This window comes from Protopterus annectens, chromosome 5.part0, assembly GCF_019279795.1.
Source record: "Protopterus annectens isolate FY-2018-M chromosome 5.part0, PAN1.0, whole genome shotgun sequence".
Lineage (NCBI taxonomy): Eukaryota > Metazoa > Chordata > Ceratodontiformes > Protopteridae > Protopterus > Protopterus annectens.
In genome coordinates, this window is record NC_056735.1 from 269,585,254 (window position 1) to 269,657,342 (window position 72,089).

Sequence of the window (72,089 nt, forward strand, 5' to 3'; positions counted from 1 at the left end):
TGGCACCTGTGATTCTGACCATGTCGGTTCTATCACTGAGCCAGTTTGCAACCCATCTTGTGATATAGGGGTTAATATTTAAGCTGGCAAGCTTATTTATGATGCCCGAGTGGGGTATTGTGTCGAAGGTTTTTGCGAGGTCCAGGTAGGTTGTGTGGACTACCTTGCCTTCATCTATGGCTTTGGTAGCTGTTTCAAAGAAATCAACTAGGTTTAAGAGGCAAGATCTGCCCTTAACAAAGTCAAATTGGGTAGGGTCCAGTGTCTGGAGGCTCCCAATGTCTTTGTTTATGAGTTCCATGATAATACACTCCATAGCTTTACAGACCAGACTAGTCAGGCTTATGGGCGATAGTTTCCTGGGTCCGTTGTTGCACCACCTTCGTGGAGTGGGACCACTGTAGCTGTACGCCATTCTTTGGGTACATATCCTGTAGTAAGGCTAAGTTTGAACAGTGACTTAATGTGACGGTTCAGTTCTTCTTGGAGCTTGTGTAAGACACAGCCTGGTACACCGTCCGGTCCCTTAGATGCTGTGTTTTTTGCTTTGGAGAGGGCAGCTTTCACCTGTGCATCTGTGATGTCAGGGAGGTTACATTCAGTTGGGATAGGCATTTGCTCCTTTGGGGGGGAAGGGGGGGAGGTTTGCGCTGAATCTGTCTGCCAGGATGTTGGCTATGTCTGTAGGTTCGGTATATTTTGTATCGTTATGCAACAATTCAGAGCATATCTGGGAGTTTCCGCCCATGTTCCTGACATAACTAAAGAAGGCCTTGTGATTATCTTTAGTGTCTAGGGCAATTTTTCTTTCGAAACTGGCCTTTGAAGATTTTATGAGGGATCGAAGTTTCTTGCTAATACTGATCAGAGATGCCTATCCTTTTTGGGATTTTGCTCTGTCATGTAGTAGCTTCCTCCTTCTGTTGTATAGCTTATTTATGGCCAGGGTCCATCAGACCAGTCTCCTGTTTTTGGAGGAGTGAGCCTTGGTTTTATTTGGGATAGCACAATCCATGCATTCCTGCAGGTGCTCATAGAATGTATTTGTAAAGGATTGTGCGGATTGGGCTGTATTGTCCTCTGGCCCAGGGGCTTTGAAGGATTCCACCTCAGTCTTGAGAAGTGCAAAATTGGCTTTTGAGAAATTCTTTACAGTGATTTCCTTGGCTGGGGGTGGGGACGGGATATGGATGTCCAGGGAAATTTGTTTATGGTCTGATCTTACCAATGAGGGGTTTACCTCTGGTGTGGAACATAGAGTCCCCATGTTGGTGATGATCAAGTCCAATATGTTGTTCCTTCTTGTGGGAGTGGTGACCAGTTGTTCCATTGCGTTAGAGTTTATAAATTCAAAGAACCATTGGGCGAGGGTGTTTGGGCTTGAGTAGTTTTCCCAGTCAATGTCTGGGTAGTTGAAGTCACCCAATAACATAGTGTTTGGAGAGACCTTCATATTCTCCAGTGTTCTCAGGAATGCCAAGTGGGGTTCCTGTAATAGGGAGGGTGTTTTGTAGCAGGCTACAAACTGAAAGGCAGTTTTGCCCGCTGTTAGTTGCACATGGATGGTTTCCGATGCTTCATGCAGTGCCACTAACCTGGAGGTGTAGGTATCTTTGATGAATATAGATACTCCCCCTCCTTTTGTGCTTTGGTCCAAGTTTTGGGGCCAAAACACATGGTATGAGTTATAACCTGGTAGTGCTGGGGTGCTCTCAGGAGCCATGAACCAGGTTTCTGTTACTGCACAGACATCAATTTTCTCCATACTGAGGAGAGCCTCGAGTGCGTGCATCTTAAGGTTTAGACTTCTGGCATTGAGTAGAATTACCTTTAGTTTTTTTATCCTTGGGTTGTCTATGGAGGTGGGTTTGTCCTTTGAGCCTTGCCTAAAAAAGGCACTATGGGGGTGGCAAGAGCCTTGGCCAGTATACGAAAGCCTAAGGGTGACAGGTACAAGCCATCCCTAGCAAAGCAATGTGGCTTGTCGAGCATGTCATCCCAGGCTGACAGACACTGGATCCCCTTTGAATGACACCAATACTTTAGCCAATTGTTGAAACTGATCATTTTGTCTTTATACTGTGGCATCATTCTTGATGAGAGCAAGATGCTACTCAAGGTCAGGGTCATACCAGCCTGGGCTACATGGTCAGAGACCTCCTCTATGTCTCTTTTCTTGTAGTCCAGGGAGGTACGTCTCAGGTCATTCACACCAGCATGGACAGTGACGGAGTCATACTTGTACTTGCTTTGGAGTGACCTGAGTGTTTGCGTTATGTGGTGGATCCTAGCACCCGACAGGCAGCTCACCGTGACCTTCTCCTTGTTCAGCCTGGTGAGCGGGACGTCAGTGTGCCTGACGATAGAGTCACCTATTACAAGTGTATCAGGTGTGTTGTTTAGCCTTAAGGGCTGTGACTGTTCGGCACACTGGCTTTGTGAGCTATGTGTTGCACGTGTTTTGTTTTGGGGTAGCGGTTGCTTGGGTGTCTGCTTTGGAGGTCTCTGCTGCTTAGGCAGATTTTTATTTAGATCCTCCGAGTATGTTTTTGTGTGTTTATGTGTTTGGTTTGCTGTCGTGGTAGGTCTATGTAAGACTGGAATTGTAGTGAGTGTGGTTTTCTTCTCCTCCTGACTGGTTACGCCAGTACTGAGTTGAGAGAGCTTAGCCTCCACTTTGGCTATATGGTTGCATCTCTCACATGTGTTTGAATTTGTTGGGAGGAGGAGAGGGTTGTCTGTGTATATGAGGCAGTTGTAACATTGCCTCAAGATTCCCAGATTCACCAGCTGGACCGGAGAGGAGATTGACAACTGACCTTTGGACATGCTAGAATAGTATTGGGAATTCCTTTATAATTGAAAAAAGGGCCAGTGGGGAACAAGGTACTCAAGGGGAGTTTGTGAGTCCCCTATAACAAATGTATTTGGTGTGTTGTTTGGCCTTAAGGGCTGTGACTGTGAGGCACACTGATTTTATGAGATATGTGATTCGTGGGTATTGTTGAGGGGTGGCTGTTGCTTGGATATCTGCTTAGGAGGTCTTTGCTGTTTAGGCAGATTTTTATTTAGAGCCTCCGAGTATGTTTTTGTGTGTTTATGTGTTGGGTATGCAGATTCAATAGGTCTGTGTGAGACTGGATTTGTGGTGTGGGTGGTTACCTTTTCCTCCTGACTGACTGTGCCAGTCTTGGGTTGAGAGAGCTCTGCCTCCAGTTTGGCTGTGTAACTGCATCTCTCACATGTATTAGAGTTTGTTGGAAGGAGGAGAGGGTTGTCTGTGTACATAAGGCAATTGTAACATTGCCTCAAAATTCCCAGATTCACCAGCTGGACTGGAGAGTAACCTTGAAACTGACCCTTGGACATACCAGATTAGTATAGGGAACTGTTTTTAAACTGATCAGATTAGGGGAAAGGAACTGATTTTTTTCTTGATCAGGAAGGACCAATCGGGAGTCTAATACTTATGAGAAGTCAAGGAGGGTGTAGTGCTTTAGTTAGTTAGTGTTTCCTTATAAGAGCTGAGCAAGTGCAGGGCTTTAGAAAGAGAATAGAATGATTACTTTGAGAGTTTGAACAGTTCTAAGGGAAAAAGTGAAGAGCAGACTTTGTGGAGCCTGGAATAGTTTAAACCTGTTTAGGCGGTGCTGTCCGACGCTGCTCAGTTCGCAAAAATGCGCAAAAAGAGAGTTGTAGGGTTTTAAGAGAGAGAGATCAAGGAGTTTAGAATTGACCCAAAATGGCCAATAAAACTAGAGCTTCTAGGTAGTAACCACTCCTCCAGGGACAGGCAGGCTGTTCAGTGTTAACCACTCCCACTGGTGAACACAGAGACTTCCCTTTAGCCCAAGCAAGCACTGGCCTTCTAGAAACTTCCAAACAGTTCAGAACAGCAAATCTGTAACTGAACTTTCTTAACTTTCAGAAAGTGGGGAAAAAAGCAAGATTTTTTGTTTTTTTTTCTTTTTGTTGTAGTTTAAAGGTAGCAGAGATACACAAGCAGCAAAATAGTCACAATAGTGCAATAAATGACCCCACACTTGAGTGCTAGGCCAAAATCAGGTAAAATGCAGTTTTTAGAGAAAAAAACGATTTTAAATTAAGTGCAACACAGGAAATGCAGTAAACAGGCTCTAGATGTGTTCCAAGTACTGTTACTGTTACAGATATAAACTTTAGCAAGCTGGAAAATGCCAAAAAGTAGGCAGCAAAGCAGTAAAACTTAACACAAAATCAGAAGAAAATACTTAAAATCACAAAAGTGGCTGCTTTTCTTCTCTCAGCGTTTTCTCCCCGTGGTAGGTGCTTCAGCAACAACTAGCAAGCCTGAAAAGACGCCAAAACCACGAGGCAGCCTGGTTTTAAGAGAGACAGATCAAGGAATTTAGAATTGACTCAAAATGGCCAATAAAACTACAGCTTCTAGGTAGTAACCACTCCTCCAGGGACAGGCAGGCTGTTCAGTGTTAACCACTCCCACTGGTGAACACAGAGACTTCCCTTTAGCCCAAGCAAGCACTGGCCTTCTAGAAACTTCCAAACAGTTCAGAACAGCAAATCTGTAACTGAACTTTCTTAACTTTCAGAAAGTGGGAAAAAAGCAAGATTTTTTTTTTCTTTTTGTTGTAGTTTAAAGGTAGCAGAGATACACAAGCAGCAAAATAATCACAACAGTGCAATAAATGACCCCACACTTGAGTGCTAGGCCAAAATAAGATAAAATGCAATTTTCTGGAATTCATAAATTCCAACGTCTTGGATCAACTTATCCACACCTCCACCATGGACAGCAATATCTTAGACCTGGTCATTACCAACATGGGCAACCAGGTTAATTCCTCATTTGTCAGATCCGACCACAAGCTAATCACCCTAGACATCCACATCCCACCCCCAACCCCCATTAGGGAAACCACCATAAAAAAATTCTCCAAAGCCAACTTCACGCTTCTTAAGACAGAAGTGGCAAACTTCACGACACCCATGCTGACGGACAATAGAGGTACGACTGCTGAATCCTATACAAATGCACTTTATAAGCACTTACACAAGTACATGGATTGTGCAATCCCTAACAGAACCAAGATGATATCCTCCAAAAAAAGGAAGCCGATCTGGTGGTCCCCTGCCATAAACAAACTCTACAACAGAAGAAAGAAACTGTTGGAAAAAAGAGTAAAATCTCATGATTGGAGGAACTCTGTGGTCAGCCTCAGTAAGAAGCTGAGATCCCTCATAAACTCCTCCAAAGCTAGTTACGAAAACAAAATTGCCACTGATTCTAAAGACAACCACAAAGCATTCTATAGCTATGTCAAGAATCTCAATGGCAACACTCAGATCTGCTCTAAGTTACAGCACAATGGCACTAAATATACAGAACCAACTGATATTGCCAACATCCTGGCAGATAGGTTCAGGTCTAACTTTACCCCTCTCTCACCCCCTAAAGGGCCCATCTCTACACTGGAAGAATGTAAAGTTCCTGTAATCACAGCTGCACAGGTAAAAGACGCACTCTCGAAAGCCAAGAACACAGCATCCATGGGACCTGACAACATCCCAGGCTGCGTTCTACATGAACTACAGAATGAACTGGCACCCCACCTAAGTACCATGTTCAATCATAGCCTCACCTCAGGCTTTGTGCCCACTGAATGGTGCACAGCAATGGTTATCCCACTCAACAACGGGGGAACCACCACAGACCCTGGGAACTACTGCCCCATTAGCCTGACGAGCCTAGTTTGCAAGGCTATGGAATATATCATCATGGAACTTATAAACAATGACATTGGTAATCTCCAAACTCTGGACTCTACCCAGTTTGGGTTTGTAAAAGGCAGATCATGTCTCCTAAACCTGATAGACTTCTTTGAAGCAGTCACCAAAGCCATAGATGAGGGTAAGGTGGTTCACACAGCCTATCAAGATCTCGCCAAGGCTTTCGACACCATCCCCCACTCTGGAATTATAGATAAACTCACTATACTAGGTATAAATCCCTATGTCACAAGATGGTTTGCCAACTGGCTCACTGACAGAACCCACACTGTGAAAGTAGCAGACTCTAAATCCAACTTCAGACCAGTGACAAGTGGAGTACCACAGGGTTCAGGCCTAGGTCCTCTCCTGTTTGGTATCTACTTCTCTGAAGTACAGGCTAACACAGAAGGTCTTTGGCTATCAAAGTTCATGGATGACTGCAAACTAGGAGCCATAATCAAAACTCCTAACGATGTGGACATCCTACAAAAGGGCCTCACTGAGACAGATGCCTGGTGTCAAGGCCATGGCCTCAAGCTCAATGCCAAAAAGTGCATTGTCATCCCTTTTGGTAAAAACTCTGTACCCATGAACTACCACATAGGCGGTAGTCTGCTTCACACTGAAAGTGTGATAAGAGACCTTGGGACACAGGTGGACAGTAGTCTCTCCTTTGATAATCACATCGCCACAGTAGTCAGGAAATCCTTCTAAGTGGCACATCTCATAACTAAAGGTTTCTCATCCAGGAAAAAAGAGGTCATTGTTCCCCACTACTCATCACTCATTAGACCCATTATAGAGTACAATTCCCCTTTTGGTATGTACCTCACAAGACATCTACAACAACTGGAAAAGCCACAGAAATACCTCACAAAGAGGATTACTGGCCTCAAACAGATGCCCTACGCAGACCGTCTCAAAAATCTCCAGCTTTACTCCGTCGCATATCGCCTACTCAGAGGTGATCTCTGCCTAACATACAAAGCTATGTCAAACCCAGAGCTGTTGGACATGCTCCACTTAAAGAAATCACAATCCCTCTGAGCTACATGCTCCAGGGACCTAAACCTTGTCACCACAACAAACAGAACATGCTGGAGGGATAGATTCCTGTCCCAGAGACTTCCCATACTCTGGAACAAACTACCTATCTATATCAAACAATGCTCCTCATTAGCACTCTTCAATAAAAATCTTGATGATTGGATGGGAGATAGGAAATTCACCCCGGGGATCACTTCTGTGGCTGCTTGACAGGGGCACAGGAAAATAATTTTCTTGGGTGGCAAAAGCCAGGGTACCATTTGGCTAGGCTTATATAGGCCCTAGGGCCAATAGCCTAGTACCTACCTATGAACCTAAAAAGAAAATGAAAGAGAGAGATCCATAATACAAGCTAAGAAATACATAAAGTACTAGCAGATCATACGTATAATACATAAATTCCTCATGCATGTTAAATATACGTATATAAGATGTCACATTAAGAAGTTTAGAGAAGTTTATTAGATGCACTCTATTATTCACAATATGGAATGGTGAGTTACCTAACCATTGTCATTGTAGCAGTTACAGGTAGATTCAATAACGAGATGCTCTTTAAAGCCTTTAATGGGTTCTAGATTTTTGATGTCTGTAGGCAAGTGGTTCTAGGTAGCAGGTCCCAGTCTACAGAATGTTCTTTCACAGCAGTTTTAAATGGAAGGCATACTAGAACGAAACTGTTGTCCTGTGTATTTCTGACTACATAAAGGTTGTCTTGTAAAGGTAGTTTCACTCTTAAAGGGGGGCAGTGACCAATGTTTTAGAACCTTGTAAATTAGATTACTTACCAGAAAAGTGGCCTTATGAGGCACTGAAAGCCAACTGGAATTTTTTAACAAATTGCAGTGGTGAATCTGAGGTCTAATAATAGAATGAATCTGTAGATTTTATTATCATCAGTCTATATTCTGAGAGTATTGCGGGCTGAATACATAACAAGAAAAAGAAGGCCAGATTCCAGTTTGAGTATTAGAATAATTTTAGCAATGGTCCTGCAAGCAGTGAGTGGTAGGAGGTGACTGATTTTGGAACATAATTTTCGTTGAGCAAGGACTTTACTAATTACAAAATCTGTATGTGAGGAAAACGAAAGGGTAAGGCCATGTTTTAGGCCTAGATATCTCTGTTCAGTGACATTAGGTCTTATATTCCCATTACGATCTGTGAAGAGAATAAGAGGGATAGTGGGTAATTTCTTGGCTGAGGCAAATACCATGACATTGGTTTTCTTAAGCTTAATTAGTAATTGTTAGAAGTGCACCAGGTAAATAACTAAATGAAATTGTTCTGCAATCTAGTTTGTAGAGGTCAGAATGACTAATAACAAGACTGTAAGAACAGCATATCACGTGTATTGGTAATTCTAGTGGGAGATCATTGGCAAAGATAAGGAAGAGAACAGGAGAGAAGAGAACCTAGCACAGACCTTTGTGGTACACCTGTATTACGTTTACCAGCAGTAGAGGGTGAGACACTGATATGGACTTGGAAAGTTCTGACTTTTAGATAGCTATGAAACCAATAAAGTTGAGTCTTTTCACTTTGTTGACAAGAAGAAAATGGTTGACTGTTCAAAAGCCCTTGTTATGTTAATTAACAGACCTTCAGTAATAAGTCTCTCATACAGGTTGCAATAAATGGAATCACTGGCCATTACCAGGACATTAAAGGTACTGAAGGCATCACATAACTGCACATAACTTTTAGTGTGCATCAATAGTTGCTTGTATAAAAGTTTTTCAAATGTTTTGATAATAAGGTACAGGGTAGAAATTGGTCTATAATCCTTAGTAGAAGTGACTTCAGGTAGAGGGATTATAACCGCATGCTTGAATGCTAGTGGAACAGTACTAGGGTTGATAGATATGAGTGAGTTAGGGAGGGTATCCTGTCAGTGATAAGGTAGCTAAGTGCTTGATTAATAAGACTTGGCTGAAATGAGATGACTGCACTAGGTGTTTGTCCCTGTCTTTGATGTCAGATAAAAATGTTTTGGAAAGTTGCTTGCTTTGTTTTTGACTGACTTACTTTTTGAGGAACTAGATTTGGATGGACTCAAATGGATGCAGTACAGCACAGTAGCTAATTTACTTCAAGGAGACGTGCTGCCTCTTGGGCTAAGTCAATGTGGCTTCTGACCTAGAAATACGGTATGGACTGCATCTGATTGCTGCATGCATCTTTTATACTTTCAGTGAAGACAGTGTTCACCATACTTAATATGGATTTCTTAAATACATTTAACCTTATTGTTTACCCTCTTTTTCTCAGAAGTGTATCATTATTCGCAATGAACTTTCAGGTATGTCCTGGTCCTATAGCTACTTCCACTGATAGAATCAAATGATTACATGGACTTATGTCAGCTCTTAAACTTTCCAAATGTTTCCTAAATTTCCATGGGGGCTCAGTGCCTTCCATGGGTGTAGCAGCACTTGGCTGATTATTATTATTATTATCATTATTATTATTATTATTATTAGTATTATTATTATTATTATTATTATTATTATTATTATTATTATTAGTATTATTAGTATTATTATTACTATTATCAGGCTTGCTCATCTGCCTATGAACAACATATCCTAAGTGTTCCATTCAAGTTAAAGGTAGATTTCAGCTGCCTCAAGGCCTAGTTGTTAGATTCTGTACTTCTGCTAAATGCTACCAAAAAACTAAATGCATGCTGTTCTCACTTTAAAAATGTGCAGGCATGCTTGTACCTACATTTTTAATATAAGCAGAGGCACTGATGATAATTTTAACTCAACCAAATGTACTAGGTGATTTATAAGGATGAACCACATTTTAAAACCATGCCCTTACTGTTATTAAAATGCTATTACCTCTACTGCTAATACACTAATAGTAATAATAAAAATAACAAGACACTAAGTTGTGACCACAGTCAGATAATTTTTCAGACTGACATCTCATACTGAAGTGCATTAGCGAACTGCTTTTACCTAAGGTATCATATACACCACCCTACATACTAATCTGAGTTAACTACAGCACCCAAACCAGGTGCCAGTACCATCTGTACCTGGATGGAGCACATTTATCTTGTTCTATGACAATTAGGCTGGACTGAACTTATCAGAAGGCTCAGTGTAATTTACATATGTTTTGTCCCTGAATTTTCTTAACAGGTATCTGTCTTTACCAATGACTCTAATATAGTAGTATAACCTACAAGATGTACTAAGGGTACTCCTACATATAATTAGGAGTAAAAAATAGTTTCTGTGACAATACGTTTGCTTGATACATATAATCCGGAGTAAAAAAATAGTTACTGTGACAATGTGTTTGCTTGATACCTTGAATGGCTATGGATTATTTGAAAACACCAGCAGACATGTCCTCCATCCTCAGGCAGTGCAATGGTGCAGTGGTTTGCATTGTCGCCTTATAGTGGTCCGATTCTTGGCTAGGGTGCCTTCTGTGTGGAGTCTGCATGTCCTGCCTGCATTCATGTGGGTTTCCTCCCATTTTACAACGACATGTTTCTGGAGCATTTCTCCCCAGGCCTCTGCTGAAAATTGACTTGTTCCAAGTCAGACTTTCCCGGTAAACAAATGTTAAATAAATACAAATAAATAATGAGTTGTTTATAGCATCACTGGGAGTGTTCCTATGAGACAACCTGAAAACTATAATGTCACATAGTGATGCTAATTTGATTATTATTATTGCTTATTTAATGTTTCAATGTATAGGCAGTATGATGTCTCAAATGCAAGATTTCTGCCTCATGGATGCAGACACCCGGGATTAATATTTAACTATACTTTCTGTCTGTGTGAAGTTTTTACATGTCCTGTCAGCATTTGTCTGCTTTTATCTCTGGATAGGTTCATAGGTTGATACTAGACTATCAGCCCTAGGGCCTATACAAGCCTAGCCATAACAATTCCCTGTACTCCTGTATAATTATCTATGCTAAATTCTGTCTCTCTTTTTCTGTTATACTTACCTTTGTTGCTGAAGAGTCTGAGAGGCCTCATTAAGAAATAAAGTAAAAAAAGTGTTTAAAATTGACTTTCCTTTCTTTTCTTTCCCCTAATGTAGCACATTTTATAAACCCTGTTTGCCCCATGCCACGTCTCCATTATAGTTGAGAGACTTACACTGACTGTTGGTATTTGCTTTGTTTTTCTGAATATTATCTTTAAACAGCCTAGACTTATTTTCATTTGATATAACTATGTATATCTTGTTATGCACATCTATATCTGTCAATCTATATGGTGACAGAGAGGGAGGGAGGGAGGTATTAATATGTGTGTTATGACTGGGGTCTCATATTATTTGGTCAAACAACATGAAATTATTTATGTACATGATTTGCATCATCTCTCTCTCTCTCTTTTCCTCCTTTTTAGCTTTTGCCTAGATCCCTGCCCAGCTCCATCTTCTTTTTCTACCATAATAGGCTTTAATTCCTGCTGTGAAGGCACCTTCTATTTCCATATACTTTTATTAGGAGCTGCCTTCATTACTGTTTTATTGCATTACAACTGCATGGTCTGTAAGTAGCCATAAACTATGTGGTGATTGATGCAGCAGTATTCTTTTTGTACTGATATTTGTAAAATCGAACTGTTGACATTAAATGTAGACTGGCCTCAATATTCAATTAATGCTCTTTGCTCATTGTTATGTAGTTGCAGTTATCAGCTTTTGTGTTTAATGTTGAAAGATTTCTCTCCAAGTCTCCAATGAAAATGGCCATGGCACAGTTTTGCCATCTGGTATAAAGTGTAAGTAAATAAAGTCCAAGTAGTTAAATAACTACCAAAATAACAGTGAAGAACTTGTCTAAATCTCTTACTCTCCCCCTGTTTTCATCACTATACAGGATTTTACATGGTACATGGATATGTCTTACTGATATGACTGACCTGGTCCTCCTTGAAAAGAGAGGCAAGGCTGAAGAGTAGGTACTGGCGAAAATGGCCTCATGGCTCAGTTGCCTTGTTATTCCTATGATCCTATGACAGTATTCATCTACTGAAGATCATGAATTTGTGCTGTGTGTTTCCCACTACATATAGCAAATGCATAATTATAATTTAGTTTTTACTTTAATATGGGATACTTGTGTAATACTGACTTTAATGGCAATATGTTATTCAAAAATATAAAAGGTAGCTCCTTAACAGGATACTAAACAAAGTCTTAATAGAATCAGAATTGAATAAAATAAAAATTATGCCATTTAGACAGAACTGTTTAAAGCAAATATAAAATCTATTTCATAAACTATTTTAATTACATAAACACCATAATGCTAGGGCTGATTTAAAACATCCTTAGTCATACATAGAGTCATCTGAATTTGTACGTCAGTCCTCTTTGTGTAGGATTCATCTCCTCAATACACATGTATTTGCAACCCAGTAATTTGTCTTTTTAACAATATCTTATTAACCATATGGCTTATCCCTAGATTATTAGTCTGATATTCAATGAATTATTATGATGCTGAATACAGTTCAAATTTAATTTAGTCATACCAAGTGTAGTATGTGTAATTATGTTTTTAAATTGCACCTCTCATTTGTATATCTGTTGCCAGCCCAGTAGTTTATCTTTTTAAATTGACCATTAACTGTATGACATTTTAATAGCTCAGATGTGTACTTACGTTTTCTCACTTCAGCATTTCGTCGTATACACTGCATTGTAAATTGTGTATGTTTCTGTGGCTAGTTTATCTAACATTATTCATTCATTATGTTCTTTATACGCATGCTAGTCTTTTCAGTGCCGACCACTCTGCAAAATATACTTTAAAAGGCACCAAAGACTATTTATCAATTTTATACATTAATATCAAACAGAACAGCCTTTGTGAAACAATGCAGACAATCATGCGGAAATGTTAAGCTGCTCTGTAAAAACAAATGTTTTAAACATTAGGATGGAAGGAAAACAGAATCCTAATTTCATGCATTGCCGAGGCACATTCTATTGAAGTTCTTTCTTTTTTATTTTATTTTTGGAAACCCAAAAGCATTATAGTGACTAGGGAAATTTAATAAGGACACCAGGGAAATTCCATCTTTTGGAGTGTAATGTAGTCCTCCTTTGTACGAAGGAAGATGTAAATGAAAACTGGTGAACTAACAATTCAATTACCAGAATAAAATGCAAGGAAGCCATTGTTGTGTCCAAAGTATTTCCTAAAGGTACTGATGCTATGTCTAGTTCTAAAAGCTGGTTAGAAGTTTTGCTGGACAAGTATACTTTGGCAAGTTTTGAAAGTAGTACATTTTTGTAACTATTTTGCCCTGAAATCAGAGTTAGGGATAAGAGTTATGTGATGCAGAAAAACAATGCTAACATGAAGAGCAGGATGAAAGATCTGTAAGAACAATTTATTTTATTGATTTATTTAACATTTGTTGACTAGGAAAAGTCTGACTTGGAATGAGCCAATTTTCAGTGGAGGCCTGGGGAGAAATGCTCCAGACGCATATCTTTGAAATGTGGGAAACAAATTCAACACCGTGCAGTAACCTGGTCACTGGTGAAAGTGATCCCTGAAGGTAGATTGCTAAAATATTTAGTCAATAAATGGTAGACATTTTTTTTCATGAAGGAGTATGTCATAAGCAGACAATGAAATTACGGTGTAATGATCTTTTTGGTAGTAATAAAAAGCAGTATGAAAGGGGAATAATTCTTCACAGATATGATGTTCATTTTGTATGCTGGCAAGTAAGAGGATATTTGTAGTAGAAATGAGGTGAGCAAGATGTTACTGAAAGACAGTTTAGGTTTTGAACATTGCACATCCTTTTTGTTTTGCATGTTGAAGGAAAGACGATTTTCAAACTCAATTTTTGAAAGGATTATATCTGTTAAGAATGTCTTACTTAAAAGTGAGCAAAGAAAGAAAATCAACTCATTCATTTTCCCCTGCTTACAGTTTCTTATTTCAGGGTCATGGGGAGATAAAGTCTATCTTGGTATAAAGCAGAGATCTAATCCAAGATGTTATGTTAGTTCATTGCTAGACTCACCTGCACATATACCCATGCTTACACAGCATGCATGGGGGCAACGTAGAGGTATGCCAGTTCACTCACACCATGTCTTTGGGATGTGGGAAGAAACTAGACTACCTAGCAAAACTAGGTAGAGAAGAATATACAATTTCTTCCTGTTTAGGAGCATGTTTCCAGTGCTTAAAGCAAATAGTACAAGGTACAGAAGTCAGGATAATGACCTGCATATCTAAATGTTTTGGGGAATGCCAAATTCCTAATAATCAAAAGTCAGGGTGTCTATGGTCCAGGATCTGCTTGCAAGTTGCCCAACAGGCTGCATTCATAACACTTTTGTAGAACTTTTATGATTCAAAACAGTTTCATAAAATGTGCAGATAACCCATCCAAGGTGCTTTGCACCTTCAGCAGGTGTCATTATTAATTATTATGTGACTAGTGGTATGGTAGTCAGTGCCATCTGTTAGGAAGCTTAAATCTGGTAAAGAATATCAGTGGGATGGATCTAAAGTGGAGAGAGATGCTGATAAATGAAGAACAGCTGTTATTCTCCACTTCTGTCCTGAGTAAATTATTCCATTCCTTCGTTCTCTGTTCTGTACCCCCAATTATTTTCCTCTGCAGAAAGGCACAGCACGAGGGGATAATCAGCAGAGAAAGTGAAGAGGTGACCTACTGTAAGCAGAGAGGTTGTAAACTACACACATTCCTCAGAGGTGACCTACTGTAAGCAGAGAGGCTGTAAACTACACACATTCATCAGAGGTGACCTACTGTAAGCAGAGAGGCTGTAAACTACACACATTCCTCAGAGGTGACCTACTGCAAGCAGAGAGGTTGTAAACTACACACATTCCTCAGAGGTGACCTACTGTAAGCAGAGAGGCTGTAAACTACACACATTCCTCAGAGGTGACCTACTGTAAGCAGAGAGGCTGTAAACTACACACATTCCTCAGAGGTGACCTACTGTAAGCAGAGAGGCTGTAAACTACACACATTCCTCAGAGGTGACCTACTGTAAGCAGAGAGGCTGTAAACTACACACATTCCTCAGAGGTGACCTACTGTAAGCAGAGAGGCTGTAAACTACACACATTCCTCAGAGGTGACCTACTGTAAGCAGAGAGGTTGTAAACTACACACATTCCTCAGAGGTGACCTACTGTAAGCAGAGAGGCTGTAAACTACACACATTCCTCATTATAGTAGCTTTAACAGTCTGAAAAATATCTTTAATATGGAGTTGTTGTTGTATGTTAGGTTTTCTACCCTCCCATGATCCATGGAGTTCCTGCAAACTGAGAGGGTAGACTGTCCGGTAGTCGAAAAGATCTGCCCAAGTGAGGGTGCGCTTTTAAAGAGAGTGGCTTTTAATTAACTATAATGGGTTTGCAAGATTATGTCCTGTTCCATGGGTTTCTAGTTGCTGTGGAAACATTTTTCAGCCTAGGTACTGGATCATGATTATCTCTTATAGCAATGGTTGAGTCAGCACTGTTCTCTTGTCCAAATTTCCTGAAAGAGCTAGAGGGGAGGGGTCACTAATCTTGCTTATAGATATTGGGCATATGCTGCAGCAGCACAGGCATAGTGGTAAAAGTTTGGCACTGCCAACCACCCTACCCTTAACAGAGGTCATAACTTAGACTTAACTATCCAGGGAGGTTTGCCATCCCACATTGCATTTGCTATCAGTCTTTGCGGAAATTAATACTGTAATATTAAGAGGGAGAGAAGGAGCCTGCATTATGTTGTAAAAGTCACTCATGGCTCCAATAAATTGTAATTCCCATGCAGGAAATTTTCTACAATATTCAGACCCCATGTATTACCGACTTGTAATTAGCTTATTACTTAGGTGTTTATGGGCATCAGGTAAGACTTGTGCTCATTTAATTTTATTCCAGAGAGGGAACTAAACCTATTTAAAAGCTACATTGCCTGAGGCAAATCTTATATCAGGTTATTGGACCAAATCTTACCATCATCTGATAACCAGAATTAAGTAAGAATTCCCTGAGAGACAATAGGGATGCCAATATGGGAGGACTGTTGTCAAAGACATCCTGTCAGGGTTTCTATAGCTAAGATGCAAAGTAGGGACAAGAGCAGGCACTATTGTCTTGTGCCCCTGTGTAGTACGAAGTGTTGTGAGTTAAGGCCATTCACTATGACATAAGCCTAAGGTTCATAATATAAGATCTTGCGCATCCTAATAAAATATTCAGGAAAATTGTAGTAGGATAGGGCATCCTATATGCAGTGTCATGCCATCGTGTCAAACACCTTCTGGAGATCCAGACACAAAGTGGCCCAGAGTGTTTGAATGACTTTATCTAACTGCAACACATTTTTCACATTCTCAGCAAGTCTTGTCTCCCCTTTACAAACCCTTGCTGGGCGGAAGAATAATTGCCTGGAACTTATTGGTATTGAGGGATCCTTGCACACCTTATGCAGTAATAGGAAGTTTGCTAGCTTGCTAGATTGTGGGTGGTAACCTGTGGAAAGCATATGTCTCTGTTATGTTTCTTGTATAGATTTATAGGCAACCCATCAGAGCCTGTGTCTTTCCCTGGTATAAGACTATCGATGGTTACAGTCACTTTATTAATTTGGATTGGCTGACTTAGAGCCTTAGAATCACTATTTCCTATCCTAGTCAGGTGTAATCCTTCTAGAAAGCTATTGAGTTCACTTCTGTTTGTACCAGATGTTAACTGATATATTCATCTAAAATACTCGCACAAAAAATTGCGTTCTACATAAGATGCTCTTCTCGATCCAGTAATGCCTTTATCCTGGTCTCTTTTCTCCTTTTCCTTAGCTTATAAGCTAGGAACTTATTGGATGTAATTCCATTAGCTCACACAAATTGATTAGTTCTGTCAAACCTCTCTTGGATACTACTGAATTGTAAGGCCTTACATTCTTAAGTATCTTCATGTGCACCAATAAACTACCACCTTTTAATAATGATGTTTTGTATAATATATGAAATTTGGCTAGTTGATTTTCATAATCCTTCATCCTAATTTTGTTAACACAGTGACTCCCTCTTCCAATGCTTCCCTGTGGTTTATTTATTTATATTTGTTTTCTGGGGAAGAGCACTGATCTCCATGGACCTTTTTCAGACTCAACCCAGCTTATAAGCAATGTTTAAAGGACTCCCAAGTGCCAAGTCAAACTGACCACCCATGACTTCTCCAAAAAATCTGTATACCCTGCCTTACTGTGTTTAGATAGCCCTCCCTCATTAGTAGCAGGGGATCTAGCAACCAAGAGGAAAAAGTTATGATCTTAGAGCAAGGATGACATAATAGAAGCATGACTTAAATAGGATATTCAAGAGCTAATGAGAAAAATGTAGTCTAAGCTGCTGGCCACCTTCATCCACAGGGCAATGTGAGTAAATTCTACGTCTTTTTGGATTTAAAATTCAACAGGCATCATACAAATTAGGTCTGTTAATATCTCCTGCAGTGCTTTGGTATTCCTCATAAGGCAGTTTCTTCTGGGTGGGCTGTCTAATAATGGGCCAATGGCTACATTAAAATCCCCCGTTATAGTGAGAAGTAGCCTAGCTGTACCCATTCCCATAAGAGCATCATGAAATTTATGCAGATATGAGTTATCATCATTTGTGGGACCATAAAACTTACCCAATAACATCTGTCTACCTGCTTCTATCACTTTTGCAATCATGCACCCTCCATCCGTACTTTTATAACCTCAAACCACTCCCCCTACTGTCCACTAACTTCCTGTACCTCACTACCGCCCTCTAAGATCAAACGGAATATGACACCACCCAGGAAGCTTATCATACTAACTCTTTTTCCCCTCCTACTTGTCCCTTACCTAGCTACCCTATATGAAACCTGGTCTTACATAGGCTTCCGCCACCCAGGCTACCAAACCAACCCCTCACCCATAATTAACAACAGAGGCCATGACTCAACTCCCTACTCACCCACCTTGTTAGAACTCGAACGCTATGTAATTATCAAACCTACCAATATTAGGACAAATGATAAACATTACTACAAACTTCTACTCAAAGCCCTCAAATTCATTACCACTCTGAATCACAGACTAGCCACAGATGGTGATATCCACCCCAACCCTGGCCCTTCCCTCCACTCAATTGTAATTCCACCCTATCCTCCCTCCACTTCTCAATCTAAACTCTAGACCCTTTAACTCTCTTCTGACCTGTCATCTAAACATCAGAAGTGTAAACAATAAGATTCACAACCTACATGCCCTTTTAGCTACTTGTTCCCCGGACCTACTATGTCTCACAGAAACCTGGCTTAAACCAAGTACGAAAGACACACAGATAATCCCACCAGGGTATGATATACTAAGAGCAGACCGAATAACTCGTAAAGGTGGCGGTGTAGCCATACTCTACAAAAATACATTACAAATCTCCCTTGCCTCTCCACAACCCCTCCTAACAAACAATGCCGAAATTCTACTTGTAAAACTTCAACCAAACAAACATAAAAGCATAAATATAGCATGTATTTACATCCCCAGGCAACAATAATAACAAAACCTTAGAGGACTTTCTCCACTGGTTAACTCAAACTCACCCCCAGGAATCCATAGTGTTAGGTGACTTCAACATCGATTGGAATTCCTTCTCATCTAGCTCCCCATCTAGCAGCATAAATCTACATGGCTTTTCTCAGCTCATATCCACTCCTACCAGACTAGGTAAACCCCAAAACAAAGACAGCATCCTGGATTGGATCCTTACTAATAAAGATCCTGACCAGTACTCAGCAGGTACTCACCCAGAGGACATGAGTGATCACTTACTCACCTATGTTATCAAATTCAAGAAAATCACCCCACTTCAACCATAAAAAAAATCAGGAATAATAATAAATTCAACGCCTCCATTTTTCAAACTGAACTTAAAGCCCACAACTGGACAATACTCAAGTCTCTTCCTCTTGAAGAGGCAGTTATCTACTTCAACACCACCTTCCTCAAGATTCTAGATTCCCATGCTCCAATACGGTCCATTAGAACTAAAACCAAAACCGCACCATGGCTCTCTAAGGAAACAAAATCCAAAATCCTATCTAGAAACAAGATGTGGGTCACATGGCGTACCTCTAAAGACCCACACTCCCACCAAACCTTCCGGCAACTTAGAAATGAAACTAAAAGAATGATCTTAAATGATAAAAAACTTCTTCCTCCACCTCCAACACAAACACCTTAATAATCCACAAAAATTCTGGGCAGGCTTAAACAAGCTCCTGCACCCAGGCCAGGCAACCACCCCCACTCCAACAACTTGCAAACAACAGTGCCCTGTAAACATTGCTAACACATTCAATAGTTTCTTCACAGAAACTATACAATCCCTGGCCACACAATTCAAACAAACAACCAGCCCACTCCACTACCCATGCCAGCAGAATACTATAACTACATCAGATCATCTATTTACCTTCGATCCAGTACCCATATCCTTTATAACATCTCTTCTTAAAAACTAAAACCCACTAAGCTAGCAGCTGACCTTCTCCCAGCTGAGTTTCTGCAAAAAGCAGCTGAGGCCATTTCCTATCCCGTCTCCATAATCATAAACCGTACCTTGTCAGAAGCCTTCATCCCCTCCATATGGAAAATGTCCCACATTATTCCTCTCCATAAAGGTGGTAGCTCACTAGAGCTAACCAACTACAGACCTATAGCTATACTCTCACCCCTGGCCAAAATTATGGAAAAGTGTGTCCACAAACAACTGATGGAACACCTCATCAAAAATAAAATTCTAGCTAACTCCCAACATGGCTTCAGGCCAAATCACAGTACCACATCAGCCCTACTATCCTTTTCTAATATGATCAATAACTTCAGAAACAATAATAAACTATCATCTGCTCTTTTCTTAGACCTCTCCAAGGCCTTTGATATGGTGAACCACATTCAACTCCTCCATACATTAAAAAAACTATCACTCAGCAATTCCACGCTGAAATGGTTCCAATCCTACCTGTCCAATAGGCAACAGGCTGTTCTATGGCAGGACAAATTATCTACATGCCTACCTGTTACACTTGGAGTTCCCCAAGGATCTATTCTTGGCCCTCTTCTCTTCACCATCTTTGTTAATGACCTGCCCACAATCACCCCCATGCCACATGCATTCAATATGCAGATGATTCGACTATCATCAGCACTGCCTCCAACCTGGCAGACCTCACTGCTTCAACCCAAGACACCTTCAACCTAATAGAAAATGGTTCTCAAGTCGACAACTAGTTCTCAACCCCAACAAAACAAAACTACTTACTTTCTCACCCACTAACAAGACTCTTCCCCCCACCTTCTCTATTACATCCTCCAATGGAATCACTATATCACCAGAAGCTCACACAAAGCCATTAGGTGTTACCATTGATAACTCCCTTAAATTTGACACCCATTTCAATCTTACCATCAAAACCGTCAATAAAAAACTTGGCGCTCTCTATAAAGTAAAACACTTTCTCACTCCTCACGCTAAAATTACAATTGCCAGCACACACCTACTATCAACTCTTTTCTATGCCTCCCCTCCTTACAAACCTAAACAAGACAACCCTTAACAAACTTGCTTCTTGTTACAATCACATAGCTAGATTTGCCACAAATTCCACCTTTAGAACACACCACTGCACTAACTTGAAGCAACTAGGGTGGTTAGAGTTTTCCAGCCAACTCCATTTCAACCAACTCAAAACGGCTCACCAGATACTGTATCACCCAGAGAAAACACCAGCTCTGAAAAACATCATTAACCCCTATATTAACCTGCAATCTTTATGCTCCTCCAATAAGATCTTAGCTCAAACTACCAAAGCCAATAATTCTGCTGGGGATTCTCTATTCTCAAACTTTGTAGGTAAAATGTGGAACTCCCTACCGACCATGCTCACCTCAGAACCCTCACTCCTACAATTCAAAAAAAGCTTAAACCCCATCTCAATACTCTCTGGCAATGTCCCTGTTCCAAACCTGATTAACCACTATCATTTACCCTTCTCTTACCTCACTATCCTTAACTGCTTTTTAACAAGGCGCCTTTGTAACTGACCTATGTTTTTTTTTATATGCTGCTGTTGTTTTTTTTTTTCCCAAGATGTGATGTATCTTTATATTGTATTTAGAACTCAACTATCTTCCTTTTTTGCATTAACAATGTTCATATGTCTGTTATGTACTTGGAGCTTTTCTCCCCGGGCCTCCACTGAAAATGGACATGTATCCAGTCGGACTCTCCCGGTTAACAAATGTAAAATAAATAAATAAATAAAATCCTTATTTAATTTAACATTTGTTAACTGGGAAAGTCCGACTTGGAACAAAGCCAATTTTCAGTGGAGGCCCAAGGAGAAATGTTCCAGGTGCATGTCTTTGTAACGTGGGAAGAAACTGGACTATCCAGAGGAAACCCACACGAAATGCAGGGAGGACATGCAGACTCCACACAGAAGGCACCCTAGCTAAGAATCAAACCGGAGAACCTCTTGCTGTGAGGCGACAATGCTACTGCTGCACTACTGTGCCATCCAGCCTTATCAGCTTTGTCTTCCAACAGTGACCAGTTTACCTGATTGCCCAGTAAAATACCTACTCCCCTTTTAGTGGAGTTAGTCTCACTGAATGTTACCCACCGTAATAAGAATGTAGATCGACCCTTACAGTTGCTCCTCTTTAGCATCATGTAGATGTTTTCTTTCTTCAGTGCCCTCAGACAAACTAAAACCTTATCCCCTGTGTTCAAGCCTCTGGCATTCCATGTCATACAATGAAACTCCACATGCCCCGTAAACTTGCTAATCACCAAGCATGGTTGAGTTTTCCCCTGAAGATAAATCAGTACCCTAATCAGTCTGAGCAGTACTGACAGCTCTGCATTTAGCAGGTATAGGAGCAAGTGTGTGAGGAAAAAATAGCCATGTATAGCAAGCATATCCCTAAGGGCTGTACTATACCCTAAGCAAAACCCTCGCAGTAAACCATTTAGATGAGTGAGGTTGGATGATGATTTTATTATTTTTGCATTTGGGTTTACTTAAGTTTAGATTTATAAGGGTTATGATGATCACAAATACAAATGTATTTACATTTATGATAATTTGTTTGTGATAGTTTTATTGATCATTGTTAATGACTGCAGAGGAAATTGCAAGACGTATTGCGTTTCACTCAATTTTTTCTGCTATCATTTGTAATAAACTCATTTCCAGTACAGCACTGGGGGGGTGATCTCCAGATTTAATGTCTCATCCCTAGATTTCTTCTGCTTGAGGTGGTGGCTGCTGATGTGGATGCAAAGCATACTATGACACCTTCTGAAAAGAGTAGGGATCTTTTATTAAATATCATATCTACAATATTTACACTATTTACATATTATACATTATTTACAATTATTTATATCCTTTACATTAATTTTCCATCATTTGCATAACTTTATACATACATTTCAGTCCCTTTATCTCAGTTTGTTTTCTGACCACACCCTTTTTCCACACCCAAAATCTTAATTTTTTTTCTGTATCTCTGCAATATCCTTTTATATCATATTATATAAAACATCTTTCTGTTTTCTTTATATATTCCCCTCTTTTATTACAATAATAACCATATTCCAGCATATCCATACTTCTATCTTTCATTTGCTTAATACTTTCCAGAACATTATTTTCACATAATTTCCCCATAATTTCTTCACCCTTTTGCATCTTGAAAAAAAAATATTCTGTTATTTCAACTACACCACAAGAATTGCATATTTTTTCTACTACGTTTCTATGGCATATTCAAATTCATTGGCAAATTCCTTATTGATAATCTCCATAGAAAAGCTTTACATTCTACATGTTTCTTATCCCACTCTAGTCTCATTTGTACAGCTTTTATTTCTTCTCCCATGGATAAACACAATAATACTTAGTCGTTATGTTTAAATACCCTCCTTTCCTATTATATTCTATGCCACATATCTTTATTTTCCATAACATCATTTTTTCTTGCTAATCTTTTATTTCCCCATTCACACATTATTTTTCTCTTTTAAATTTACTCACCATACACCATTTTTTGCATTTTTCTTTCAATATATTTATTAATTACTTATGTTCCCCTTTTAGCCACGCTAACACTTTATATAGACTTGGTGAAGCTGCATAAACAACTGAATTTAACAAATCCAACCCGCCTTCTTTTTCTTTTACACATAATGCATCTCAAGTTTTCACTGGATTTAATCTGGATCCTCATATAAATGAAAACATAATCAACATTACTTCCTTTTCATGTTTTACAGGGATCATAAACACTTTTGCTAAATATGTATTTTTCCCAGTAATATGGACTTTGTTAAATACACTTTCTTTCTCTATGACAACGTATATGTTTTCCAAAATAAACATATATTCCTTAATTTTTGTATATCTTTTGCTGCATTCTGACTCCTTAACAAACTTTATACCTAATAATTCTATTACTTCCATATTAAGCTTAACATTTTTATTTTACCTATAATTCCTAGACCTTTACTTTTATTCCTATTTATACTCATGCCTATAACTCACAAATATTGATTAAGGTGCTTAATGGCTCCTTCCATTCATTCCTTATTCCTTGTCATTAAAACAATATCATCACATAAAAAGAAGATAATTGGTACTTTAATCTCTTCTATAGTCCTATTTTCTACTATTTTTCATGACATATTTATCATACTAACCACCACATTCATAACCAATGTAAATAAAATACTACTTAATGGACATCCCTGTCTTATACCACTCTTTAGATCTATATCTTGACTGACTTAACCAACTATTCACTACAACTTTTACTTTATTTTTTTCATATGCTGAAACAAATACTTTTACTATCTTCTCATGTATACTATATTCTTTCATTATGTCCCATAAAACTTCATGTTCTATCCTGTTATATCCTTATTCAAACTACCTGCCAGGATTTTAACTTCCGTTTTCCTATTCATTATATTGGCTATCATTTCTCTTATCATTAATAACTATTAACTCATGTTCCCTTTTTCACAAATATTGTTCTAATATTTTAATTTAGTCTTCAATCTATTTTCTATTATCTTCATAAAAATATTACCTGAGTTTTTTAAAACCATCTGTCTTCACCTTGTTGTGTCCTGTTCCCCATTTTTATATAAATTTCATAGCTCCAACACATATTTTTTTTTGTTGAAAACCTTCATCTAATCATTTATTTATTACCTCCATGAAGTACTTCTGCCAACGTAGCATGCCTCTATACATGTAATATTCTATCCCTTCCAATCTTGTTGCTGATTCCATGTTTATTCTTTCTAACAAATTATTTACTTCTTCCAGTGTTATTTCTTTCAGTAAATCATTATCTTGTTTTGATGCATTTGTAACTTTCCACTTTTGTTTTTTTTTTCTATCTTATTTTCTTTAAATGTCATTTCTATATATTCCTTCCTTACATTCATTATTTCGTGTTGATTTTTAACACTTTCTCTTTTGTCATTCATTATTTCCCTTATTATTCTTTTGTTTTATTTTACTATTATATTTAAATAAGGTGCTACCTCTTCTTTTTTTCCCTTGTAAAAATACCTTTGTTTAAACAACATCATTTTAATCTTCTCTTGAATCATCTCATATATTTCTTTCACCCATTTAAAAAAATGTTTCTTATTTCTTACTAAATCTCAAAGGCATAATTGCTTACTTCCTTGTATTTGTTCTTTTCCTGTTTTCTTTTTAAAATTTTCCATTCCAAAAAACATTTCTTATATTTTTTCTTTAATACTTATCCACCAAGACATCCAGTTCTTGTAAAATTCTCTCATACCTACACAATCATAATTGCCTAACCCTTTCTATACATTTCTTATCTAAATCTTTTTCATTTAATCTTTAAATACCTTTTATTTTTATATTATCCCTTTTCTTGCTTGAATTTCTATCCAAATTGCCAAGGGATTTGAAAATCCTGTAACTTTTATACCTTCTTGCATAATTTTCATACTGTCTGAAATCATAATCTATTTCAGTTCTTAGATTATTCCTTCTTTAAGTCCATATATATAACCTTCCATTTTTAATTATTTCTGACATTATTTTATCATCACCCTCTTTTTTTTCTTTTCTTACATCACAGTTAAAATCCCCCTCAACATTAGATCCATATTCACACACATATATTTTTAAGCATCCTTCTTTTTCTTTCTTCATCACATATACATAAACTGCTATGATTGTATAAACCTGTTTTTTTTCCATCTCATGTCTACAACTGTTACCCTACCAAATATTAACAAGGAAACGTCCAAAATTCCTATTGAGCTTTTACATAATATACCTATACCTGAACATATTTATTTTCCTATATTCCAAATAATCTCACCTCGCAATAATCTTTCTACTCATAATCTTTCCTTTTCTGTTAAACATCTTGTATCTTTAAATTTAATAATATATCAATTGCAATGCACCATTCCAATACATTTAATCTTCTTTTTACATTCTTTATGCTGTTCATATTTATCTCTAAAATTCTTCACTTTTATTTTTATTGATTTACTTTCCCTTTATTTTACCTTTGCCTTTTTTATTTTCCTGCATACCCGAGCCTTTAAGTTTCCTGTTCCTAACTTTTATTTTCCCGATAATTTTTTTCCTTCCCCTAACCACTCCCCAACTAATTTCCTCTTCATCGTTTGTTTTTACCATTAATTCATGCCCTTTCTCTATCTTTTTATTTGCTTACTTCTCTACCTTCTTCTAAACTCATTATCTATCATTGTCTGCTCTTCTTGTTCTTTTCCTTGATCTCTTTCTATTTCTTCCTGTTGCCCTCTGCCTTGTTCATTCTCACGCTTTCTACCTACTTTCTCCTTATATTCCTCTGTATCTTCCTTGCAATCCATCCATGAGTGACTTAATTTTTCACATTTAAAACATTTCAATTCACATCTTTTTGCATCATGTCCCACTTTGCTACAAAAATATTTCCTTTTGTCAAAATTACTTTTTCTATAAAAAAGCAAATTTTTGTTGCTCCCAATATATCACAGTGACTTTGTTCCTGTCTACATTTATCATACTTGGACTATGTAATACTCTTGCATTTACCATTTCTAATGCAACACCACTGTCCCAACCCCAAGTCCATAAACATCTATTATCATAAATTATTATAATGTCTATAACATCTTTAATTAGTCTTTAAATAGTCTTTTAATGATTCTTTTTCTACTTCAGTTTAAAACTGCACATAGATTTTCTTTTTTGTCTTTTTTTCTCTCTGTTAAATGCTTGCAAAGCGTACATGTTCCATGAATTACACTTTCTCTTTAACTCCAAATATTGTCCTGACTCAAATATAACATCACAAAAAGTGTCTTTATAAATATAAATGAATGTTCCTACCTCTCTCGGTGAAATACACTATTATGTTATCCCAAATGTCATACCTGTCTGGCTATTTTTCTTCTTCTTTACAACGTATTCTTACTAAATGTTTTTTTTCTCCTTAATTTGGTCTTCTTTTCTTCTCTTCTTTCTCCCAGTTTCACCATCTCTGCATATGACTTCTTCTTCTCTATTATCGCTTCCACCACTTCTTGTTTTTCAATTCTCTCCATAATATCTCCCCACAAAATCACCTTCTCACTTTCTTTCTTGACTGAAGGGTTGTAATAATACATCCTTTCAGTGTTTTGCTATCCCCCTGAAACAACTCCTGCTGGAAAAGTACTTCTGAATCTTGCAAAGGAATGATCACCTTCACATTAGTCTGCACATATTATTCTCCCTTCTCACTATATGCAGGCACCTTCATTACAGGCCCGCTTGCCCCCTCATCATCCACTTCTTCCTTTTGTGATGACTTGACTGCCATCGCACTCAACATATCCTCCATTCTCTCTTTCACCATACTCTGATCTCCAAACTCCACTTTTTGACCTCCTGACCCTTCCAAAATGTTCTCATCTGCCATATTCCTTCCTACTTCACTGAGCTGCCACTATGTCCAGAATAGAAGCAGGAAGAGCCACAGCAAACAACATCCCTGCACAAAAAGAGTAGGGGTCCTTTATTTATAAAAATGGCTCTTATTTATAAAATATTTACATATTTATTAATATTTACAAGTGCACAAATATATACATATATGAATCTGTTTACACAATCATACTAAATGTTCATCTCTGTTAAACCCCCACTCCTTTTTCCATAACCACCATCTGATTTTACTTAATATTGTTGCTAAAATCCATTTACCATTAAACATAATTTAATTTATTCTTTCATTCTATATAACCCATATAAACTACTCATGTACCAACTCTTTTGCTCGTTTTCTAGAACTCATAAATTGGAACACACCAAATCCACTGGATACACCACACAGAGATGTCGACTGTTGTAGCAAACTTCTTTATTAAAAACAGGAACACACAAGCGCTTTCACGTAGCTGTACTACGCTTCTTCAGGTGTAGTAAAGTATAAATTTGAACACCCATTTATACAAGGATTTTTGGCGCTCAAACTTAACTAATTGAAGCACTAATTAAATAATTAAATAATTATAACATTCATCCTGAGCTGGTTTAAAGGGACAACATTAATAAATTCAAATGAAACAGATGAAAAATCAATAAAAACATTTAAAAATATTTAAAATGCATGAATAAACACAGTCGGCATGAGACGCACTCAATGCGCCTTAAATAAACTGTGCTGCTGCAAAGAAATGTAGCATGCTCTACTACAAAGCTAACAATACACTCCTGCTGGCAAGCCAAGGTCACTATAAAACAAAACAGTAAGTGCCCGTGATCAAGATACATACTTTAGCCCACGAGCAAAAAAACTTGTGAAACAAGACAAAAATATGAAACACAGCGATATCACTGATGGAGTTAGAATGTGTATAATAACTCTGTAATTAGAGTCGCTAAGCCGAACTCATCCTGAGTTCCTTATCATAAAACATCCAGTTAAAAAACATCCAGTTAAAAAGCAAAGCGAATATATCAAACAACACCAAGAATGTATGGTGTGGTGTTATGTGAAGACAAATGATGTTGCCAAACTCCACTACCAAATAGAATACCCATACAGTGACTATTCGTCAAGAGAACAGCAATATATTGTCACTATTAAAAAGTGCATAACATAACGATTACTAGGAACAAATTGGTACAAACATCTCTGCGGCGAGACATCAAGGAATATATACTAGCCTAAACTACAGTTGCAAAAATATCCTAAACTAACGTAGCAGCTTTACCTTACAGATAGTGAAGATGTGACCCATCGATGGCGATCACAATCAGAACAGGATCGCTGTTGTATTCTATACAAAGAAGTTCATATAAACACAGTCAAAACATCAAGGACTGGTCCGACAATGAAAAGCATCCTACTAACAACCGCAGCTGTCAAACTGAACAGCGAAGGACTCACCTTCAAGGAAATGTAGACCTAACTGTCTGAATAGCGAACATTGCCAGAACTGTCTAAAACTATAAGTGCTGGCTACAGCAATCAACTGTTGGTGTCATACAAGCAGACTGATATATGCTAGTAACATCTAACATCCAGAAAGCTGGAAAATGCTAGTTGGTTGGGGATTAATAATGATGTAGTTACAAACATAAACTGTGACGGCGCCGAATGCCCAAGTAAAATAAAAAAGACCAAAGAAGTCTGACCAAAACATATAAATGTGCCAACTAAAATGGAATATAACTAGTGACAATGAGACAATCTGACATAATGAACTAAAACCAACAAATGGGAACTCAAAAGATGTATGCTAAAATTTGGAACCAGTTATAGATTAACAACGACCATAATGTTACCCAGTTATTCATTGTACCAAAAGGCTCATATATATCAAGCAGCAGTATGCCATAAATGCAGTGCTGCAGGATAGGAAACCAAAGAAAGTTATAGGACTACAACTATATAGTTGACTTAACAAAAACAAAAGCTAAGTCATACTATGAATATTATGAAGACATTATAAGGAATCTGTCATTTATCCACTCATGCCACATGAAGGCCTTGACAGTGTGCACATTCTAAATACCCAACAAATCGATATGTAAAGTTGCAAAAGAGCCTATAGCAACCTGACGTAGGACATAGTATATAAAAAATAATAAAATATGGTTATTGGAACCTTATCTACGAAAAATAGACAGAGAAATCTCAAGGGATATAAAAACAAGATAAAGCGCACTAAATAATATGCCAAACAACAGGACCAATAGAGTCGTTCCTTCACTTCCTCATATTGAGAACAGGTCTAACTGAGACATATTGATTGATACCTGGATATAGGTGTGCTTTCAAAGTAAAAATCCACTTAAGCTCCCTAAGGGCCAATTGGTTCATGTTGTCTCCTTCCCTACAATTGATTGCCATCAGTTCCAGAACCATGAATTTAAATCTATGTGTGTTAAATTCCAAGACATGTTTGGCCAGAGCACTACTATCATTGCCTTTCTTGATATCATAGCAATGGTTGTATATCCTATCACGAAGTCTTCTTTTCGTGAGGCCTACGTAGAAAGCCTGGCATGAGTCGCATATGGCCAGATAAATTAGGTTGGTACGATTGCAATTACTGTGAAATCTGGGTTTAAACAAAAAGGAACCATCTGGATGTGTAAAACTGAGATCATCCGATATGTGATGGCACATATGACAGTGGCCACATGGAAAAGTCCCTATGCGACCACTGTAGGGGTTATTTGTCAAACGATTCCGCTCTATACACAAGATTTGTTTTAAATTGTTGCATGTCTTATAGCTAAATGTTGGATGAGCCCCTACAATATTTCTGGTGAATGGATCTGCAACCAACACATTCCAGTTCCTGCTAATGATTTTGTTATGTGCAACTACATCACTAGTGTATCTAGTAACATAAGCAAGTCTATCAGCATGCCCATGATTACCAAAAGCAGAAAAGGGAACAATGTCCCTGCCTTCACCAGCACTATCTCTCCTACCAAATAATTTCATAAAAACCTCCTGCTTACAGTCATCTATAAGTTTGGAGGGGTATCCTCTTTCTTCAAACAAGCCTTCAAGTGTAGTAAGCTCAGAGGCCAAATCACCTTCATCATTGCAAATCCTACATACTCTGTACATTTGGCTCAAAACAATCCCTCTAAAGGTGAACCTGGGATGCATGCTTTCAAACCGAAGCAGAGAGTTCTTCCAGATGGACTTCCTATATAGTGAAGTAACTATCTTATTGCCACTGAATTGCAACTTTAGATCTAAAAAATGTGCTCGAACTGGGGAAATTTCTGCTGTGAACCTCAAAAAAGTGGAGGTCAGTTCTAAATCAGCAATGAAGCTTAAACAATCAGTTTCAGTCCCATCCCATACAAAAAGGACGTCATCAACGAACCTCTTATACATTTTAACTTTCTTGTAGTCAGGATGCTTGAAAAGATGTAGCAATTCCCAGTGATGGACTACAAGATTAGCATAGCTGTTCGCACAGGGAGTGCCCATGGCAACTCCCCATTTCTGAAGGAACAACTGATCCTGGAACAGAAAAACATTGTTCTCTAATATCATCTCTAACAGGCAGTTAATCAAAATCTGTCTGCTGTTACTATAATTTGAGTTGCTAACTAAAATCTCTCTGATAGCCAACATCCCTAAATCATCGGGAATGCTCGTGAAAAGGTTCTGGACATCCATGGTGACTAACAGCATTGTTGTTCCAATTCTATCTAACTCAAAACCTTTAAGGAACTCAACAAGCTGATAAGAATCTTTTAAAATAACTGGAATGTCATCCACTAAGGGGCGTAACAGCCCTTCCACAAGGGACGAAATGGTGGATGTGATCCAACGTTCACCTGCAACAATAGGTCGCATTGGTACTGGTGTAACCCCCTTGTGTATTTTGGGTAGACCCTTAATAATGGGCAAAGTTGGAAACTCAACCAAAAAATGTTCATAAAGCTCACAGCTAATCTGTCCACACATTAAAAGGTCATAGAGATTGTCATGTACCAACTTCACAATTTTGCTGACATGTTCTCTGGAAATGACCTCATATACTTTATCATCTGACAACATATTGTTCATGGTGGTAATATACTCTGAAGAATCCATGACAACCACTGCTCCTCCTTTGTCAGCTTGTTTAACAATAACATTTTCATTATTCTTAAGGGAAGCAATGGAACTCTGCTCAGCTTTGCTAACATTATAAAAGCTACATCTTTTCTTGCTGTTGCTTAACCTAAACCAGTCATAAAAATCACTCTCACACATTTTCTGGAAGCTCTCAACATTGTGTGGTAACATAGGTGTAAAGCTGCTCTTGACCCTAAGAAAACTTTTTAAAGTATTAGTGTCCAGAACCTTACTATCTTTGAAAAAAATCTTAAGAGAGACATTGCGACAAAACAGTCTTAAGTCTATTAAAATGTCACTTAAATGGCTGACCTGCGAGGGAATAAAATTCAATCCCTTCTCTAGAATGGACAGGTCTGAACCAGACAGAGTACAACTAGAGATGTTATGAACAAGGAAACACGTTCTCTCTTCCTCTAAGTTGGTCGACATAAAACTCAATTTCTTCGTCTCCTGTTGCTTGGAAAGTTTTCTACTGATCCCTTTCTTTTCCTTGGGCCTCTGCTGCTTGACCGGCCCCGCCATCCTGACTGTTCCTTGACAGGAAAGGGTAAAAAATGATTACTGGCAGAAGACATATCCTTCGGTCTAGCACCTGCTGTCAAAGGCATTTTAGCTGCCTGCTGGTTAGGAGGTGGAGTGCTGATGTCAATATTAACCCCACCAGCTGTAGTGGGAATAGAGTTAGGAAGCATGGAAGTTGGATTAATTATGCTGGTAACTGAAGAGTGAGCAGGTTGAGCAAAGCAAGGTTCAGTATGAGAACTAGCTGTAGGTATCGATGAAGGACCAACATTGTTAGTAGGCCCATCATTACGTCTATTCTGGATGGATGTGCTCTCAGTCCTAGGCCATACAAAGATCTGTCCACTTGCAAAATCATTGGCATCTCTAGTGAGTTTTTTATGTTTAATTTCTTTAAGCCTTTTGCTAAAAGATTGTACCTGAACCCAAAGAGAATCAAGCCTCCTAGTAAAATGCTCAGTCTTAAAACATTCTGTGATTACTTCATATTGTGAGTCTATATTGTTTCTTAGTTCAGCTTCCAACGGTGAAAAATATTCCAGCAATAGATTAATATAACTAAAACCTAGCTGTATGTTAAGGTCCTGCCATTTCCTTAACAACAGGGGGTGGCTGTTGCCATAGGAGGGCATACAAAACACACGCATCCCCCTAGGCACTATCTTGAAGTGTAGACATGCCTCTAGGTGCAACCTCTGCCAGGCTAGTCTCTGTAACTGATACAAATCATCTTGGAGTACTCTAAATTGTCTATTAAATTCAGTAACATTCTCACCATTCGGTGTTGTAGGTGACATAGTAGGTTGGTTATTCAGCTCCAGAGTCAATAAAGGATTTTCTTTACAGTGCTTGAGAGAATCCCAAGTAGAAGTACCAATCATCCTCGTCTCTGGACGGAAGTCCAACTCAATGTTGCTAGACTCCATGTGTTTCACTTGCTAACAGCACAACAACAAAAAGAAAGTCCAAAAAAACTGTAGCAAGTGAACAGAGGCTCCAAGTGGAAAAAACAAGTAACTGGAACACACCAAATCCACTGGATACACCACACAGAGATGTCGACTGTTGTAGCAAACTTCTTTATTAAAAACAGGAACACACAAGCGCTTTCACGTAGCTGTACTACGCTTCTTCAGGTGTAGTAAAGTATAAATTTGAACACCCATTTATACAAGGATTTTTGGCGCTCAAACTTAACTAATTGAAGCACTAATTAAATAATTAAATAATTATAACATTCATCCTGAGCTGGTTTAAAGGGACAACATTAATAAATTCAAATGAAACAGATGAAAAATCAATAAAAACATTTAAAAATATTTAAAATGCATGAATAAACACAGTCGGCATGAGACGCACTCAATGCGCCTTAAATAAACTGTGCTGCTGCAAAGAAATGTAGCATGCTCTACTACAAAGCTAACAATACACTCCTGCTGGCAAGCCAAGGTCACTATAAAACAAAACAGTAAGTGCCCGTGATCAAGATACATACTTTAGCCCACGAGCAAAAAAAAACTTGTGAAACAAGACAAAAATATGAAACACAGCGATATCACTGATGGAGTTAGAATGTGTATAATAACTCTGTAATTAGAGTCGCTAAGCCGAACTCATCCTGAGTTCCTTATCATAAAACATCCAGTTAAAAAACATCCAGTTAAAAAGCAAAGCGAATATATCAAACAACACCAAGAATGTATGGTGTGGTGTTATGTGAAGACAAATGATGTTGCCAAACTCCACTACCAAACAGAATACCCATACAGTGACTATTCGTCAAGAGAACAGCAATATATTGTCACTATTAAAAAGTGCATAACATAACGATTACTAGGAACAAATTGGTACAAACATCTCTGCGGCGAGACATCAAGGAATATATACTAGCCTAAACTACAGTTGCAAAAATATCCTAAACTAACGTAGCAGCTTTACCTTACAGATAGTGAAGATGTGACCCATCGATGGCGATCACAATCAGAACAGGATCGCTGTTGTATTCTATACAAAGAAGTTCATATAAACACAGTCAAAACATCAAGGACTGGTCCGACAATGAAAAGCATCCTACTAACAACCGCAGCTGTCAAACTGAACAGCGAAGGACTCACCTTCAAGGAAATGTAGACCTAACTGTCTGAATAGCGAACATTGCCAGAACTGTCTAAAACTATAAGTGCTGGCTACAGCAATCAACTGTTGGTGTCATACAAGCAGACTGATATATGCTAGTAACATCTAACATCCAGAAAGCTGGAAAATGCTAGTTGGTTGGGGATTAATAATGATGTAGTTACAAACATAAACTGTGACGGCGCCGAATGCCCAAGTAAAATAAAAAAGACCAAAGAAGTCTGACCAAAACATATAAATGTGCCAACTAAAATGGAATATAACTAGTGACAATGAGACAATCTGACATAATGAACTAAAACCAACAAATGGGAACTCAAAAGATGTATGCTAAAAACTCATAAATTCCAATGCCTTGGATCAACTTATTCACACCCCCACCAGGGGCAGCAATATCCTAGACCTAGTCATTACCAACATGGGAAACCGGTGTTCCACACCAGAGGTCAATTCCTCATTGGTCAGATCCGACCACAAGCTAATCAGCCTAGACATCCACATCCCACCCCCAACCCCAATTAGGGAGACCATCGTAAAAAACTTCTCCAAAGCCAACTTCACACTTCTTAAGACAGAAGTGGCAAACTTCACGACACCCATGCAGATGGACAATAGATGTATGACTGCTGAATCCTACACAAATGCACTTTATAAGCACTTACATGAGTGCATGGATCATGCTATCCCTAATAGAACCAAGATGTTATCCTCCAAAAAAAGGAAGCCAATCTGGTGGTCCTCTGCCATAAACAAACTCTACAACAGAAGAAAGAAACTGTTGCAAAAAAAGAGTAAAATCCCATGATTGGAAGAACTCCCTGGTCAACCTCAGTAAGAAGCTGAGATCCCTCATAAAATCCTCCAAAGCTAGTTATGAAAACAAAATTGCCACTGACTCTAAAGACAACCACAAAGCATTCTATAGCTATGTCAAGAATCTCAATGGGAACACTCAGATCTGCTCTGAGTTGCAGCACAATGGCGCTAAATATATACAACCAACTGATATTGCCAACATCCTAGCAGATAGGTTCAGTGCTAACTTTACCCCCCTTTCACCGCCTAGAGGGCCCATCTCTCTACCGAAAGAATGCAAAGTTCCTATAATCATGGCTGCACAGGTAAAAAAACACACTCTCCAAAGCCAGGAACACAGCATCCATGGGACCTGACAATATCCCAGGCTGCCTTCTACATGAATTACAGAATGAACTGGCACCCTACCTAAGTACCATGTTCAATCATAGCCTCACCTCAGGCTTTGTACCCACTGAATGGCGCACTGCAATGGTTATCCCACTCCACAAAGGTGGAGCCACGACAGACCCCATGAACTACCGCCCTGATAGCCTGACGAGCCTGGTCTGCAAGGCCATGGAATGTATCATCATGGAACTCATAAGCAAAGACATTGGTAATCTCCAAACTCTGGACCCTACCCAGTTTGGATTTGTAAAAGGCAGATCATGTCTCCTAAACCTGATTTACTTCTTTGAAGCAGTCACCAAAGCCATAGATGAGGGTAAAACGGTTCACACAGCTTATCTAGATCTCGCCAAGGCTTTCGACACCATCCCCCACTCTGGAATTATAGATAAGCTCACTAAACTTGGTATAAATCCCTATGTCACAAGATGGGTTGCCAACTGGCTCACGGACAGAACCCACACTGTGAAAGTAGTGGATTCCAAATCCGACTTCAGACCAGTGACCAGTGAAGTACCACAGGGTTCAGTCCTGGGTCCTCTCCTGTTTGGTATCTACTTCTCTGAAGTGCAGGCTAACACAGAAGGTCTTTGGCTAACAAAGTTTGCAGATGACTGCAAACTAGGAGCCATAATCGAAACTCCTAACGATGTGGACAAACTACAAAAGGGCCTCACTGAGACAGATACCTGGTGTCAAAGCCATGGCCTGAAGCTCAATGCCAAAAAGTGTATTGTCATCTCCTTTGGTAAAAACTCTGTACCCATGAACTACCACATAATTGGTAGTCTACTTAATGCCGAAAATGTGATAAGAGACCTTGGGACACAGGTGGACAGTAGTCTCTCCTTTGATAATCACATCGCCACAGTGGTCAGGAAATCCTTCTACGTGGCTCATCTCATCACAAAAGAATTCTCATCCAGAAAAAAAGAGGTCATTGTTCCCCTCTACTCATCACTCATTAGACCCTTATAGAGTACAATGCCCCTTTTGATATGTACCTCACAAGACATCTACAACAACTGGAAAGACCACAGAAATACCTCACAAAGAGGATTACTGGCCTCAAACAGATGCCCTACGCAGACCGTCTCAAAAAACTACAGCTTTACTCCATCGCATATCACCTACTCAGGGGCGATCTCTGCCTAACATACAAAGCTATGTCAAACCCAGAGCTGTTGGACATGCTCCACTTAAAGAAATCCCAATCCCTCTGAGCTACATGCTCTAGGGACCTAAACCTTTTCACCACAATAAACAGAACATGCTGGAGGGATAGATTTCTGTCCCAGAGACTTCCCATACTCTGGAACAGACTACCTATCTATGTCAAACAGAGCTCCTCATTAGCACTCTTCAAGAAAAATATTGATGATTGGGTGGGAAATGGGAAATTAACCTCAGGGATCACTTCTGTGGCTCTGCTCGACAGGGGCACAGGAAAATAATTTTCTTGGGTGGCGAAAGCCAGGATACATTTTTTGGCTAGGCTTATATAGGCCCTAGGGCCAATCGCCTAGTACCTACCTATGAACCTACCTATGAACCTATGTAACATAAAATAACCTTTTATCTCTTCTTTTAACATATTCTTTACTTCTATTTTTATAATATCCACATTTAATCATGTCCATGTTTATTTTCTCCACTTCTTTCATATCTTCAAAAAAAATCTTATTTACATAGTTTTCCCCATAACTTTTTTACTCTTTTACATTTAAAAAACACATGTTCTGTAGTTTATTCTTCTGGATAATGTAAACATATTCTATCACTTTTTTTCTTATATTGCATAATTTCTTTTACAGGCAATGTATCCAATACCAGTCTCCATAAAAAATCTTGACATTCTACTTTCTGATTACAGCAGTTGCTTCTTAATTTTATAGCTTTATTTTTTATCAGTTAGATTTTCCCACGATTTATATAGTAATGCTTCATCATTACATTCTTATACCATACTTCTCTTTTCTATATCATCAATTTTTATTTTCCACAAAAATATTTTTTCTTAGTAATATTTTGTTTCATTTATACACTCATTTTCTTTCTTACTCTTTTTTAGCATACCCCCCAAATTTATCATACTTATATTTATATAATTTTACTACAAACCTCTCATCTTTTGCATTTATCCACTTTAACACATTGTACAAATTTAATGAAGCAGTGTATACCACTAGGTTAATTAACCCTAAACCTCCTTCTTTATTTACATGCAAAACTCCTCTTTTTACTAGTTTTAATCACGAACCCCATATAAATGAAAAAAATATCTGCAATAATTCCTTTTCAAATAATGTTGGCAAAATAAATACACTAAGTATGCTATTTTCCCCATCAGTATTGAATTTATAAAATAAGCATTTTTTCTGAATAATTTATATGTTCTCCAGAAAAGACAGTTTTGTTTTATTTCTTCTATTGTTTTTTTTTTCCTTTGAATTCTATTTATATCTTTATTTCCAAATTTTATACCTAAAGCAAAAATTTAATTCATTGTAAAATATATATCACCAATCTTTACTATATCATCTAAACCTTTACTTTTCTCTTTATTTAAAGCCATCCTTATCATCTCTTTTTCTCTTTATTTAAAGCCATCCCTATCATCTCTAGACACTGGGTCTATGTCAGACTATTGACCAGTCACATTTGTCAAACATGTCATCTCATCGACAATACAGGATGTCAAACCATTCTGACTGAGATCACATTACAGTGGTGATCAGGAGATATGCCCTTTACCCCACTGTAGTGTGATCTCGGAATTGGTGTAAATAATTAGCAGGAGGTGTTGCGGGGGTTGACAGTCTGCATTGTCGACGAGATGATGTTCAACAATGTGGCCATTTGACAGTCTGACATAAACCCCTAGACACTCACTTGTATAAATTATGACTTCTTTTATCCAAAATTAGTTTTTTTTTCAATTATTGCAATGTCATCTGCATATGTTAACAGAACTGGAATTCTTAACCCTTCAGGTGTTATATACCCATCTCCTTCATTTTGTAATTTATTTCACATACTATCACATACATAACTAATGCAAAGAGTATACAACTTATTGAACATCCCTGTCTTGCACCATTCTTCGTATGTACCTCTTGGCTTAACCAGCCATCTACAAGTATATTAACTTTATTATTACTATATGCTGACATACATAATCTCCTAACATTCTCACTTATAATGTATTTATTCATTATTACCCATAAGATTTCATGCCGACTTGTGTCACATGCCATATTAAGGTCTCCTATCATGATTTTTGCTTCTTCTTTTCTGTTCATAATATCAGCCGTAATTTCTCTATCATTATATCTTCCTTAATATTTTCCATTTCATTTTCAAATCTCTTTTGTATTATTTTCTTAAAAATCTTAAAATCATTATAATTCAGTACTATTGGTCTCCAGTTTTTAATTGTCTTCTATCTTCTTTCTTGCATATGAATTTAAGTATTCCACTACATAATTCTTTACACATAAAACCATCATTTAACCATTCATTCAAAATCTTTAATAATTTTTTTTTCCAGTCTCTTACATTTTTATACATTTCATATCCTATTTCATTTGGTCCTGCAGCTGAATCTATATGTACTTGTACGTATACTTTATCTAGTTCACTTAGAGAAATATCCATTTCCAACCCTTTATTCTCTTTTTCTGTTAACTTTGTAGCTTTCCATGTTTTTTCACTACTTTCTTTTTTTGTTTGTTTAAACATTTCTTGTACATGTTGTACTACACTATGTATAATCTTTTCGTGAATTCTTCCTATTTCTCCTTTGACATTTTTTATTTCTCTCATTACACTATCATCTTCCTTTCCTAATCTGCTTATGTAATTTAATACCTCTTCTTTTTTCTTTGTAAAAAATGCCTTTGCTTATATAACAACTCTTGTATTTTTTCTTGATTTCTTTCATATAATTATTTTTCTTTGTCCCAGTACTTTCTATCATTATGTTCTAAATATTCCAATGCATCATTATATGATATATTTTTTTTTCTTTCTCTGTTTTTTTCACATCATATTGCCACTGTAAAAAAAAAGAAAAAAAACTTTTTAAAATATTTTTCCTAAAATATCATTCACAATTCAGACGAATTTTTATAACATGTTCTCATAGCAATATGATCTGTCCATAACTGTATTACTAATCTTGTTCCTTCTTCATTCCATGCTTTAACTTTTATCCTTTTTATTCCTTTCCCTATTTTTATATATTCCTTTTCATTAATCTCTAGTCAGCCACGGTGGTGCAGCGGTAGCGTTGTCGCCTCACAGCAAGAGGTTCTCCCATTCGATTCTCGGCTGTAGTGCCTTCTGTGTGGAGTCTGCATGTCCTCCCTGCGGTTGAGTGGCATTCAAAAGACATGCGTGAATGGGCATGCCTTCATTGAAGGTTGGGTGTCGGGCTAGCACCTCGGCACCATAAAAATCAACTGCCAATCATTAGTGGACCGGCGTTCCACTGTGGTGACCCCTAACCAGGAAAAGCCGAAAAAAGAACAACAAACAACATTAATCTCTAGTCACATTGCAAGATGATCAGTAAATCCTATATCATCTACATCCCTTTCTTCTATAACAAAACCTTGTAATACTATAAAATAATCTGTTTCAGTTCTATACATAACCCTTTTGTAAGTCCAGGAATTTTTGTCCCAAAGTTTTAACTTACCATATCTTATAACTTTTAACATTTTTCATATATCATTTCCACTCTTTTTACGCTTGCCTCTTAAATCACAATTAAAGTCTCCTGCTATTATAATATTCAAATTTATCACTACATGGTCTAAAATCTGATGAAATAAGCTTTCCTTTTCTTTACAATTAATATATAAGCATATGATATTATAATATCTTTAGGTTTACCTTTGAATTGTCGTCCGCCGTGTCTGACATGCATAATGCCGAAAGTGCGGCTGCAAAAAACGACCATGCCTATTCACCATGTGTTTGAATGGCAAATAAGCAAATGCTTTTTTGCCATTCAAACACATGGATCAAATGTCAGAAATGGCTTTCCAGCAAACCATTTTTGACATTTGATCCTTCGAAGTTCTGTGTATTTTGGTAATAGGGGTCACACAACAGGAAGATTGCACATACCATGTGCAACAAAACAAAGGTAAACCTATCTTTACTGTAATTCTAAAGAATATGGCTATTTCAGAACATCTCTCATTTCCCAAATTCTAGGTTATCTTTTCTAACCATAGTTTCTCTGTTTGTAATCTTTCTTTATTTGTTAAAAATCTTGTGTCTTCTAATATAATTACATATGCATCAAATGTATTACACCAATCCAAAGTTCCTATTTTCCTTACTATATTCCTAATACTATTCACATTTATAGAAAATGCTCTAATATTTTCATTTTCCCTTTTCCTTAAATTGGTGGCTTCATGAATTCATAGCTAATTACTAGGCTAGCCTTCTTAATAGGCCACTCTAAGCCTAGCCAATTTCCTTCCCCAAAGTGGGAATCAAACAATGTACCTTGAATCTGTGAGTTAAATACATTCACCATTATGCCAGTCCCCAGTCATTAGCTGCATATATTCTTTTTCATCCATTTCATTTCTTTTTTTTTTCTTTTGTACTTATCCTTTTATATTTTCTTTTTCTGTCTTTTACCCTTTTACCAATAGAATTGTTTCCCTTTTACTATCTCCCAATTTACATCTTCTTCATCACTTAATTCAGAACCTTCTTCTATGTCCTCTTTATTATTTTTTCATCGAATTTTTCTTCTATTTCTACTATTTCTAAAATGTCTTCTCTTTCTACTCTTGTTTTAATTTTTGCAATCCATCCATAACTGTCCAATTTTGTTACATTTATGACATTTCAATTCACATTTTTGCATCATGTCCCATTTCACCACAAATATAACATTTCCTTTTGTTACAGTTACTTATCAAATGTACTTCATTTTCATTAAAAAAATTGGGTTGCCCCCAGTATTTTACAACACAGGTATTCCCCTCCACATTTATCATACTTGATATATGTATAATTTTTCTTTTTCTATTTTCAATACAATATTACAGTCCCAGCCACAAGTCCATAAACCCCTTTTGTCATAAGCTTTGCCAGTGTCTAGTATTTATTTACATAAAGTTCTCAAATGCCCTTTCCAAGTCTCTCTTTCTACCTTTGTTTGAAATTGTACATGAATTTTCTTCTTTGTTTCTCTGTTAAATGCTTTTATCATGTAAAGATTCCATGGGTTACAGTCTTTCTTTTTTTATATATTCTCCAAGAAAATTTTCCATTGAAAAAACAGTTTCAAATATAATGTCATAAAATGTCTCTGTTAATAAATGCTCTTACTTCATGTGCTTTTACACCCAAAGGAGCTATTAAATTGTCCTACATTTCATACCTGTCCATTTATTTGCCTTCTTCAATTTGAATCCATACCACATTCTTCAATTTTTCATTTTCATCTTCCTGCTTTTCTTCTACTCCACTTTCACCTTTTTTTTTACTTTCTCTGCATATGTTTTCTTTTCCATCTCACCACTATTCTTCAGGATTGTCTCTGCATCCTCCTTTTATATTTTCTCCATAATGTCCCCCCAGGAAACATCTCCTTCATTTTCTGGCTTACTCTGCACTGCCATTTCTTTAAGTAAATCATCCCACAACCCTCCCAGCTGAAGGGTTGTATTTATACATCCATCATTTGCTGACTCATCTCTATCAAACAGGTTTCTTTGAAACATTTCTTAGAATTCTGCACAAATTCTCCAGTCTCAATATTTGCTTTTGCCTTCATTTCTTTTATCACTCCATCATCTCCTTCTCCCTCTATTTGCCTTCCTGTTTCTCTGAGCCACCTCTGCACTTGGAATGGAAACAGGAAGTGCTCCTCCAAAATGGGTCCCACTCACAACAATGACAAGTAGGGCAACGTCTTCAATGCCCTAGCTAGATATCCCCTGAGTAGTATAAAAAATACTTCAAGTCTTCCCTAAAAAGAGTCCACTAGCTTAGTTGGACTAACTTTTTCACCATAAAGATAAATAAATTAACATATATTAGTTTTATGTACAAATTAATCTGTCAAGATCAGGGCTTCCAGCATCTAATCTATCTACTATCTTTTTGAATGTATAGTAACATGCATCAGACATAAATACCACCATCTTCACATGGAAACAAGCGTACAGGAGAGTTTGGTAGTTGGCACTGAGAGTTAAGGCTGTGAACTGCAGTCCCTGTTTTATAGGGTTTGAGTCCTTCAGTCCTCATTGACTTGTTCTGTGACCCTGAGTAAGTTACTTAACCAGCCAGTTTTCCTGGGTCATCCCCACAAAGGAACGTTGTATCTAGTAGTCTTACCTGATTAACAAATGGATATTATTATTGTCATCTTTATGTGCAAATATGGATAAGTATGCCTTCTTCTGTCAGGCTTGTCCAATGGGTGAGGAAGTTAAGGAGGACTTAATTGTGTTTAGTTTGTTAGTCTATCATTAATTTTTAAAACAGTCATCTTATTTTCATGTCACATCTACTTGCATATGCTGCTTTAGTAAAATAAACTGAAAATAAAAGGCAACTCATGTAAGAATTAAAACAAGATGAATAATTAATTGCTTTCTAGATCACTGAATTCTTGGAAAAATCGCAATCATTACAACAGAAAATAATTCCTTCGTGCTTTCAAAATAATCCATTCACACCTTCTCTGGGTGTAATATTTTATTATAATATCATTCTTTGTACAAACATTTTAGGATTTAATGAATACATTATGGAAAAACTTGGTTGTGTGTGTTCTGTGGAGGACAGTATAATCCATTATTTTCCCACCCAGAAATCTGGATTACTGCTCTTTTGTTTTGGTGTGACTTTTATGCAATGCCTTAAAAACAAAAGGAAAAAAACATTCAAACAGGTGAACTCTTTGTAAATCTTGTTAATCTTTAAAGATAATGCAGTGTTTTAATACACTTATAACATAAATGAATGCCACACCATAGAAACAAGTGGAAACATATCACCATAAGGTCATTGAAGGTTACATTAAACTGTTTTACAGATTTCTTTTCACACTTGTCTGTATTATCTGTCTCAGTCAATTTTTTGTGCGTTTTCAGATAATTACACTGGTAGAGTGACTGTTATTTGCACTACAATGTATATAGTTGTAGTTTTATCATTCTTACTAAGATTTTGGGAGTGGGGTAGCTTAAGTAAGTTAAAAAACATCCTTCTGTGTGGGCAGTTTGATTTCTAGCTATATGATCCTTTGTTTCTGTAAGTATAATTCATGTGTGACATACCATTTGAATCATCTTTGTGGTACACATACACATACACACACACACACACACACATACACACACACACACACACACACACACACACATACACACACACACCCACACACACACACACACACATTAGTTGATGACACTGCATATTTAAGGCTTCCTGTATGTGTGTAGCTGACAGCTGTGTGATTGTTGTCATGAAATCAACACATATGATCTTCACACCTGTCTTGGTGTACCTTTTGTGGTCTGCCTGAAAAAAAAACAGATCAAGAAGACATCATAACATTCCTTCCAAGCAAATTCTAATATGGAACATATTAAGCTGGCTCAGTGCCAGTAGTGATAATAAAAAGATGTCCAAGCTTGATGGTATTGTGCAATTTGAACACACGCATATGTGTGTAGTAACAGGCATGTGGTTTCAGTGCAATAAAAATAATCCTTCTGTTCATGGATTTAGTACTTATCATCCATTCAAACCTATTGACAAATACAGGGAGATGTCATGTCTTTATCAGATACAGGATTGTGTCAAAGCAGATTCTGTGTGACCAGAGTTTTAAAATTTTAGAAAAGCAAGTAACCAAAATTCAGTACCATTTCATAACCAGTTAACTATCTACTTCCATGCCCCCCCACAGATCGCAATGACTACATTAACACCACACGTAATATTCCCATAAACCCAAATGTGTTTATTCTAGATGACATGAAGTACCTTGTAATAAATTGACTTACCTACACTACCAAAGGAAAGCATGCCCAATGTTTTCATGATTTATGTAAATGTGAACTTCCTTGAATAGTCTTTAAACATTCCAGCAAGGGGACACATTATCCTGGGTCTTGTCTTTACTAATATTGCCCTGTCTTGTACACCTTCACAGGTATCATTCTCTGTTATGATATCAGAGCATATATTGGTAATTCCATATATAACGCTGGAGGGTAAACTCTAAACAAACACATTGGTTTTCAATGACTTCTCAAAGAAGACCTCCTGCAGCTACATAGTGACCTTAATAATCTGCACTGCATTCTTACCCAGATTGATCCTGTAAATCAAAGTTGTTGAACCTAATTATCTATCTGTATGTAGTAAGGTGGACAGTGATTTGGTTGATAGAGAGAATGTGTACCATTAAAGTTGCAGATACCACCTCAGAAAGTAAAGATGTTACAAATGGGATTTCTCAAGGCTCAATACTGTCTTCTCTTCTATCTGCAGTTTATTTCTGTGATCTACGATACAATACCCTGGGTCTCCGGCTAACAACATTTGCTGATGACTGTTAACTAGCATTTGTTATTTGGGCACCCCCTGTCATGAAGCTACTCCTGGAGAGGATGGAACATGCCAGTGGGTTGACTTCAAATTTAATACTGCAAAATGTGGTATAGTCCATTTTTGTTAAAAAATAAATACATAATAATTCTTCAGTGAAAAAATAAATGCATAATAATTCCTCAGTGGATCACATAGATTATATGCCCCTTAAGACTGAAACTGAGATCTGGGCAGTCAAGTTTCATGACTCCCTATCCTTCGATCATCGTATCTCCAGTTTAGTTAGAAAATCCTTCTCTTTGGCCCACCTCATCTCATCCAGAACCAATTAAGTTTTTCTTTCACTGAAATCATCTCTTATCTCCCACATTGTTGAATACTTTACCCGCTTTGGTACATACCCTATTGACACATATCACACAAATGGAGACACCAGAGGTTCCTAACCAAAAAAGGTATAGAACTGAAATCAATTACTTACCTATACCAATTAACCATCATCTTCATGTATTCTATATCCTGTACACTCCTCCTTGGTGATCTATGTTAAGCCTTTTGGGCTTAAAATTTCACACACTGCATATGCAGATCAGAGAGAAATACACACACAACCCTGAGATACAATATTTCATTTCAAGCAACACTCCAAACACAAATCCAAAAATTGATAGTACAGTCATGAGATCTCTAGACAGCATATAATCATGCATGGTCATTGACAGCAAAATTAATAAAAATAAAAAAAAAATGAGAAACAAATTTCATTTGCATAATGACAGGACCAGTTTTAGCATTTTGGGGGCCCCCAGCAGATGTCACGTTGGAGGCCCCCTAGGCACTTCCAGTCTACTTATCACCCTATCACTGATATCCCTCCTAAGCAACCTTTTAGTTCATGCTGCAAATGTTTAGGAGTAGTAATCATAGAGTGACCTGTAGCTATAGTGCTCTTGATTACAACAGGCCTGTGTACCACACCATGTTGGCCATTTGTGAGATCAGAAACACTCCAGGCAGCTATCGGCGTCGAGGAAGCAGGTACCACACTATGTTGGCCCATCTCGCAAAGGGACATTTACAGTTACTGGAATTTAGTTGCACCAACGTTACATTACAGCAACTGTATGTACAGGTGTAGACTTAGGTGAAATGGTGCCCTAGGCTTATAGTTTCAGCGAACCAACACACAGACACACACACACACACACACACACGCACGCACGCACACACACACACACACACACACACACACACACACACACACACACACACACACACACACACACACACACACACACACGCACACCATACCCTGCAATCTTCCCTGATCGCCCCACCCCCACCTTGGGCTTCCCATGCTATGCACATTACTTTTTTTTTCTTTTCTCAAATTTTTACTTACTCTTCAGCTTTTTCAAGAAGCCATAACTTCTTATATGCTCTGAAGTGCCTTTAATTTCTGAAGTGCCTTTAATTTTTTTTCTTTTTACACAACCTTTTCATCCAATGATGGCTTGAATAGAAATTTTAATTAAGGAAAGAAACTGTGTTGCTGTTCAGCTTCAGTTTTCCTTGCATCATTTCAACATACCTTAAGTACAGTAATAACCATTTAGGAAATAACTCAGTTAAGCCAGAGTCCCCAGAAGCCATTGGGTTATGCATTTTCTGAAATACATTTAGAGCATTTTTCCACCCTTTTAATCCAAGTTGTACCAAAGGCTTAATGTTCAAAGATGACAAAATAGTACCTCACAATAAACTAACAAGACAGTTGTTGTCTGGTTACACAGGTCCTATCTTAGGACTGCCTTCCTCCCTAACCTCCCAGAAAAGACTGCCTATGCATCCCTCTGGTGTTAGACTAGGATGAAAGCAGAGGTTCAAATTTCTACAGTCATATATTTCAAGTGACTGCTGACATGCATATATATTGCATGCTTCCTCATTCCTCAACCCCAACTGTCAAAGGCAGCTACTTGCATACATGCCTGAAGTGTGATTTTGGGGAAAGTGAAAAAAAACAATTACAGTAATGTATTCTACTTTGCTGCTCCTAGACAGTACATTGTCCCTGTACAAACTATAGAAACCGTCTTTGTACTCCTCTGAGGTCTGTCAGAAAAGTAAAAGAAAAATGACCACGCTGTCCTCAGCCCAAAAGCAAGCTATAATAACCTCATGTGCACACCTCTAAAGGTTGACTGTGATGATAATTAAAGAAGTAATAACCACACAAGCTCCCCTGCCCACACACACCCACACACACACACACACACACACACACACACACACACACACACACACACACACACACACAACCTACAGCAGTTTTCTGTACATACACATCTGAGCAAGGCTGGTTTCAGAATGGGTGCAGTTGAGAGCAGAGGCCATTATCAGCTTTATCCTAACAGGGTCATGTCAAACCCCTGTTCAGGTTAAAGAGCGTGATCAGAAAATTAATACATTTTTTCCTCATTTTCCCCAACCAGTAACAGCTTTTGTGGGGCCCCCACACAGTAAAGGATGATTAAGAGGAACCTGGATGACTGGATGGGAAACAGAAAATATAGCCCTTTGATCCCACCTGTGTCCCTGCTGGACAGGGGAAACAGGTGCTGACTTTGAAGGAACATGGGTGAATTTCTTGTCTTATAAGGGCCTGTGGGCCAATAGCCTAGTATCATCTTATGAACCTATGAACCATGCTTCCGTTTATACAGTCTGGGGAGTGGGGGCCCCTAGACTCTTACAAGATCTAAGTGTCTGTTCTGTGATATATTTTATTCATTACTTTTGAAATATAATTACTTATTATCTACATTTTAACCAATACCCAGAAGAATAATGTTTGTCCTGGCATTATTGGGTGTGTGCACAGATAAAAATTACTGATATTTTTTGCACACACAAACACACACACACACACACACACACACACACACACACACACACACACACACACACACACACACACACACAGACACACACACACACACACACACACACACACACACACACACTCGCGCACACACACACAGCATAAGCCATAGCAATAATAGTTTTGGACTTATTTCAGCAAATAGCAATCCATTGTACAACACTGGTATTGTCATACCAGATCAGTGATTGTGGTTTAGCAGTCATCAAACAGCAGCAGGGGTAAGTCACTTTTATTTACCTTCCCTGATTTTTCTCATAGTTTTGCTCTATCCTTTTTAAAAAGTTTGATTTGCTTGTAAATCATTCAGGATTACAGACAGTCAATAAATCCAGACATCAGAGTTTTATACTTATTTGTCTAAAAAATGAAAGCTGATGAAAAAGGTGTTATACTATTAACTTTTTAATTGAATTAGTGTAATATTTAGATCACACTAATTAATTACTAAGTAGTCTCTGTTTGTCTCTATAGTTACTTATAATGCTTATCTAGTATCAGTTTCTGTTTCTGTATCGAAAGTTGTATTTTTTATCTAGTGCCTAATTTTTTTTTTGTATCAAAAGTTGTATTTTTATCTGTTGTCAATGTTTTGCTTCTGTATAGATGATCATATTGTTATATTGTGCAACTATTTGTTTTTCTGTACTGAATGTGGAGCTTTTCTCCCCGGGCCTCCGCTGTAAATGGACATGTGTCCAGTCGGACTATCCCAGTAAACAAATGTAATATAAAAATAAATAAAAATAAATAAATGTTCATGATTTTGAGCCTTTATTCTGTTATTATAGGTATTGCAATGATTCTTCTGCAAAGAAGTTAAAAATTGCAGTAGCTGGTGTTCTGTCAGTGTTTATAAAACTCCCTGAAGGAGAAAACCATCCTTGAAGATCAGAAGCATCAGCTTTTCTTAAACTCCAAGGTGTGCACTGATATTAGTTACTCTGGGCTGTTCATCTCTCTAGTGCTTACCTTGCTTATGTTTATTATTAGCTTTATCCCAACAGGGTCATTTCACAGACCTGTTCAAGTTAAACAGCATAATCAGGAAATGAATACATTTTGTCTACTCATTTTTCCCCAACCAGCAGCAGCTTTTGTGGGGCCCCCTACACACAGTCAGGGATGACTTTGGGGGCCCCCTTGCAGCCACGGGTATTGCAAGCATGTAAAGTTGTCTATGTTGTTAGTTTTAGTGGACAGAATATCCACTAGCAGATTTTAACTAAGCCAGGGGTACTATGTCAGTGGTAAAATATTTAATGGAATTGTGAAGCTTGTTGCTTAATAAAACACTATTACTATAACTACAGATATCTTTGAATTTTAAAGGAGATATAAATATGAGTTATTACCCATCTGGTTTATTAAGTACACAAGACTGCTGTACTAGCTTTTGTTGGTTTGACAGACATGTTACAAAATATCAGGGTAAGACAACCTGCTGTGATTGGACCCCCCCAGGAACAAGGAGCTCCCAGCGACTTCAGGGTTTGCTGGTGCCTAAAGCTGGCTATGCATAATGAGAATAATGATTTTGTGCAGAGAGTATTGTGTTACGATTTACTCACACCTGGCTCAAGGATTTGATCTTATGAATCCCAGTCTCTCATGATCTGTGTTTGAGACACCCAAAACTATTAAAAAATGAAACTCCAGAAGCAAACACAGTCAGGAAGGATATCAAAGTAACTGCAGCAGCAGCAGCTGTTTGAATTAAGTGAAGACTCCAGCTTGCTGCTAATTTTTGAGCTATATATTTGCTGTAAAAGCCTCTATTAAATTTACAATTTCATTAAAATTATGCCTTAACTAACCCAATGATCTGTGTGCTGTTCCTCAATACAGATGAGACATAAGGCTTTTCTTGCATTCCCTCAGATTAACCATACTTTCTGCCCATCCTTTGTCTATCGATTTTCCCTGCACTAGACCCACTCAAAGACTATAGTCTGTTGGCCACCAACCACAGAACACAGCTGTCTTTTTAACAAGCCTCCCTAACATCTCAGATGCCCAGGTGAGAGCCGCCCTCTCTAAAGCTAAAAACACAGCATCAATGGGACCGGATGGTGTCCCGGGCTGTGTGCTACGTGAACTCTACAAGAGGAACTAAACCCACACATAAGGCTGCTGTTTAATCTTAGCCTTACCACAGGATACGTACCCAAAGAGTGGCGACGTACGGCAACAGTGGTCCCACTTCACAAAGGCGGTGCTTCTATGGACCCTGGAAATTACCGCCCCATAAGCTTGACGAGCCTGGTCTGCAAAGCTATGGAGAGGATCATTATGGAACTCATAAACAAAGACATTGGGGACCTACAGACATTGGATCCTACCCAATTTGGCTTTGTCAAGGGCAGATCCTGCCTTCTGAACTTAGTCGACTTTTTTGAAACAGTCACTAAGGCCATTGATGAGGGTAAGGCAGTTCACACAGCCTACCTTGACCTTGCAAAAGCCTTTGACACAATACCCCACTCGGGCATCATAGACAAACTCACCAGCTTAAATGTAAACCCATATGTCACAAGATGGGTTGCAAACTGGCTCAAGGACAGAACCCACAGGGTCAGAGTTGCTGGAGCTATGTCAGACTCTAAGCCAGTCACAAGCGGTGTCCCACAGGGCTCAGTCCTGGGACCCCTCTTGTTCGGCATTTATTTTTCCGAGGTACAGGCAAACATAGGAGGATTGTGGCTGACAAAGTTCGCAGATGACTGCAAACTGGGCCATAATTGATACTCCAGCGGACACAAACATCCTTCAGAGAGGCCTCATAGAAACAGATAATTGGTGCCAGAGCCATGGCCTTAAGCTGAACGCCAAAAAATGTATAGTCATACCCTTTGGGAAAAACAAGGTACCGACAAATTACCACATAAGCGGTAATCCATTAAGTACGGAAGAGGTAATCAGAGACCTAGGGACCCAGGTTGACAGTAACCTCTCATTTGACACTCACATTGCCAAAGTGGCTAGGAAGACCTTCTATATTGCCCACCTTATCATGAAGGGTTTCACATCTAGATCAAGAGAGGTCATTGTGCCCCTGTACTCTTCTCTTATCAGGCCAATGATTGAGTACAATGCCCCGTTTGGGATGTATCTCACCCGACACCTGCAGCAGTTGGAAAGACCCCAAAAGTTCCTCACCAAGAGGATAAAGGGTCTTAAACATATGTCATATGCTGCCCGACTGAAAAAACTCCAGCTCTATTCAGTCGCATACCGCCTACTCAGAGGTGATCTGTGCCTGACGTACAAGGCCATGTCCAATCCTGAATTAATGGACATGCTCCACCTCAGAAAATCCAAATCCATTAGAGCCACGAGAACAAGTAACTTAAACCTCAACACAGAAATAAATGGAACGTGCTGGAGGGACAGATTCATAACCCAGAGGCTCCCTACACTCTGGAACAGAATCGCAGTCCATGTTAGGCAGAGCCCCTCACTGACTCTATTCAAGAGAAATCTCGACGAGTGGATGGGAGATCGTAGGTTTACCCTGGGGGTCATCTCTGTGTCACTACTAAACAGAGGCATAGTAAACTAAACCCTAAAAGGGCGTAGTATTCTCATCCTAAGGGGTGGTGTAAGCCACATACTCTCTGGCTAGGCTTATAAATGCCCTAGGGCAGATAGCCTAGTACGAACCTATGAACCTATGAACCTACTTACTTTATTCTAGCATCTCACTTGCAACACAACAATAGAATATTTCTGGGGGCATTCTTGTACTGAGTTGAAAGCATAGTAAAACATCACCCTCAGTTTTTTACCCTCTCTGTTGCACTCACTTACATTTAAATAGGAACCCCTTCCCAAGTCTTTTAGGTAGTAGTTCTCACACAGGTACCATTTGCAAACAATTTGGCTTTAAGGAAACAGCACAGCTTCTCATATAGTATGCTGTTAAAGCAGTATCCATAAATATATGCGTTTGAAATGGTTTACTATCAAAAGGGCGAATTACTTTGTTCAATTTACATTAGTCTGAATGCCCAATTCGATAGTATTGAAAGAACAAACAAAAAATGTTGAAATGCACAACAGTGTATGCACTACAGCATTCGCTGTTGTGCATTTCAACATTTTAATGCAGATCACAGTATAGTGGGGATTGGGAAATATACCCTTTACCTCACTGTAGTGTGATCTTGGAGTTTGCATATATAAGTAGCTGGGGGTGTGGGGTGCAGCCCCCCACATGGGGGCACAGAGGGGTTTGCGCCCCTGCAAAAACATTCTTTACTATGTTTTGCAGGACACTACATGTTGCGGAAGTGTGGAGAATGTTCGAAAAATGTCAAATTTGGCATTCTCCACTTACGCATTCGACATGTTTTGCAGTTGTTCTTTTGTTTTTCATTTCTTTAGTTCTGGAATATGATAACTCACACAAGGTGCGATCACACAACTGATAGTAAACCATTTGAAACAATTATCTCTGCATCGCAACACTTACTTCTGATCTCTCTTCTGTTGACTTTGGCTTGTGTGCATACATGAGCTGATTGGCTACCACCACTGACTGAGAGGAAACCTGCTTCACTCTTCCCTTATGTCCAATTCCCCGTTCATTCCCCTCCTCCTCCAGTTTAGTCTGAAAAAACGTCTCCCTTTTCCACCCAACATATGCCTCCTAAAACTACAATCATCAGCATTGTACAACTACGTTCATACCAGTTTAGAACATTTGACAAACACAATGCTAATCTGTGCTTAAAGCATCACAGTTTCAGTACAGCTGTAGCCAGCCTTAGTAACATTAACAACATATGACCACTCCTGGTAATGTGGGTAATACAGTACTACTCTACTGTAATGACAATCACTGAATCTTGGCTAAACGACTAAGAATGCATCTCACATTTCTTGCATACAAACTATCACTGCTTCTACAATCACAGCTGAGGACACAGAGGAGGAAGAGGTGTTTTTTTTTTTATATATTGTCAAAAATAACAACTAAATACAAGCTATCTTACTGCAGGCAAACCCATGCACTTATGAAAATAAACTAAACTGGTTTATGGTACAACTAACTTACAAAACTGCCTTAAAGATCAGTATAGTTGTTATTCGCATTCCCCAATCTGTCACAATGCACCTTTATGATCATGGGGGGTGCAGGGCTGCAAAATGTTCTTTACTGTGATTTTCAGGACACTACATGTTGCAGAAGTGTGGAGAATGTTCAAAAAATGTCGAATTCAACATTCTCCACTTCTGCATTCGACATGTTTTGCAGTCGTTCTTTTATTTTTTGTTTCTTTAGTTTGGGAATACGATAACTCGCACAAGGTACGATCACACAACTGATAGTAAACCATTTGAAACAATTATCTCTGCATCATAACAGTTACTTCTGATCTCTTGTCTGTTGACTTTGGCTTCTGTGCATACATGAGCTGATTGGCTAACCACCATTGACTGAGTGGAAACCTGCTTCAATCTTCCCTCATGTCCAATTCCCCATTTACTCCCCTCCTCCAGTTTATTCTCAAAAAAAATGCCTCCCCTTTTCCACCTAACATATGCCTCCTAAAAGCTACAATCATCAACATTGTACAACTACTCTCATACCAGTTTGCAACATTCAACAAACACAATGCTAATCTGTGCTTAAAGCATCACAGTTTCAGTACAGCTGTAGCCAGCCTTAGTAACATTAACAACATATGACCACTCCTGGTAACTTGGGTAATGCAGTACTACCCTACTGTAATGACAAACACTGAATCTTGGCTAAAGGACTAAGATGCAGCTCACGTTTCTTACATACAAACTACCGCTGCTTCTACAATCACAGCCCAGGACACAGTCAAGAATAACAACTAAATACAAGCCAGGTAAACACATACACTTATGAAAATAAACTAAACTGGGTCATGGTCCAACTAACTTAAGGAAATGCCCTAAAGATCAGTATAGTTGTTATTCACATTCTCCAATCTGTCACACTGCACCTTTATGATCATTACTTAAATCCTTTTACAGCTATTTTCAGTAAATCTGAACTAATTTGTCTTGGAAAACTCAATCTGAACTGGTGAGAAGAACAAAAGATGCACCTACATCAGTCTCTTCAAAAATACAGTCTAATAAAATTAGTCACAAAACCCATCAGAGTAGTACCTCCATTGGGATCCTCTACAGTAATAGACATTTTCATAACAAATTTCTCAGTAAAATGCCAGAACACGAAAGTACTATCAAACACACTCAGTTACCATAATTCCAATATGTCTCACTGGCAACTCAAGTCACCAAAACCCACACCACAAATAAATACCACTAGACACTTCGCAAAACAGTCTCAACAGACCACAAGCCCAAAGCTTTAATCTATCAGTTGGGATATAATTTATAATGACAATAATGCAATTATAGAATTTACTATAATATTAAATTAAATTAAATTTCATTGCTACAAAACAGACTGTTTCCACCAAGAAAAGTAAGAGTAAAAGGTATAGCATGCCCCTGGCTTACTACACATATACAACTCATCAAAGAATGTGATAATGCCTGGAAACTATGGAAAGCAGACCAATCCAATAGTAAAACAATACATTTTGCAACATTAAACAGCAGGCATACATTACCACTAATGCAGTAAAGACAACCTACGTAAGGCATACCAATTGACATGCAACTTCTCCCCCAAATACTTCTGGAGGATCTTCAAATCAATGACAAATGGCTTTTAATCCACCTAAAATACACAGACCAACCTTTCTACAGAGCTATTTAATAATATAAAGTCACTTAGGTTATAGGTTCAGGTTCATAGGTTGATACTAGGCTATCTGCCCTAGGGCATTTACAAGCCTAGCCAGCGTGTGTTTGGCTTTTGCCACCCTTTTTAGATTAGTTGACTGTGCCTCTGTATAGTAGGTCACAGAAGATAGCCCATTTAAGGTTAGTTTACCGTGCCTCTGTCTAGCAGTGACACAGAAGAGATCCCAGGGGTAAATTTACGATCTCCCATCCAAACGTCAAGATATAGGTTCATAGGTTGATACTAGGACTTGTACCCCCACTCCCATTCACAATTCATAGGTTCATAGGTAGGTACTAGGCTATTGGCCCTAGGGCCTATACAAGCCTAGCCAAAAAGGTACCCTTGCTTTCACCACCCAAGAAAATTATTTTCCTGTGCCCCTGTCAAGCAGAACCACAGAAGTAATCCCCAGGGTGAATTTCCTATTACCCATCTAATCATGAAGATTTTTCTTGAAGAGTGCTAATGAGGAACTCTGACATAGATAGGTAGTCTGTTCCAGAGTATGGGAAGTCTCTGGGACAGGAATCTATCCCTCCAGCATGTTCTGTTTATTGTGGTGACAAGGTTTAGGTCCCTAGAGCATGAAGCTCGGAGGGATTAGGATTTCTTTAAGTGGAGCATGTCCAACAGCTCTGGGTTTGACATAGCTTTGTATGTTAGGCAGAGATCGCCTCTGAGTAGGCGTTATGCGATGGAGTAAAGGTGGAGTTATTCTGAGTCGTTCTGCATAAGGTATCTGTTTGAGGCCAATAATCCTCTTTGTGAGGTACTTTTGTGGCCTTTCCAGTTGTTGTAGATGTCTTGTGAGGTACATACTAAAGGGGTGTTGTACTGTATAATGGGTCTAATGAGTGACGAGTAGAGGGTAACAATGACCTTTTGTGATGAGGTGGGCCACGTAGAAGGATTTCCTGACCATTGTGGTGATGTGATTATCAAAGGAGAGACTACTGTCCACCTGTGTCCCAAGGTCTCTTATCACACTTTTGGTGTTAAGTAGACTACCACCTATGTGGTAGTTCATGGGTACAGAGTTTTTGCCAAAGGGGATGACGATGCACTTTTTGGCATTGAGCTTGAGACCATGGCTTTGACACCAGGCATCTGTCTCAGTGAGGCCCTTTTGTAGGATGTCCACATCGTTAGGAGTTTTGATTATGGCTCCTAGTTTGCAGTCATCTTCAAATTTAGTTAGCCAAAGACCTTCAATGTTGGCCTGTACTTCAGAGAAGTAGATGCCAAACAGGAGAGGACCCAGGACTGAACCCTGTGGTACTCCACTTGTCACTGGTCTGAAGTCTGATTTGGAGTCTGCTACTTTCACAGTGTGGGTTCTGTCAGTAAGCCAGTTGGCAACCCATCTTGTGACATAGAGATTTATACCTAGTTTAGTGAGTTTATCTATAATTCCAGAGTGGGGGATGGTGTTGAACACCTTGGCGAGATCTAGATAGGCTGTGTGAACCACCTTACCCTCATCTATGGCTTTGGTGACTGCTTCAAAAAAGTCTATCGGGTTTAGGAGATATGATCTGCCTTTTACAAATCTGAACTGTGTGGGGTCCAGAGTTTGGAGATTACCAATGTCTTTGTTTATGAGTTCCATGATGATACGCTCCATGGCCTTGCAGACCAGGCTCGTCAGGCTAATGGGGCGATAGTTCCCGGGGTCTGTTGTGGCCCCTCCTTTGTGGAGTGGAATAACCATTGTGGTGCGCCATTCAATGGGCACAAAGCCTGAGGTGAGGCTATGATTGAACATGGTACTTAGGTGGGGTGCCAGTTCATTCTGTAGTTCATGTAAAAGGCAGCCTGGAATGTTGTCAGGTTCACCTAACCCACAGCCCACAGACAACACAAAAGCAGATAAAATAGTTTCTATTGGTGATTTCTCATTGTTCTATTTCAAGGTATTAAGGGAGCTCAAAACTATATACACAAATAAGTTAATAAAACCCTCATCAGTGCATTCACAGTTTATCCAAATGATGGCAAAACACTTCTGCAAACCACTGTAACACATTATTAGCCTTACTCTTACAAGAGGAATTATCCTCTTGTTCTGGAAACACACTATCATAATGCCAGTTCCAAAAGATAAAATCCTAAGTCCCCTTCTGATTATTGATGAATCTTAGTTCTTTGTCCTCTATTAAAGGTAATAAAAAACATTTTTTATTAGCAACTAATTGAACAAATCTCCAAATATAACCTCATAACTAATAGACAACATGGTTTTCACAATAAATATAGCACAAAACCAGCATTGTTCACTCTAACTAACTTTATCTTTGAGGCCGTAAAAATATCACCTAATAGGTGCTGTCTTCATCGACCTAAATCATGGTTTTGAATTTGTCAGCCCCATACGTTTTGATTTAAAATGCTAGCCAATTTTGATACAGGTGACAGCATATTATTCTCATTTAATTTAAACCTAACAGAACATTTATTGTTATACATGGATCCAACATATCCAGCAATGCAGCCCTTTCAGCAGGAGTAACCCCATGACTCAGTCGTGGGTATTTTATATTCATTACAATAATCTACCTTTTGATATACCAACCTTAATGCTATGTTTTATGCAGGCAGCATCATTCAACTCAGGAAAGTCACGCTCCAAAGCACAAGAAAAGCTACAGCAAGACCTCACCTTACTAGGAAATTGGCTTTCTGACAATTAGCTTATATGAAACTGTAAAAAAAAGTCAATGACTAGGCTATTTGGGACACACTAAAAACTTAAATCCAATCTCACATTAAACATTACCAATCCTCAAGACAACCAGTTGCCTAAAGTCACTGAACAAGGATGCTTAGGTGCAACTTTTGGCCAGCAACTCACTTTGGTTCCACATGTGCAAAACAGAACAAAAGTAGAACTCAGTTTAGGTTAGGCTAGCATACAGATATTGTCACTTACTCCCAAGAGAATCTAGAAAAGCTCTAGCATTACAAATAGTATTGCAAAAAATACAATACTGTCTAACATTATTTACAATAAACTATGCACAGGACACCCATACTCTGCAAGTGACTAAAAAATCTTTACAGATTGTGTGGCAGCTTAAGTAAATTCAACATACTCTTAACAGAGCAAAGACTGCGGTAGGGGTGGCGACCCCTAACTGGGAAAAGCTGAAAGACACAACAACAACAACAACTCTTAACAGAGCAATAGTAGTTAAGTCCTGGTTTTCTGACTGCATTTAATTTCAGCTGCCAGTATAATTCTTTTTTCTCCAACACATCATTGACATCCCCTTCAAACTCAGCTTGACCTACTTGACCCTGACATTCAAACTAATTAGCTTCTCATACTGCCCAGCACCAGTGCACACACTACAACAAAGGTGGACAAGCTATTGCTTGTAGTCCTCTACAGACAATGCTATCTGTTTCTCAAGACCCCACTTTCTGAAGGCAATATGCAAAAACACCTTCTCAAATCTTGCACCTGTAGCATGAAAATCACTACTTCAAGATATAGGAATTAAGTACATTCAAAAAGGAGCTATTTCTATATCTTAGTAATAACTTTAAGAGCCAATGTTTCAACAATGGCTAAATCAAGTTATAGGAGCTGGCTCGTATTTGCACAACTAAACATTATTTTATTGCTAAACTGCATTCAGAAAGTTGTATGATGCATGTTGCAAAGACAGAAGTACTGTTTTCTCTCTCCTTCTTTAATGTCTTCTAGTTCTTGTTTCTATAACCCTACATGGTACCCTATTTAAATTGTAAACAACTACAGAGAGTAGCATTGGCATTGGGTATTTAATTGTATCTTCCATATGTCACTCCATTCTTATTCTGCAAATGAACAAATGTCATACTCATACTGTGCCATTCACGTCTATTTTTATCTTCCTTAAGTGACACCATTGTTGTTCTGCAAGTGAAATGTCATACTCTTTGAACTGTACAAATAACAAGGAAATGTAACTATCTGTTGACCCTTTTGAATGCCTAACTGTTCTGGGTCATGGCTTAGAAATGGTCTGTGAGCCAGCCCATCTACTCAGTTAACAAAGTTAATAAATAAATAAATAAATAAATAAATAAATAAATAATGTCACCCATAGGAATAAACTTGGTGACTCCGAAATAAATTTCATCATAACTTTGACTCCTTCAAGCTATTACTCTTGCAATATCATACACTTTCTTGTGCTTTATTGCATAACTGATTTATCACCTTCTGACAGTAACGGGTTGAAGAATACATTGATTATGGGTAACTTCACAATAATACGACATTCCAATAATTTATTTAAGTAGTTAAGCGTAGTCTATAGGGTACAAAATTCCAAAATTTAGAAATACCTGTAGTTAGATTGTTCAAGAATAAAGAAGTGTGACAGCAACAAGCAGCCTGGGTTTGATTAGTAGTGTGGGCCTCTGCAGGTTCTAGCCAAGGAAGGATGGGGGTGTGTGGTCCTTCTGGCTCACCCATACAGTAGGAAGGGAGGTTGTTTTGGCTCACTACTTAAACAACAATCACCAAGAGCACTAGATGTTACATCCATGGATCACAGGCACAAGGAACATGCGATGCCATTGTGCAGATTCACATACTGCAGGGATTCTGCATGTCAGGGCATGCTACTTGCAGTGGGATCACACAGTGGAGTTCAAAGAGCCAGATGGGAGGCTGCTGCACTTGGGAAGAGATAGACTGCCTCACAGGACTATTAAACCAACCAATTCCCTACCACTTGACTCTCGCCACTGAAGGAATGAATATGCTTCTTGGACAGGAGTAAATTGGCCCTAGGGTTCTCTCCTTCTCAAAATGAATGGGCCACAGAGCTCTTGCCTTACCTGGGAATACTTAGCTCTTGTCTTATGAACTTTATGGGATGATGGATGTAGGTAGGGGAGCCATTAGACTGAGGGTCCCACAGCAGGTACAAAAAATAGGTGTATAGTAAAACTAGTATCCTTATAGCTACTTAATACTTTAATTACAAGCAATATGCACTGAATAATACAGGGCTTATATATGGAGTAATGACTGGAGACCTGATTATAATATTCTGTGGCTCCCTACCTACACCCAGTTAGCTTGCACACTTCATAAGACAAGAGCTGCATATTACCAGTATATAACAAAGCAGATTTATGTTCTGATTTCGGGTCATAACCAGCTTGTCATGGAATGTGATGATGAAGACATGGATGTCAAGAAATTCATCTCAAGAGCTGTGTGAAGTGAAGCCTGATAGAAGAATCTAAGCATTCACAATAAATAGCTTTAACTGTCAAAACTTGATCAAAATTGTTTTTAGCAGCTTCAGCATCAAAAGCTCTAACCTCCAATATATTAGTAGTTAAAGAGAAAAAAATATATAGTAACTTGAAGTGTTTTACATTGAAAACCACAAAACACTTAGAACTGCTACACAGACACTGGCCGAAAGCTAAGTGTACTTCTAATGGACTCAGCTTTAAAAGTTATTAAATATATTCCTCTTTTCCTCTTACTGTGTAGCAGCATGAAGTGTTTTTCAGCTTTTAAATCTGTAACTATTTTCCAGTACTGTCCTGTCATGGATGATGTTCATGCTCTATTGTGAGACTAGAGTATAACAGCTCTGAAAGGTGCATAACAAAGATGATTATGATCAGGTCTCCTGTCCTATGTGTTCAAAAAAAGGATGTCAAGAACTTTACATCCAGAATAGAGCAAAATGAAGCTTACAAGGAGAATCTTTACGTCCATGTGAATAGGACATAACAAGTCGATATCATTGGAGAAACCTGATAATAATTCTTTGCAGCACATGGAGCTTTGCAATGTACATTAAGTATAAAGAAAAGAAAAATGTATTAACACAAAGTGTCGTATTGATTTGAAAGCTGTGAAATGCATAGTGATGTCATACAGACAACGGACAGAAACTAAGTGTACCTGTTATAATCTAGCACCTTTAAAAACTGTTAAAAACTTTAGACTGACGTGTGTGTGTGTGTGTGTGCATGTGCGTGTGTGCGTGTGCGTGTGCGTGTGCGAGGAGAGCTGTTTTACAAGGTATTAGCCATTTCCCGGTGTTATTCCCTGGTGGATGCTGCATATACTTGAGTGTACAACTAGTATATAACAGTTGATATCAGAGAGGTGCATAACAAGGTTGTCTTTTAATCATTTTCATAGGTTCATAAGTTCATACTAGGCTAACTGCCTTTGCAAGCCATTTTAAGCCTAGCCAATTATCCCCTGTGAAATTCAAACCCTGTACCTTGTGTTTGTAAGGCAAACACTTTAACCATTAAACCACCCTCCCACTTTTCTGAGTGTAATAGGAAAACTAAATACACAACAACTATTTATGTAGCTAGTATTAAAGCCAATATGATGGATATTATAGCAAATTTTATTTTATTTATTTATTTTACATTTGTTGACTGGGTTTGTCCGACTGTGCCCTTTTTTCAGCGGAGGCCCGGAGAGAAAAAAATAAACAACAACTGGTTTACAGAAAATATTCAAAGCAACATATACATAAAAGACAAGGATTTACTACAGTAAACTAATCATTATGTCTGTCAGATTTAAAGATCAATGATTCGTAATGTAACTGACATTACTGTAACTGGAAAAGAAAGCAGTTGCTCACAATGTAGACTGTATTATAAGAAAGTACATTGTGAAAATGTACTTAAATAAGCAGGAACTATAGTTGGTCACTTATTTCTCTGAATTAAAATATGTAAATGTTAAAATAAAGATGTATAAGATCTTACTTCAGATATCATTTTGCCCAAATTGTGTGTGATTAAGGAAATCATAATAGAATTTTAAAAAAGGATAACAAATACTGCACGTGCTCCTGTCTCTTTTAACTGTGAATGGGAAAGATATTACAAATGATAACTACATATCAGTGACACTTGTTAAGAGCTTCTGTAAGATGTACATTAAATCTTATGTACTGATAAACAGAAATGTTTCCATCAACAACTGTACTGTGATAACTGTGGAAAAACTTAAATGTAATGCATAGAACAAAAGTCATCTGTTCATTTGGCCCAGGTTTAAGTGATTTTGTTATTCTAAACAATAATCCAAATGCATTCTGGCATGCAGAAACTGGCTGATATGCTACTGTTACTTGTTTTAATTGGGAGTTGATGATCTTTGCCAGTAAACTAGACTCATCAATGTAACATCAGTTCTCTCAAAAGACATAGAAACTATTATGGGAGTAGACATGTAAGCTCTTAAAACTGTTTTACTAGGAGTGATGCATTGAGCAGTGCACATGAACTCCATAAATGTGAGCCTGTGCATCTATATAAAAGATGACTGTGCACATGGACAGCAATCAATAATCAGTCAATACACAAGTCTTTTCTTGGTTAATACAGTGGCTTCAAGCATGTTCTGATCTCCATATTGTTTTTTTTTCAAAATATATAACATAAAGAAGCAAAAGTGTTGAGATTTTTAATGTTTCAGTTTTTCCTTTTTCTATTTCTGTTTACTATGGTTTGCTATTGTGGTAGATGGTTTCATTTATTTGAGCATGGTTTCTGCAAGATGTCTTTTTAATATGAGTTGTTTAATGTTGTTTTGTTTTTCTGATAAAGATCTAGATTTATGATATGAACAAAAGAGTTACATTTTATTAACATTTTCTACTTCTAGGAATTAAACTTTCTCAGGCAAGGCAATTATTTAAAATTAAAATGTGCCCCTATTGGTCTTTTTATTCAAACTACTCTTCTTTTTTATTCAAATTACTCTGGTTTAATAAAATTAATGTAATCTGGAGTAAGTTGTTTTGGATGCGAGGGTCACCTAGTTTTACTTATTTTTACTCTCCATAAAATACTATTATTGAAGTGAACCTTGTAAATATCTATATCTGTATATATCTGTATCTATCTATATATAGGGATATAGTACAGAACTGTGTTATGGAAATAAATGTGCTTTTCACATGAAAATACCAGCCTCTACCAATATTACTTTTATGTTTCTTTAATTAATCTCCCCATTGCATGTGTTAGTTATCAAGTCAAGAAAGAGAGCAAAATTCCATAGAACTGTTATAGAAGTATACCATCTGTCACATGTACCAAAACAGTAGGGCTACTCCATTGACTGGGGACTTCTATTACCTCTACAGCTTGTATGTTTTAACCTCTGATGTAACATCTTCACAGTTCACTTCAAAGATTCTGTAGTGCCATTGCTGTGCCTTTGTATAGGCTCATAGGTGATTATTAGGCTAACAGTGATTACTAGGCTAATGGTGATTACTAAGCTAATGGCCTTTTAAGCGTAGCTATGCTACCCAACTGTATTTGACAGGTTATGATACCATTCATTTTATAGGAGGTATAACTTGGGTATGAGTGGCTGAGCACTTACAAGCATCCTGTTTCTAACAGTGACATAGTTGGCAAACAAGAGATAATTTTATGATTACCCATCCACTGATCCAAGTTGTGATTGATTAAGTGCAAGGAGGAATTCTGCTTCACATGGTTAGGAAGACTGTTCCAGAGAAGGGGGGGGGGTCTCTAAGACACATACCTGTCATTCGAGTATATCTTATTTGTGTTGCAGATAAGGTTCAAATCCCTAGATCAGGTCTTTCTGATGATATTTGTTTTACAAATGTACAAGTCCATAAGAGCTGGATCAGATGCTGCTTTGAAGACCAGGCATAGATCACCCCTCACCAGTCTGTAGAAGATAGAGTACAAGGGTAAGGCTTTCAGGTGGTCTACATAGGCCATGTTTTCTACATATGTATTATTTTTGTGAGGAACCTCCAAAGATGCTCCATTTGTTGCATTTGCCTACTCAGGTACATACCAAAGGGAGATTTGTACTCAGTGATTGGTTTGATAAAATATGAGTACAATGTAGCAATGACATCCTTAGACCTAGATGCCATACGCTTACTTATAATTTGCACTTCATAGAATTATTTCCTTACTACAGTTGAGAAATGATGGCCAAAAACCAAGTTACTTTCTACATGTGTTTCCAAATTCCTGACCACAGGGTAACCACTTATGGGTATTTTAGCAATAAAGTAATTTCTAGGGGCAGTCATCTTTCCAAAGGATACTATTAATAGTTTTTTTGCATGGAGATTTAGACTGCAGCTCTGGAACCAGTTTTACGTCTGTGTCAGGCATTCTTGAAGGATGTTGAAGGGGGATTCTATGACTGCCTCTAGCTTGCAATCATCTATAAGCTGTGTCACTCAGAAGCTTTTGATGTTGGCCTTGACTTCAGACAAGTAGAAAGAGTGGCCCCAGTAATGAGGCTTGTAGGACTCTGCTAGTAGCTGGCCTTTTTGTGGAGGTTCATCTATGCTGACTTCATGTGTCCTATCTGTTAGCCAGCTGCCTATCCAGTGGGTGGTGTAGGGGTTTATACCTGAGCTTTTGTACAATGCCCAACTTGGGTATTGTGTTGAAGCTTTGGCCAGGTTGAGGTAGGCAGTATGTACTATTTTGCACTTGTCTATCGCTTTGGTGACCTTCTTAGAAAATTCCATTGGGTTGAGTAGGCATAATCTGCCCATGACAAAATCAAACTTTGTTGGATCCAATGCCCTAAGGTTTCCTATGTTATTTATCATGCTCACAATTACTCCTTCCATGGCCTTATATATGAGACTTGTCACACCTATGAGTCAGTAGGTTCTGATGCCAGTGGATAGTCCACTCTTGTGCAGAGGGATAGCAGCTGCAGTGCTGCATTCACTTGGCATGAAGCATGTTTGAAGGCTACAACTGAAAACTGCTTCTTATGAGCCTATGTCATGTTTCATGCTATTAAGGAGGTATTCTGGGATGTTATCAGGTGCCATAGATGCAGTGATTTTGGCTTTCATGAGTAAATTGAGGACCTGTTTAATTGTGATAGTTTGGTTAGCTGTGATTTGGGTTACTTCTTTAGAAGTGTCCGTGGAAAGTTGGGTAAAACTGAAGCTGAATTTGTTTGCCAGTAGATTTTCTATATCTTCTTGCTCAGTATATATGGCTACATTTACAGTTAGCTTAGCACATTGTTTTTTATTACTTTTGAGGTTTTAAACCTAGCTGAATAATGACTTCTGGTTGTTCTTGGATTAGGAGGCTACTTTTACCTCAAATTTGGCTTTGGTAGACTTAATTAGTCCCCTGCGTTGTTTATTTAGTTTGATGAGGAAGTTCTTACCTTGCTGGACATTGCAGTTTTTATCTTTGGCCATGAGTTTCTTCCTTTTGTTACACAAATTACTGATGTTGGAATTCCGCCAGGACAGTTTGTTTTGACAGTTAGACCTGTGCTTATTTTGAGTAGATGCCTCTGCCTCTGTGCAGCTATATAGCTAATTGTACAGGGTTTTTGAGAATGATTCTAGTTTTTTCTGACTAACTTTATCAAAGTATTATGCCTGACTTATTTAGGACAACTTTGCACAGAGGAAAACAGATTTCTGTCACTGTTAATAATATGTTTTGCATTGTTTTCAGGTGAACAGACTATGCCTTGTTATTCTGACTTCTCATTCAGAGATGGGGTTTTAGAATGTGTTTCATATTGTAAGAAACCATTATGCCTTCTCTAACAAAGGAGGCAATAAGAACAATACCCTGATATATTTGCTGTTATTTCCATGTGGCAGGTTGAGACACTTTGCGGTTTACTGGTCCTGCTTTTTCAACACTTTGTACCTTGAATAATCTTTGTCAAATGACCAGTAATGATTTTTTAACTTTCTTACACCCAGACATCAAGCTTCCATAGAGAACCATGTAACAATTCATTCATCACTCCCTCCAGGGAAATATCCAGCCTAGTCATTCACCAACCATGGTGGGAATTACATAGTCCATTCGTTCCTTGACCAGGGTGAGATCTTAATTGGTCCAGTCATTCTCTGATGGAGACAAGAGCTGGGAAATGCATGCATTCATATAAGTAGTCTACTCTTTCCTCATCTGTCTGTCTGTCTGTCTGTCTCTCTCTCTCTAGTGACAGGTGGCTTGTCTAACTCTGCTCCTTTGGAGATCCCTAAGCATGCCTCTTTATATGTCTGGGAATGCCCTTCATACAGGATATGTAACATGAACAAGTCCTCCATAATAACTGCTACAAGCAATGCCCAGGTGCCTGGGAATGCCCTTCATACAGGATATGTAACATGAACAAGTCCTCCATAATAACTGCTACAAGCACTGCCCAGGTGCCTGGGAATGCCCTTCATACAGGATATGTAACATGAACAATTATTCCATAATAACTGCTACAAGCAATGCCCAGGATTAGTAAATGAGCATCACGTACTCACACCTACCATCCCATGCCTGGTTCTCTTAGTACCCAAGATGCTGGCTGAATTTAAACTATCCTGGATGTTGTTACACCTTCATCTCTATACATCGCAGAGCTGGAATAACGATGATTAAAATTAGAAGAATCATTCAGCCCCTATAATGAAAATCCCTACATTTTGAACCATTGTTAATTAATAGTGGACTTCAGCTCTTGTGTCTTAATCATGTAACGCTTTTCATGGAGTAATGAAGCTTCAAGCTTTTATTTTCATTAGAACATATAATTCACAACACTATTATGAGAAGCCTTTTCCTCTTTCCAGGGCTTGTTCATTATATCTAGCTTCCTTGATAAACTGCTGTCCATATAAGCTATCAACTGAGCACTACTGCTTTTAACGTTTTCTTAAATCATGTATCCAATTTGCTCTTATTGGAATTGTAGTCTACCTGAAGGCTGCCATTGTACATGGCTCAAAATGGGCATTCTAGTCTTCTAGAATTTCCTTTAATGTCTCAACCTGACCATCATCCAAATTAATTATTTGGCAATGCACTTAGTAATGGCTATCCGCAATGGAATGTTCTCTGGGCACAGTTTGACGTACTCCAAGGTTATTAACTATTATTTCCTTCAACCTGACTTAAGAAGAGGTCCGTCATCTGTTGAGTTGTTCTTCCAAGCAGATTCTATTAACGATGTTGTAACTTCTTGCATATGTATAAAAAGCAGAATGCACGAATGTACCTATAAATTGTGGAATATTCTTTTAAAACTGCATAAAAGGGCTTCTGCTTGCTAAATGTAGCACAGCAATTCTGTCTGGCAAGGAATTCCACTAGCCAGTCAAGGAAAGGATAGCTACCCACTTTGAGTTTTATTAAATGAATCTGACTGCAAGAAGCAAATCAGGAAGTGTACTGAGAATGAAAAGGAGGGGCTCTACCCAAAAACCCAACAGCTGTGGTACTTGACAGCCCAGTCTGGACTTATTTTGGATGAAGCCTGGGAAAGCACAGATAAATAGTTTCTCTTTTGGCTAGTAAAGATGAAAAGAGGGCTTGCAGCTGCTGTTGCTAAGCATGTGACTTTAAAGGCTGTTAATGAACAGATTACCTGGATTTTAAAGCTTTGTCTGATGGTATTGGTTGAACTATATGGTTATTATATTACACAAAATGGACTGATTATATTTTATTTTAATCTACTTTAAAAATAGAGTTGCTAGTTGTTCCTAATAGTTGCAACATATATTAAAAGGACCCTGCTTGGATTTTGTTTAGATATTTTCTGAAACTCTAAGCATGGAATACAGCTCCTGTCCACTGCAATATACATTCCTGATGGCCCTTCATGATTTTCAATATACCCTGCTGTAAAACATTTTGATTTGGTTGTGCAGTGGTGCAACACATAGCAAACTTACCTTTACTGCAGAAGGCTGTGGATTCTATTCCCACATCAGGTAGGTGGATTGTTGGTACTGCATTGTAGCTTATGGGAGATTCTACACTCCTGAGTGTATCGTCCTTCGAATGAAACATTAAACACAGACATATTTGCTAGAGTTGGTGATAGCTCAAGTGGCTGTAAATGATCCCACAGCACTGATTGAAAAATACTAGGGGTGGCTTTAATTTATTTACATATTCTTACATATACATTTCCAAAATCAATACATACATCACAAAACCATTAAAAAATTTCATTTCAGAAGCCATCAAAAATAACAAACAAAAACCAACAAAAAATAAAAATTTAAATTTTCCCTAATCCCCCCAACCTTTATGCCACATTCATTTTTTATTCTATTCACAGCATTCCAATCATCCCATATATCGTACAACTCTTTATACCTCATGTTCCAAGTAATCCAAATAATGCTTATTATAAATCGAATTGCTCTACCTTTTTCTTCTCTTCTTCTTCATAATACCCATGCACAACTTTACCCATGTGTATAATCCTCATATATATACATTTGAAATCCTTCCCACACAGTCTTCTCATTTTTCTCACTTTACATTTTTTTTATAAAATGTGCCATCATTTCCACAACATAAAACTTACTATGCATCATGTCTTTAATTTGTATATATTTCATATTTGCTTTAACTGGAATGTTTTCCAACAACAGTCTTTCATTTCCAAACCTTCCTTAAATCATTGTAATCTTTCCCTTCTATCTTTTCTAATTTCCTCTCTTTTATTCTTCCAACATTTTATATAATAAATATTTCCATTATACTCTCATACCACTAGTTCCTTGTTTTAATATCATCTCTCTCCAGCTTAAATTCCACATTTTTATTGACTAAGAATACTCTAACTGGTATATCCCTTTCCATTTATTTTGTCCCTTTGTACTTATACCATAAATAGAATCTTTTTCCTCACTCCTTAGTTTATAAAAATTCCAAAATACATGTAAAGATGTCAATAAAGCAACAGTATCCTTCAATCCCAAACCATCATCTTCTTTCTTACAATACACCACCCCTCTGTTGATACGATTAATCCTGAAATCCATACAAATCTAAAATGAGCTGCAAAAATTCCTTTTCCATATTCACTGGCAACTACAAAGCCATGTAAGTAATCTAATGTTCCCAAAATATATGAATGTATTAAATAATTATTCTTAAAATAAGATAAAATCAAACTTCCTCCACATATTAACTTGTTTTCTTAATTTCTAAAAAAAATGTTTCTTCCCATTGATCTCTAATAATTTCATATTCTCCGATTCTGATTCCTAGCAACATAATCTATGTCAGAGAAAAATGTATGCTTGTAATTTTCATCTTTTCTCTAAAAGTCTTGACTTCTTGTTCTCTAGTAATACCACCTTATTTATCCATACCTGTGTTTCAATTATATTCCTTTTTATTCATACTGTTTCATTTGCAGTAATTACCAGACTACCCACATAAGACATAGACATGGGAATATCAACCCCTTGCAGTAAACCTAAACCCCCTTCACTTACTTTTATCTTTGCAATGTCTATTACAGCACTTATAACCATGGCAAATAAAACTCTATTAAAGGACCATCTCTATTTTAACCACCTATTAATTTTAATTTCTTCACTATACCACCAGTTTATATTCACTCTAACATATGATTTCTTATAAAAAGATCTAATCAAATTCACAACTGTATAACTAAACCAATAACACACCTTAATCTCTAACATCATTTTATGACTGCTCGCCTAATATGCTTTTTATACATTACATACAGCCACCTTAACACTTTTCCTTTCTCTGTTTAACATCATTCACCACTTCCCTTGCAATTATCAGCAGCATCCTTGATATCCCTTCCTTAGTTCCATATACTCCTTCTCCTACAACCTGCAACACCATTTTGCTCATTCTTTTTTGTTATTATTCTCATAAAAATTATAATCTGAATTGTTAACAGTTAATGGTCTCCAATTTCTTAAATTGGATCTTTCCTATTTTTGTAGATAAACTTTGTTTCCTTCATACAACTTTTTAATCTTAAAACCCCTCTCAACCAAACCATGCATAACTTTTAACACTTCCTCTTTTTTTCTTTCCCCATATCTTTATAAAACTCATACCATGTTCTATCTGGCCCTGCAAAGTCAACATTTTTATATCCTGCAAAATATCTTGATATTCCTTCATTTCTATTCTTTTAAACAATTATTTTTTTCAATTGCTCACTAACTTTCCCAGCATTCCATAGCATATCACCTTTTATATGTTCTAACTTGCATTGCTTCCTAATATACACCTCAGTCTTCCTCATTATATCTTTCATACTCTGGCACAAATTTCTATTTTGATTCTTGAAACATGTTATCCTTCCCTCATCACGTTTTACCCTCTTCCCCCAAAAGGGAGAAACTTCTTCACTTCTCCCTTGAACAAATATTTCTGTTTATAAGTAATCAAGCTTATCTTTTTCATATTTTCTTTACTTATCTGTTTTTCATTTTCAATCATTTCCTTTTCATTTTATCTAACATTTCTTCATACTCACATTCCAGTTTTCTATATTTCTGCTTTCTCAAAAAATCCTCTCTAACCTTATATACTCCTTTTTATATTTTTCTTTAAGCAAGTATCTAAATCTTCATAGAAACCCATCATTATTACATGGTCCTTTCAAAAATTTTCTGTCACTTTTTATTAAAGTACAATGACCAGAACAAAAAAAAATCCAAAAGGCTATGATCTAATCTCCTGCAAACTATCCAAAAATAACATATGTTCAGTCTCAGCCTTAATACTACCCCCCTCTCATAAGTATAACCTCATCTTTCTCCTGTTTTAATACCACAGACTTATCATTATTCTACAACTTAAAATATCCTTATTTATGTTTTATACATTCTTTCTTACATTACAATTAAAGTTTTCAACTATAGCTGTGTCTATAGTCACAGTGACAATGTTTTTAATTTCCTCAAAAAGCCACTCAATTGTCTTCTTTTGAGTAGAAGCATATAATGGAATAACTCTCCATAAATTATTACCCTGCCTAATATCACAAACAACATACCTGTCTGGTTTAATAACAAAAAAAAAATCGAGCACTTAAATATCAGATTTTCTTACCCTTATTGCAATTCTAGAACATACATCCTTCCCAAAACTTCACAAATCACCCCATACAGGTATGATTTGTCCCCTCTGCTCTTTGTTCAGTAATTTAACATCCAATGCACATATCAAAGCACATTTCTGTCTCTTACACTAAGTAACTATTCTTAATTTTCTATTTTCATTAATAATGCTCTACAATTAACTTAGCTCTTCCACTGTTTGCAGTTTGCTTTCTCATTTGTTTTACTTTTCTTCTCTTCACTCTTTTCCTTAGAATATATTGTTCCATATCATCCTCTTGCTGTACCCCACATCCTCCTAACTTAAACTCTCTAACAAATTAACATTCTCATTATTATCCTCACCCAACATTTTGCCCAGCACTTCAATTTCCATTTCATCACTCATCCCTGGTCTACTCCCATCCTTCTCACTTAATGAAATAAATATGTATTTTTTGTTCTTGCTCCCTCAATGTCATGTTATTCCTTATTACAATCTAACCAACAATGTCCTATTTCATTGCATTGCCTAAACTTCATTAAACCTTCTTTTTACCATGCCCTATCTCCTCACATTGAACATGCCTATGCTTTAAACTTTCATTAATTAAACGATCCCCAGAACCACCATGAAAACATGTTTTTGGTTGTCTGACATATCATTGCATACATTTTTCACATTTATTATCTAAAATTTGTCAAATGCATTTCTTTCCATTCTTTTGCATGTAAACATACAATAATTTATACAGTTTCTGGTCATCAAAACATTTTTTTTATTTCTTATACTGATTTACACTGTTGCTCCAAAAACATTCTTACCTCATTATCAGTAACATCTGAAGTCCAACATTGCAACTGGAATTTTCTTCTTAATATCATGTCATTCACTAATTATTCCATGGAAAACAAAGTTACTTTTTTAAACATTGTTATAAATATTTCAGCAGTCTCAAAAGTCTCAAATGTAACTTGACAAAAAGTCTCTGCACCAATATGAATAAAAGTCCTTACTTTTTCAAGTTTAATTGCTAAAGGGGTGAATAACATTTTCCTAAACATAATATCTGTCTATTGGTTTCCTTTTTCTTGATTCAACTGTTACAACAAGTGTTGTCCTTTGGAAATTTGATGTATTTTGCACATTTACAGTCTCTTGTGGTGCCACTGTAGCAGCATAATAGACAACATTTTTTTAAGTTGTCTTATCTAACACAAAGCACCTTTTTGAAGATTCATGTCATCTTTCCTCTTCTCACCAGTCAACACATCCTTTTCCTCCACTCAACAGGAAAAACATCATCTTGCATCTTGATGTCCCCACTTAAGTGTTCTGGTACAATATCCGACCATAAAACTGCCATATCATCAGTAGATGATGCCTCATCCATCATGCCACATAACATCTCATTTCCTAATTCAATCAGTTGTACTTTAGTTATAATTATGTGTGGTACTCTGCTTCCCACTCCATTTAAATGCACGTATTATACTCCCCCTGCTCTCCTTCAAACAGAGTTTCAATAAACATTTCTGGACCATGTGCATTGTCTTTAACAATGTCCATGACACTCCCTTCCAGTCTCGGCCATCTGGCAAAGAGTAGTAGAAGTTCATGGATGCAATGGCTACATTTCCCCTAGTAGTATAAATACCTCCTTCAGTCTCTACAGAAACAAATCTGTTAACCTAGTTGGACTAACCTGATCAACAAAAAGTAAATAAAGTTATTTGTTTGTTAAGCTTATTGAAAAGGATTATGCTAACGCCTTAAGAATATTCTGTTTTTCCAGAGAAAATGTTGCAAGATTGCCCACAGCTGTCTCTGTATGCTAATTGCCCAACTCTTTTACAGTATGACAAGATGGGCAGGGGTACCCTGTGTTTCACCTTCAGCCTTCTAGCATGTTGAGGGGGCACCTCACCCA